The 66,212-nt window shown below is 42.4% G+C and overlaps 10 protein-coding genes, 2 long non-coding RNA genes and 1 pseudogene across 17 annotated transcripts in view; 11 read left to right on the top strand and 2 right to left on the bottom strand.

Annotated features, from left to right (window-relative positions):
* Positions 1–9,235, bottom strand: part of bub1ba (BUB1 mitotic checkpoint serine/threonine kinase Ba) — a 21,352-nt gene extending 12,117 nt beyond the window's left edge. For all 3 annotated transcript variants that reach the window (XM_082147200.1, XM_082147201.1, XM_082147199.1), the window contains exons 1-8: positions 9,101–9,235; positions 8,807–8,890; positions 6,631–6,803; positions 5,160–5,260; positions 4,112–4,230; positions 1,419–1,456; positions 1,180–1,261; positions 534–621 (exon numbers count right to left, since the gene is read on the bottom strand). In XM_082147200.1, the coding sequence (XP_082003326.1) occupies positions 534–621; positions 1,180–1,261; positions 1,419–1,456; positions 4,112–4,230; positions 5,160–5,260; positions 6,631–6,803; positions 8,807–8,871 (666 nt within the window). In that variant the 5' untranslated portion in view covers positions 8,872–8,890; positions 9,101–9,235. The remainder of the gene's footprint in view (positions 1–533; positions 622–1,179; positions 1,262–1,418; positions 1,457–4,111; positions 4,231–5,159; positions 5,261–6,630; positions 6,804–8,806; positions 8,891–9,100) is intronic.
* Positions 9,236–10,183: 948 nt separating this feature from the next.
* Positions 10,184–19,452, bottom strand: LOC309482403 (apolipoprotein B-100-like; the record flags this gene model as incomplete). The annotated part of the gene is made up of 7 exons (XM_082147751.1): positions 10,184–14,712; positions 14,801–15,168; positions 15,257–15,315; positions 18,511–18,665; positions 18,859–19,059; positions 19,149–19,258; positions 19,340–19,452. 7 exons carry the CDS (start codon positions 19,450–19,452, stop codon positions 10,433–10,435), a joined length of 5,286 nt encoding a protein of 1,761 aa, XP_082003877.1. The 3' UTR covers positions 10,184–10,432.
* A 2,351-nt stretch (positions 19,453–21,803) lies between these two features.
* On the top strand, positions 21,804–22,234 carry LOC309482165. Its single transcript, XR_014200250.1, has 3 exons — positions 21,804–21,929; positions 22,015–22,087; positions 22,166–22,234. It is a non-coding gene; the product is annotated as an uncharacterized lncRNA (long non-coding RNA).
* LOC309482130 lies at positions 22,235–24,170 on the top strand. Of its 2 annotated transcripts, XR_014200210.1 has the most exons (4): positions 22,235–23,358; positions 23,440–23,486; positions 23,615–23,686; positions 23,921–24,170. It is a non-coding gene; the product is annotated as an uncharacterized lncRNA (long non-coding RNA). The 2 variants fall into 2 exon arrangements; XR_014200209.1 differs by having other exon boundaries at positions 23,615–24,170.
* A 3,314-nt stretch (positions 24,171–27,484) lies between these two features.
* LOC309482327 (zona pellucida sperm-binding protein 4-like) lies at positions 27,485–28,913 on the top strand (annotated as a pseudogene). Its single transcript, XR_014211693.1, has 4 exons — positions 27,485–27,850; positions 27,923–28,080; positions 28,157–28,349; positions 28,419–28,913. The product of XR_014211693.1 is annotated as a zona pellucida sperm-binding protein 4-like (transcript).
* A 2,372-nt stretch (positions 28,914–31,285) lies between these two features.
* Positions 31,286–33,693, top strand: LOC309482328 (zona pellucida sperm-binding protein 4-like; the record flags this gene model as incomplete). Its single annotated transcript, XM_082147678.1, has 9 exons — positions 31,286–31,432; positions 31,682–32,192; positions 32,272–32,459; positions 32,533–32,630; positions 32,703–32,860; positions 32,937–33,129; positions 33,199–33,346; positions 33,432–33,504; positions 33,583–33,693. 9 exons carry the CDS (start codon positions 31,286–31,288, stop codon positions 33,657–33,659), a joined length of 1,593 nt encoding a protein of 530 aa, XP_082003804.1. The 3' UTR covers positions 33,660–33,693.
* A 2,997-nt stretch (positions 33,694–36,690) lies between these two features.
* On the top strand, positions 36,691–38,480 carry LOC309482113 (zona pellucida sperm-binding protein 4-like). 2 transcript variants are annotated; one of them, XR_014200190.1, is made up of 4 exons: positions 36,691–37,647; positions 37,724–37,916; positions 37,986–38,291; positions 38,370–38,480. XR_014200190.1 is itself a non-coding variant. In XM_082147345.1 (3 exons), the coding sequence occupies exons 1-3, from the start codon at positions 37,461–37,463 to the stop codon at positions 38,197–38,199; spliced, it is 594 nt and encodes a 197-aa protein (XP_082003471.1). In that variant the 5' UTR covers positions 36,691–37,460; the 3' UTR covers positions 38,200–38,480. The 2 variants fall into 2 exon arrangements, 1 of the variants encoding a protein (XP_082003471.1); XM_082147345.1 differs by having other exon boundaries at positions 37,986–38,480.
* A 3,361-nt stretch (positions 38,481–41,841) lies between these two features.
* On the top strand, positions 41,842–43,260 carry LOC309482107 (zona pellucida sperm-binding protein 4-like). The gene is made up of 5 exons (XM_082147340.1): positions 41,842–42,427; positions 42,504–42,696; positions 42,766–42,913; positions 42,999–43,071; positions 43,150–43,260. The coding sequence occupies exons 1-5, from the start codon at positions 42,241–42,243 to the stop codon at positions 43,224–43,226; spliced, it is 678 nt and encodes a 225-aa protein (XP_082003466.1). The 5' UTR covers positions 41,842–42,240; the 3' UTR covers positions 43,227–43,260.
* A 2,912-nt stretch (positions 43,261–46,172) lies between these two features.
* On the top strand, positions 46,173–47,958 carry LOC309482106 (zona pellucida sperm-binding protein 4-like). The gene is made up of 5 exons (XM_082147339.1): positions 46,173–47,125; positions 47,202–47,394; positions 47,464–47,611; positions 47,697–47,769; positions 47,848–47,958. The coding sequence occupies exons 1-5, from the start codon at positions 46,939–46,941 to the stop codon at positions 47,922–47,924; spliced, it is 678 nt and encodes a 225-aa protein (XP_082003465.1). The 5' UTR covers positions 46,173–46,938; the 3' UTR covers positions 47,925–47,958.
* Positions 47,959–50,955: 2,997 nt separating this feature from the next.
* Positions 50,956–52,745, top strand: LOC309482105 (zona pellucida sperm-binding protein 4-like). The gene is made up of 6 exons (XM_082147338.1): positions 50,956–51,682; positions 51,755–51,912; positions 51,989–52,181; positions 52,251–52,398; positions 52,484–52,556; positions 52,635–52,745. Exons 1-6 carry the CDS (start codon positions 51,618–51,620, stop codon positions 52,709–52,711), a joined length of 714 nt encoding a protein of 237 aa, XP_082003464.1. The 5' UTR covers positions 50,956–51,617; the 3' UTR covers positions 52,712–52,745.
* Positions 52,746–54,374: 1,629 nt separating this feature from the next.
* Positions 54,375–57,443, top strand: LOC309482101 (zona pellucida sperm-binding protein 4-like). The gene is made up of 6 exons (XM_082147335.1): positions 54,375–56,380; positions 56,453–56,610; positions 56,687–56,879; positions 56,949–57,096; positions 57,182–57,254; positions 57,333–57,443. The coding sequence occupies exons 1-6, from the start codon at positions 56,316–56,318 to the stop codon at positions 57,407–57,409; spliced, it is 714 nt and encodes a 237-aa protein (XP_082003461.1). The 5' UTR covers positions 54,375–56,315; the 3' UTR covers positions 57,410–57,443.
* A 3,596-nt stretch (positions 57,444–61,039) lies between these two features.
* LOC309482100 (zona pellucida sperm-binding protein 4-like) lies at positions 61,040–62,235 on the top strand. The gene is made up of 6 exons (XM_082147334.1): positions 61,040–61,172; positions 61,245–61,402; positions 61,479–61,671; positions 61,741–61,888; positions 61,974–62,046; positions 62,125–62,235. The coding sequence occupies exons 1-6, from the start codon at positions 61,108–61,110 to the stop codon at positions 62,199–62,201; spliced, it is 714 nt and encodes a 237-aa protein (XP_082003460.1). The 5' UTR covers positions 61,040–61,107; the 3' UTR covers positions 62,202–62,235.
* Positions 62,236–65,579: 3,344 nt separating this feature from the next.
* Positions 65,580–66,212, top strand: part of LOC309482103 (zona pellucida sperm-binding protein 4-like) — a 1,448-nt gene continuing 815 nt past the window's right edge. Inside the window, exons 1-2 of the mRNA XM_082147336.1 lie at positions 65,580–65,964; positions 66,037–66,194. Of these exons, the coding sequence (XP_082003462.1) occupies positions 65,900–65,964; positions 66,037–66,194 (223 nt within the window). The 5' untranslated portion in view covers positions 65,580–65,899. The remainder of the gene's footprint in view (positions 65,965–66,036; positions 66,195–66,212) is intronic.

Here is a 66,212-nt window from a genome sequence, read left to right on the forward strand (position 1 = left end):
GTTTAAAATATTAATATTTTTCTTACACAAACTCATGGTTTTGCTTCAGAAGGCCTTTATTAGTGAAGTTCGTTTATGACGGATAGATAGATGCATGTTTTTGAGCTTCAATCTGTCGGTTGCGATCCACAGCCATTATAAAGCTTGGAAGAGCCAGGACATTTTTTAATATAACTCTGTGTACTTCTGAAAGTAGAATGGCATATGAAGAGTTCAGATGCAAAAGCCTCTAAGTGCCATCTGAAATTTTCTTCTAGAATGATCATTTTTATCAAGCTTGTATATTTAAGTTCAATAATTTCACTTAAATTGCAATGCAAATTACCTATTAATTGTCATTTAAGTGAAATTACTTAACTTAAATATACAAGCTTTATAAAAATGATCATTCTAGAAGAAAATTTCAGATGGCACTTAGAGGCTTTTGCATCTGAACTCTTCATATACACCCCTAGGATGAGTTCAGGGTGAGTAAATCATGGGCTAATGTTCATTTTAAAGTGAACTACTCCCTGTAGGAACGCTGATCTCACTCTGTCAGCGGAGAGTTCTGCTTTTGACTTCGGCACTTTCAGACTCGAGGTCGGCAGCTTCAGAGATACACGGTTTGCCGAAGAGGATCTGAAATTGCAGAGAAAACATCTTGATTAAATGAAAGAGTGGACAGAGCGGCCAAGGAGGGAAAAGAAAGAATAAAACAAACACAAAAAACTAAAAGGGAATGACAAAAAGAACAAACAAAAGAACTAGAAAGAGAGGAAAAAGGAGATTGGAGAAAGAAAGAAAGAAAGAAAGAAAGAAAGAAAGAAAGAAAGAAAGAAAGAAAGAAAGAAAGAAAGAAAGAAAGAACAAAAAATTTAAGAAAGAATGAACAATATAAAGACAGAATGCAAAAAAGAATGAACGATAAAAAGGAAGAATGATAAAAGAAAGATAGAAGTGAAAAAAGATAAAAAGAAAGAAAAAACGATTAAAAAAGAATGATAAACGGATGATGAAAGATAGAATTTATAGAAAGGAAGAACAATATAAAAGAGTGATACAAGAAAGATCAATGATAAAATGGAAGAAAGAAAGAAAGAAAGAAAGAAAGAAAGAAAGAAAGAAAGAAAGAAAGAAAGAAAGAAAGAAAGAAAGAAAGAAAGAAAGAAAGAAAGAAAGGCCAGCTGGTGTCCTCACGGTCTGTGTGTCTGTCTGTTCTCATCAGAAGCGCTGAATGGTTTTGCTGTGGCTGTTTTCTGCTGTCGAGAGTCACTTCCACCTGAACACACACACACGTTTAGCACAAGAACTTCACCTGAACACACACAGACACACACACAGACGTGTTTAGCACAGGAACTTCACCTGAATACAGACACACACACACACACACACACACACACACACACAGTGTGTTACAGACAGGAGAGACTCACTCTGATGCGTGTGCTCCTCTCGACTCACTGAACTCCTCCTGAACACACCACAGAAAAAACATCAGCAAAAAGATCAGAGAAACATTTAAATGCAAATAACTCAACTCAACTCAACTCAACTCAGACGAACTAGCGCTGATGAAAGCAGACTGTGTTGTCGCCTCGCGTCGGGGTAAAAACCTGCACTTGAACACACCGAGAGAACTACTGCCGACTGTCAGCTAGAATGCGTGATCTGCGCCTGCGTGTAAGTGAGACGACTGTCTATTTCTGCAGATATATTCATCTCTATTCATCATTCAAAAAGGGAAACCGACGCTGCAGATACACAAACCGTAAACAAAGTAGTGCGAGCTTACCGTTTTGAATATCAGTCCTGCTAAACACTTTCTTTATTCCACTCCTCTCGTGTTAATATTGAAATATTCGCCAAGGAACACTCAGGTAAGATGACGTGTAGGGGTGTGACGGTTAATATATAACCGTGAGACCGACGGTTATAGTTGAACACCGTCATTAGAACTCGATAACCGCCAAAACCGTGTTATTAAAACATTTTTTACAAACATTTATCATCATAGAGAATATTTAAATAGGCTACTAATTAAAAACAATTGTTCACAGTCTGTTATTAATAGTCTACGTCGTTTCCAACTGTATTTGATTCTTTGCCAAGTGCCCCCTGACCGACCGCCAATCATTTGAGATAAAAGCTATGACTATGATATAGTGATGTGCCATCATTATGAGATTTATTAAACAAATGAAAAACATTTGCAATAATAAACATTAGCAATAAACATTTGCAATAATAAACAACGTATCATTACCGATAAGATAACTGATCGTGCAGTTTAATTACCCCTTGACTGACCCTAAACATGTTTGATAAAAAAAAAAACATACAGTGTGTATATGTGTATTACTTTTTAGCTCAAAAATAATTGTAATAAAAGATAGGATCATAAGATGCACAATATATCAGGAGACATGGTTTTTACCACTTCATTAAGTTTTGCTTTGTAGAAAGCCTTTCTTTAAAGCGAATTTCGTTTTGTACAAATTTTATCTTCATTTTAAAGGGGACCTATTATGCAAAATTCACTTTTGCATGCTGTTTGGACATAAATGTGTGTTGGCAGTGTGTGTACACAACCACCCAATAGTGATAAAAATCCACTCACTCCTTTTTTATTAATCCCCATAAATCATCAGCAGTGTCTCCCAACGACCTGTTTTCAGAATGCTGTTTTAGTGACGTCACTAGCACAGGCCCCGCCCACGAGTGTTGACAGACACTGCCATTCTAACATAGACCCGCCCTGATCGAGTTCACAGTGAGTTGTACTGACGAGAATGTCTCCCAAGCGTTGTAGGTGTTGTGTGGCTGGATGTATTAATCCACATAGCTCTCTCTATTTACTCCCGAAATCTGAGGCAGCCGCTGAAGACGAGGTGGAATTATTTAGTTTTTAAAGAAAATGCTCCCTCAACTCTACCGAAATTCGTTTATGTACTTGCGCACAAGCTCTTACGGTGATTTTCTGGAGTAAAACTGACGCTTCATCTTTTGTGTTATGTACAATAAACTTTATTAAACTCATCAGTATATGTTTGATCATCATTCTGACCTGGTCCGAAACAGCAGACTTGTCGGCTATTAATAGTGGATACATACAAGTAGATGACAAATACGTTATAACTGTAATTAAACTACTAAACTATACCTGTTCCATCTCCATACAGCACTCTGACTCTGTAGGCATTATTGTCCGACTCCGGGTCGAAATGAACACCGTTACTGAGAGTTTCTGATATTATCATCATCATTCCGTGATATGAAATTGTCCTGAGAGACTGAGCGCGAGCTCATGAAGCTCCGCCCCCTGTGCCGTGCAGCAGCAGCAGCTTATTTGCATTTAAAGGGCACACACTAAAACAGCACGTTTTTATGTGCCCCAAAAAATGACAATTTAAACATGCTGTAAAAAATGATCTGTTGGGTATTTTGAGCTAAAACTTCAAATACACACTCTGGGGACATCAGACTTATTTTACATCTTGTGAAAAGGGGCATAATAGGTCCCCTTTAATAAATGTTTCATCAACCAATTGCATGTATTTAATAAACAAAAAGCAAATATAGCAGAGACAATATAATAACCGTGACATGGAGGCGCCGGTGCGCCGCGTTCACTTGCATTGTGATCTCATCGTAAATGAATGAAACTCAGCGTAGGCCTATTTGATGCTATTAATTAGCATCAAATACCTTTGCTGCATTCTTTCTAGAACAGACAAGGGCTTTCTTGTGGCTCGCATCAGCAGAGCATTGCATCGTCCATAGACCGCAAAACAATCAGCGGATGGCAGGCGGGTGCGGCTTTGAAATTTGGTCAAAAAACGTTGGTGCGGATGATGAGTTTTGTGATGCGGTTGCGGATGAATTAATACCCCAGCCGCGTATCTCTATCGATAACAACATTGAACACTAATTTAAGCGATCAAGTAGCAAATAAGTGTCTGCTCGTTTATTCAAACTAAGTTGTCCTATAACAGAAGAACGTCGCAACTCAACTCAACCCAACCCAACCCCAGCAGTGTCGGTTCCAGGAGGATTTTTTCCATAGGGATAAAAAAATAAATAAAAAAAAATAAAAAAAAGTCTTTCTTAAAGCATTATAAGAGCTGACCTCTGAACCTCATGCCCTTCTTCCTGATCGCTGTAAATGACGAATGGAGCTCGTTTCACAACAGGGGCGGCAGGTTCACACGCACCAGCAGAAGAAGAGCCGGACTCCTCGTCAACGATCTAGACAAAGAATTAAAAATCACACTGTTAAAACAGGAGCCAGACTTATGCTGGTGTGTGTCTGAAAGCTCCCTTTTAAAAATGCAAAACATAGTTAAAAGGATAGTTAACCCAAAAATGAAAATTAGCCCATGATTTACTCACCCTGAAGTCATCCTAGGTGTGTATGACATTCTTCTTTCAGACGAACACAGTCGGAGTTATATTGAAAAATGTCCTGGCTCTTCCAAGCTTTATAATGGCAGTGAATGGCTGTTTCTGTTTTGAAGGTCATCAAAGTATACACCCGTCTGCCGGTCCGGAAGCTAGTTATTTTAGTCGATTAAGTTTTAAATGTGGATATTTTTCTTGCACAAACGCATCGCTTCACTTCAGAAGAACTTTATTAACCCACCAGAGCCTGTGGAGCACTTTATGATGGACAGATGCACTTTTGACAGATGCACAGATGATATTTTGGGGATATTTAATTTAATTTGATCAATCAATAAATTCCACTTGAAACAAACCTTGTTGTATTATTTTAATTTAATACTGTGAAGCTGCTTTGATACAATCTGTATTGTGAAAAGCGCTATACAAATATACTTGACTTGAATGATGGACAGATGCACTTTTATGATGGACAGATGCACTTTTATGATGGACAGATGCACTTTGGTGGACTTAAAAAAATTCACGGCCATTCACTGCCATTATAAAGCTTGGAAGAGCCAGGACATTTATTAATATAACTCTGATTGTATTCGTCTGATAGAAGAATGTCATATACACCTAGGATGAGTTCAGGGTGAGTAAATCATGGGCTAATTTTCACTTTTGGGAGAACTATCCCTTTAAAGGGATCCTTCACCTGAAACTTCAAGTTCTTTCATCATTTACTGTCCCTTATTTCTCTGGTCAGATATTGGGTATAAGGCATGCTGTACCTGTTGCGGAGCTGTGCTGATCCTCTGCTGAATGAGTCTCTGCTTCTGCTCGATCTGAAGCTGCAGTTCCTGCTTTATTTTGTTGATGTGTGAGGCCTTTTCTGCACAGGTAAAAATGTAAAATCAAATTAAAATGCTATACGGTCTAATCAAGGCTTATTATAGTTAACTAAAACCATAAAAGACACACTAACTGAAATTAAATATATATAAATCTTAAATCTATTTGATTTCAGCTAATTGCTAAAGCAACATTTCTCATTGTCATTTAGTTTGACTTAATTTAGTAATAACTAAAACAGATTTTTAGTTTTTTTTAAGTCAAGTTTATTTGTATAGCGCTTTTCACAATACAGATTGTATCAAAGCAGCTTCACAGTATTACATTTAAATAATACAACAAAGTTTATTTCAAGAGGAATTTATTGATTGATAAAATTAAATTAAATATCCCCAAAATATCCCCAACTGAGCAAGCCAAAGGCAACAGTGGCAAGGAACCGAAAAACTCCATCAAGTGACCTAATGGTGTCCTAAAACTCCATCAGGTGACCTAATGGAGAAAAAAAAACCTTGGGAGAACCCAGGCTCAGTCGGGGGCCAGTTCTCCTCTGGCATTTATGAGCTAGAGGCCGGATTGTAGTTTGAACTGTGGGATTATATGAATGCCTGGCTGAAGAGATGCGACTTTAATCTAGTTTTAAACAAAACTATAGACATTTAAAACACACACACACACACTTTCACACACACACTAGTGTGAACTAGCATGCGTGCGTGGTCTGGGTGTGTTTTTGTGAGGGATATACTCGATAATGTCAGATTGCATATCATTTAAAAAACAATGACGATATTATCGCGGACGATATACAGTATATCGCACACCCCTAATTGTTATATATTGTATTGACAACTCAATTAAATACTTAACATCATATATTCTGCAAAATTGGACATTTTTAAATAAACAGTGGGCTGTTTTAGGGCTGGACGATATGATGATAAATATAACATTATAATAAGTGATCACCTGGATTTAGACCTATATTGTATTTATATAAAGCGTTCACAGGCAAATCTGCTTTATGTATTTCCCCGGCGTGGAAATCAGGCTCATATAAATGTCAGGATACAGGATTCCTGCTGCATGTCAATATCAATGATCACTGGATCTTTGGTGAGTCGTAAGAAACACTATATCGAGTCCAAGCTTTAGTTTAAACTGATAATCGTTTGTTTTACTGGTGTTTTCAGTTTCTCCTATTAAATCCAGTCACGCATCAGCTCTTCTGCCACTCAGTCCGGCTGAGGGAATGTGTTCCCGCGGGAAAGTGACGTCAGTGCATATCCTCTTTTTGACTTCAGATGCAGCGAATGGGTTTAGTTAAAACATTTCTGATTCCACACTTGATTAAAGGCAGCATCAAACACACCTAACATCAGACATGCTGTATAAAACACACACACACACCACTCAAAGCCCTGTAGTAGCGCTGCGCACGAAGCTCTTCCAAGCTGAACTCCACGTCTCCCTGGTACACCTGATCTTTGCAGTACATGATCTGCACGTGATCCTCCTGCTGGGAAGCCTGTTCTTCTGGAGTCGGAATCCTCTGGGACGGGAGAGCAGTCTCCGCCGGAGCGCTGTGGTGGAAACGCAAAGTCTCACGATTACACAAGTTAAAATAAAACAGTCACAGACCAATATATGGGATGAACTGAAGTACTAGTTACAGTCCAACAACAACAAAAACATGTTCTAAGAACATTTTGCCAACGTTTTTTTTTTTTTCAGAATGTTCTCTGAACGTTTTTTTCTTGGTTATGCAAACATTAATGTCCCACGTCCCCCTGTGGTGAAAATCCAGCTTTAAATGTTGTTTATATATCTATGTGGTGTGTTTAATACGCTTTAAGACAAAGCATGTGTAAGTTCATAAGTCGACACCATTGCTGAGTATTTCCTCCTTAAAACTGCAGTGAACCAAAGACAGTCTCAAACACACGCTTTGAAATCGCTGGTGTTTCTGACGTCACAAACTACCTTGTAACCAATCAGATCAACGTGTGATCGTCAACCAGTGGATCTCTGAGCTGAGTGAGTGAGTGGAGGCGGGGTGAATTTGCATATTCATAGAACCGCGCATATTAAATAAGGCAAGGGTGTCGAGTTACACTCAAGATATTTTAAGGCATGAAGAATTTCTTTCAAGGAAAAAACATTTAAATATTTCATTTTGGTGATTAGAGATGAGTTTAAAGGGATAGAAATGTTGACTACAGGGGGACTTTAAAGGAACATTCCACTGATAACTGGAAGAGGCAAAATAAAAACTATCACTGACGCCTCGTGGAGTTTGTTTTGACACACTGCACAAAGCGGGACACTTCAGATGTGGATTTAAAACGGAAAATAAAACGGTATAATATACAGTACACTACCGTACGTGTTTTCATATCATTATGAAGTTATTTGTTGACTAGATGCTGCTCTAGCAGAGAAAGAACAGCAGTGTGTTTGCCGTCGAGGCTGAGAGGACGCTAACAATTAATACCTCAAAAACAAAACACACCAGCTGATCGCTTTAATGCATTCGTTACGCAGCGAAGATAGCTATACTAGCTTTATATATAGCTAGTGACATGAGAAAGCAATGTGTATTGACATGCTGCCGACTGAAACATACAAACAAATCATGAGTTCGATTTCATTTTTTTTTTTTTTTTTTTTTTTTTTTTTGTCACTAACATATTTTGATTAGATAATCATCAAGTGTTGTAAAATCAAAGCAAATAAAGTGTGAGAGTATACATACAATATACACATGTGTCTAATTCCAATGCTCTGGCCGTTGTGTAGTTATAAAGGTGGCCATTTTTTTAGCATTAATGTTTGGATTTAGGCCTATATGACATAGTAACACTTTACAATAAGAGTCCAGTTTGTAACATTAACTTTGGTTAATAGCCTAAACGTATTGTTAATTTCTTGATTTCAATATTCACTAATACATTTTTACATTTTAAAGTCGTGTCTTAGTTAATACATAATACTTTCATATTTTTGAATCGATTGATCAGTTATCGGCATAGACCAATCTGGTTATCGTTATCGGTAAAATCCACTATTGGTTGAGCTCTATTTTAAATGTTCTTTGAACATTCTGAAACAAGTAGTAATATTTATAATACTACTAATAATAATAATAATAATAGAAGAACGTTTAACATGAACAATGTATAAATAAGCCCTTTGACTTCTGTGCAAAAACAAAAAAACATACTATTGTAAACTAAAACGTTATTTTTTAATAAGGGAATTCAAATTAGGACACATGAACAATTATTTAGATATAATATAAAATACACATGATTAAAATATATTTACTATAAACTTATTCTTAATCTTATTTGGTTTCGGCAGGTTAGATTACAAAGTTACAAATGTAGACTTCACTACAATGATGTGTGTGTGTGTGTGTGTGTGTGTGTGTGTGTGTGTGTGTGTGTGTGTGTGTGTGTGTGTGTGTGTGTGTGTGTGTGTGTGTGTGACAAACGACCCAAAACAAAACAACACTCATGAAAAATCACTTAAGTTACAATGAAAACATCATGAACAAATGGATCATCTTTAGCACATTGCTCACCTCCAAATGTGAGACGAAAGTTCATCCATCTTCACGCGTTTTGATTGCTCAAACCCTAAAGCCATCTATCCTGTGCGATGTTTCCTGTGATATAATAAATCCAGTAGCATATGCAACGAAGGTTATTTGTAATCAGAATACTAAAATGATTATGTATAAAACATGAGTAGGATAGGTTAGTATTCCTGACAGCTGGCCTCACAGCGACAGATAATAGCAAATCATTTTCAAATCAACAAAACATTATATTTGCGAGTCGTATACATTTAGAAGTTGTAAAAATCATGTCTGTACCTCCGAAAATCATCAAATATTTCTGTTTCGGCGAAGTTGCTTAAAGCGCAGAGAAGTGTTGTCTGTCTGTTGTGCATTCGAGGTTCAATTTCAAATGTTACCACGTGACTGTGACGTACGGAGTAACTGACGTTCCCCCTCGGCTCGACGTCACATAACAACGTACTTGGGAATTTAACATTTATTTTTTCGCGGTATATATGCGTATATTTAATTGTATAAACTATTTATTAACAATATGTCATTATATTATAAAAACGTAAAGGCAAAAGGCAACTCCTTTATCTTTTCTTGTTTTCTACGCAAGCCTTGTGCATACACTGCCCTCTTCTGTTTTGCAGTGAAATCAGGAGTTAAATCAGAGACAATTGGTTAAATCCATCTACTTTGTTAAATCACTGATTATGTTTATATAACGTTTTAAACGAATTCAAACGTTATTTAGTTGAGTGATAACAGTATGTCACAGAGATAAAATACGGTCATCCCAGCAGTTTATATTTTAATTCAATTGAGAGAATTCATTGATGGACCGATTTTTGTATTACGCGGATATTCATGGGTTTCATCAGGTCCCTTTCCACAGGTGTATAAAATCAAGCACCTAGATTATGAATGCAGACTGCATTGTGCTTGATTAATACACCTGTGGAAAGGGACCTGATGAAACCCATGAATACAGGGCGCTCTGTTTCCATGGCCGTTCAGGTGAGCAGAATGAATTGTTCTTGAATAAGATCATTTAAAGAGCACTGGTTTAATAATTGTGACTATATCATCTAGTCAAGGAAATATTGTTGTTTTTCGGTTCACACGTAGGCTATTTGCATCTTAAATGCTGGAGTTATTACATTTTCATATAAAAACTACAAAAGAAAAAACGTTTAACTTGGAATATAACTAGGAATATTAAACACTAACTTTTGCCAAAAGTCATTTTATCCTTTTTTTATTTTGCAACGGTAAAATTATATTAAATATATGAACATCAATTAAATAAACAATGAACATCAAAAAATGTACAATTTAATGTAAAATTGTCAATGAAGTAGAACAATAAGAGGAGTCGAGTCTATATTTATAGTAAAGTGATCCATTTATTGCATATAGTGTTTAAATGGGACAAGCAGTATTTCAGGGTTTCAATCACTAGACAAACATACTTATATCATTGTGCTTGAGAGTGACTTTTAAAGTTATTCTGGATCTGTTCATGTCAGTGATTATGAGGCCTGAGGTGAGCAAGCACACAGCAAATAAAGCTCAATGATTAGTTGAAATCAATCCCTTGATGAAATATTTCATCCGGTGTGTATTCAACAAAAAATAATGTTAGTCGAGGTCAGTGTAAATTACACTTATTTCACCCTGATACTCCAGAAGTGTAGATGTAGATGTGAGATTAGAAGAGCAGCCAAACACACCCTTTAGGAGAGGTAAATCACTATAATCTGCTGATATTGCTGTACTTGAATTGTACCAACGGGAGAAAATCTCTATTTTGCCATAAAACCCATCCGATGACAAAATACTTCCTCTTCCTGTATGTCTTACATCAAAATCACTATCACTTGGCTGAGTCAAGAACATGTCTACAGCAGCCAAGAGGGTGCTCAGGGGAACAAGTTCAACTTTACCAAGAGCAGTGTGGTTTATTGCAAATTCAGTATATCTGTAATTGATAAATGTATAGTTTGAATCAATTTCTAGCAAAGAATGCATACGGCCAAGATCTCCCTCCAAGGTCAGCTGGTCACTAATGTCAAACCCAAACTTGAAATATTTATTATCAATGTAACCATTTCCAGTAGTCTTCAGATTGGATTTCAGACCATCAGCGTTCACATAGATGTTAGCTTGATTATTCATTTTCCCCTTAAGTTCAGAAGCATCAGGCAATGTAGAATCTGTGGTTACTTGGGTTGCAGAATCAATAGAGATAAAGGAAAGAGTTGCATCCAGCTTCAAGGTATTCTCAGCATCTCCATGTCCAGCAGCCACTGAATCTGGACGATCAAAGGTGTACTTGATCTTTAAGTTTGATGCTGCCTTTGGATGGGCCTTGGTGTCCGCAGAAAGTTGATGAGTGGCATCAATAGTGAAGCTTGTCAGATTAATCTTAGCAACTGTGTCCACAGACAATACAGCCTCATAGATGTCTTCCAGAGTAAAGGTACTCTCATGATTACCACCAATGTGGGCATTCTCCACAGACAAAGAAGAGGCCAGTTTCAATCCACTTTTTGTGGTCAGGCTAGTGGTTCCATTAAGCTTGGCCTTCAATCCCTGAAACACAGAGACAGTTGTGGCACTTACACGCATCCAGTAATCCTTCGGATAAATACCTGCATTAGCATTGAGGTTAAGAATAGAGGACTTGAAAGACACCTCAGAGACTAGGTTACCCAATGAAGGAACAATGAGACCCAAATCAATAATGGGAGCAAACCAGCTCTTCTGGTAGACAAGTTTGGCACTTAGATTAACGGGCTGGTCGTTTGTGGTAAAGTCATCCCATAGGCCAGTATTATCATTCAAGTTCAGCTCTCTAATTGCTGGAATCTTGAAAATGGCTGGCACAAACATTTCTACAGTATTTAAGTACCCAAAGCTGGTCACACTATTCACAACAGCGTAAATAGCCATCTCAGCTTTGTTATTGCTGGCTGTGAAGTTATGGCTGTAGTTGTAATTGTTTAAGTAGGCGACTGCCAGACTTCTGATTTCTTGTATGTCAGAGTTGAAGGTAACAGCGTAGTCTTTCTGGACATCAACACTGGCTGAAAAAGACTCAAAGAGGTTGATCTTGGCAAAACCCCTGTTCTGAAAGTCAATAGCAACCTCACTAGGACAAGTCATGATGTTGGCGGCATTAGAGAGGACACCGTTGACAGCTCCGACAACCGATGTGACATGGGATGCCTTGATTTCCACCATCATATTGCCCAAGCGAGCCTTCCCAGAAGCAACCAGCAAACTGTTCTTGATAAATGGAGACTCAGTTTCAACACTAGCATTGAATTCAAGGTGGCTTAGAGCAACAGCATCAGCATTCACTTTCATCTTCATCTTGATCTGCAAAGCATCGCTATCGGTATGGCCAGTAAAAGACAGCTTGGTGGCACCAAGGCCCATGTTCAAATGTAGGTCACTCTTATGGGTGCCTTCCTCAGAGAAGTCTTGAAGAGCAAATCTGCCGGTATCTTCATTTTTAACTGTCAGTGTGAATGCAGCATCATCCTGGCAAGCTACAGCCTTCTGAATCAGGATGACTTCACCAGACAGTGAGTGCGAGGGGATGTTCACCTGGTTCTTGTATGAAGTTTCAAGAAAGAAAGTATTGTTGGAAGCAGATCCATTCAGAGTCAACAATGCCTGTTGGTCTAAAGTCAATTCAATGTGTGTTAACTTAAAAGTTTCAGACAATATTACAGGACTCGTCTCGGGGATCGATATCTGTGCTGTGGATTCTAGATCGTAACTCAGAACGTTGAGGTTTGCAGAGGTTCCTTTAGAGTTAATGCAAGCTGTGAAAAAAGGGTATCTTTTTGAGGCGTTCTTGAACTCTGCAGAGGTTCTGGCGTTGTAGAGAGGGCTGCTGATTATGAATTCGCCATACAGTTTTCCAAAAGATGGCACAGGAAGAGATGTCGAAATTGCAGGAATCTGACTGTCAAGCTTTTTCTCAGCACTGGCAGGATGGAATATTTCATTCAGCTTTGTGTAACCTTGGGTGTTGATCAAGCTAAGAATATTTTTTACATCCTCAATGATGGAAAATATCAAAACCTTGATGTACTTTGGTAGGATTTCAACAACTTTGTCAATATGCATACCCTTCACAATCAATTCCCCCAAAATATCCAATGCCTCACTGAAATGGTTGAACACATCACTCACTAATTTCTCAAATACACTGATCAGACCTTTCAGCTTTAATGCATTCTCTTGGTACAGAGCTTTCAAGGCATGTTTCAGCTGCACAGCTCTTCTCTCAAAGTTAAAATTAGACACAAAGTCACTTACATGATGAGGTATGTTCTGAATTTTAGAAGCAATCCCCTCTCGGTTGATGTATTTCCTCAGAGTCTCGCCCATGCTCACAAGTGTTATTCTGATGTTGTCAAGGACTCGAGAAAAACTTTCAATGAAAGGCAAGCTAATTGATTGTGTATCAGTGCTTTTATCATACTTTAGGAAGCCAGAGACTGCAAAGTCCTGATAAGCAGTGTTGGCAGTGTTGAACAGATTGGTGTGCACTTTTCCAGACCCTTCCAGCCCAAGCCGCGCTGGACTGTTGTAAGCGCTGATTTCCTGTTCAATGGCATAGTCGTTCACTTTAGCCTGAACCGTCAATTTAATCTTTTGTTCAGAGGGGATCAGCAGAGTGTCAGACATGCTTTCAAACTGTGATTTAATGTAGACACCGTTGTGTAGGTTAAAGCTGGATGAGATCTTACATTCATGAGAGTGAGCTATGGATTGTGGTTCTGCTTTTAGAAAGACTTTTGCGAAAAATTCATGACTTGCATATACATATGGTATGAATGTGTATAAGTATAAGAATGTGTTATCTTTACCATTAACATTAACACTGGCATCAAAATTGAAACTGAATGGAATAGTTGTACCATAAGTGTTGGTATCAAAATTAAATGATATGGAATTGAAATGTATATGATTTTTGATTTTGCCAGAAACTCCAGCAATCTCTAGTTCAGTCTTGTGGTTAATGTGACTTCCCATGATTTCTCCAATGGTTTTGCACTGAGCAGTGGCAGTTTTGTTTTTGTAGGTGATCTCGAAGGTGTGCTTAAGCTCCTGCAGACTCAGGAGGCTTTGCAGTGAGGTTGTGCCATTGGTTCTCAGGCCATCTTTATTGAAGTTCAGAATGGCTTTGTGGACAGCTTGATGTCCAATGAGTTTAACAGAGGCGTCACTGTGAATAGCTAGACCACTGATGTCCAGTGCTCCTGTGACCAGGGAATGGATCCGTTCTTCAATGCTGTAAGTTGAGGTCTCAATCTTAATGCTAACTGCTTCAACATCAGCTCTGGTCTCAACCACGTTTTGGATCTTCAGGCCAAGAACCTGTGCTTTTGTATCAGAATTTAGATCAAGCTGGGATTCCTTAAAGGTTATTTTAGCAATATTTAGCCATGTTAGAAGGTTGTCAAATGCTGTGTTGTTGGACAGAATTATCAGCTCTCCATTGGCAAAGGCTACAGCAAAGGAGTTCTGAGCCTGAAGAAGTTTTGAATCTACTTTCAGTGAAGAATTAATCTTTGCCTCTTGTCTGAATGGGAGGACTGAGACTGATTGCAAAAGGTTTCCTGAACCATTGACTGAACCAGCCTTAAAGAATCCTTCCAGGTTTCCATCTCCAGAGATCTCCTCGGCATCAACGCCAAACTGTCCAATGTGCTCCAGCGAAATTTGCACTCCAACACGGCTAGTTACTTCAAGTTTGCTTTTGGATTTCACACTGAGTTTTTCAGCAAATTCCACTTCCCCCTCAACACCAATCGTGGCATTGATAATCTTGTGGCGGAGCACGGCCTTTACGTTAGCCTTGAGAGAATCGCCAGGTGCGGTCTCAACTTGAGCAGATCCTGTGAAATAAATCAATCAATAAGCAACCATCCAAAACAAGTGCATGCATACAGTGCATGTGGTACTTTACTTAATTTATAGGTTTACCTTCGACCTTTAGGGAGAAGAGGTCAACAGGACTTGTGCCAGTGACTTCAAATTTAGCAGAATAACTTTCAGCAGGATCTCTGGCTGTAGACACAGCTGCTTCTAAGATGTAATAGTTGCTGTTTAGTTTTCCGGACGACTCTACCAATCCGAGAGTCGGCACAGACAGCGACACACTCCCAGGAATGAAGAACTCTGGAAGGTTAACGCTAGCAGATTCAAATTCCAGACCAAGATGAGGTACAATCAGGTTTGGTGTGGAGAGGGTTGTGGGAAAGTTCAGATCCCTAGTGGATTTTCCACCCAAGGGCAAGGGAAGAGTGATGGTATAGTAATGCTGGCCAAAGTGATATTTAACAGCAGCCTCTCTGTTTATAAAAGCATGTGTTAATTTTAACTGGTAACTGTGAATTGAATTCAATTGAAATACTGGCAAACATGGTGACACTAACTCACACATTCAGGAACAATCTTTCAGGAAGAGTGATCACAGGCACGGTGTGAGATCCCAAATTCTGCACATAGGTAAAAAAAAAAAATATATATAATAATTTTTAAATGAAAATTAAGTCATCATTTACTCACCCTGGTGTTGTTCTAAGTATGCCACTCTTTCTTTTTTAGACCACAAAATAGAGAATAAAAAAAGTCCTGCTCGCGCTTGTCTATATAATGCCTGTAACGGTCACCAGCTGGAGTGCCCTTGAGAGCCACCAGAGGGCACTCCACACCAGACTATTATCACTCCCTCACAAACTACATTTCCCATAACTCACTGCCTGGACGCATCATCACTGATTGCATTCACCTGTGTCTCATTACCCTGTTAGTCTCAGCCTATTTATACCATGTTTACTCATTCACTCACTGTGAAGTTTTGTATGTTGTTGCACTGCATTTCCGAGCGTTTTCCCTGGTTTCATGTCTCTTGGTTTTTGCCTGTTCCATGGATTACTCTTTTGCCTCTGACCCCTGCCTGGTTTGTTTGTTTGTTTGTTTGTTTGTTTGTTTGTTTGTTTGTTTGTTTGTTTGTTTGTTTGGACGGCCTACCTGTGTTTTGACCTATTGCTAGTGATGGCCAGATCGAGGCCTCGTGAAGCAATGAAACAGTTGAACCAAATGTGCCATATTGTTTCGAGGCTTCGAATCAATCCGACACCCGTCTCAACGGTGACACCTAGTGGTCACTTGCAGGTGTTGATCTGAAACAACCTTGACGAGCCATTAAAAAAATGTGTTGTTTTTTTATTATTATAATTTTCTAATATGTGAAGATTGTAACCTATAGGCTCCTCACTGTGCATAATGTTATTTTGGTCTTGCAAAATGAATATTAATAAAAGAAATCAAGCCACAATGTCTCACTTTTTTAGAGATTTTTATTCAAAAATATTAATTTCTCTGCTGTGGAAGGACTTAGACTACTTCTTTTTTTACAGATAATTTCTCCAGCCTTTGAAAAAATCCTCTCACAAGGGACACTTGTTGCTGGCATGCAAAGAGATATATATATATATATATATATATATATTGTTTTGGTGATTTTCCTTTTATTGTGACAGGACAGTAGAGAGATGACAAAAAAACGAGGCGGGAAAGGTCCACGAGCCGGGACTCGAACTCGGGACGCCCGAGTGCAAAGACGCTACATGTCGGCTCACTGACCACGAGGCCATTGACGCAGACGGCGGAGATATTTTTTTTAGCTAGGACATACAAATGAGGAAAGATTACTGCTATCTCTTTCCAGTTTCATTTAAATTCCAGTTAAATTTAAATGCAAGCCTAAATAGCCTATAACTAATCAAATCGCACTATGTCACTATATCACCAAAAATCCGCTATCTCAAAATCAAACTCCTCTCACAAAAACCCACGAGGTCAATATGCGTTGATTTCACTTTTATACAGATGTGCGACTGTGTGGTCTGTTCCCGACCGTGTCAATCAAACGCTGATTCGGCGGACCACACCTGATGAAACACTTAGTGAAACACTTCGAGGCTTCGTTTGGCCATAGTCACGTGACATAGGTGTTTTGAATCACGCTTCGGATCAGTGTTTCGAAACATCTGCGCTTCGGGATCTCGCAAAGCTTCGGAACGACTGTTTCGCGTCAGCCATCCTTACCTATTGCCTGTATATTGGATTACGTGTTTGGATTTCCCCTTAATTAAAGGAGAACTCCGGTCAATTTTAACATTGAGCTAATTTTTTTGTAAATTTGGAGTGCTGTCAGTACAGAGAACAACGACAAAAATCGGTGTTGCCTACACTGTGTCATCCTGTTTTTAAAATTTGCACCCTGTTGACTTCAATGGGGCAAGTTTTAAACCTGCTTTTAGCCTCTTAACATCCTTGATGTGTCATTACAAGTGCCCAGCCATGTGAGTGATTCCTTCAGAGTGAACGCGGTGAATCTGACTGCAGTAGATGTGAAAGATATGAATAAAAATGAAGTTAATTCAGCCAGTGCACATACCTGTATTTTCTTCCTGTTTTCGGTCGAAGTCCACAGTAGTCGATTGTCGAGTTCACGCGCATAGGTTTAGTATCTATGTTCCCGTCACGTCTGCCGATCCAGAGACTGTTCCCGTCACGTCTGCCGATCCAGAGACTGTTCACTTCACGTCTGCCGATCCAGAGACTGTTCACATCATGTCCGCCGATCCAGAGACTGTTCACTTCACGTCTGCCGATCCAGAGACTGTTCACATCATGTCCGCCGAGCCAGTGTCTCCGGACAGGATGGCCGCCGCCGAGCCAGTGTCTCCGGAAAGTAGGGCTGACGCCACGTCACCTGAGCCCTCAGCAAAGATGGCCATCGCCACGCCTGTTCCTGAGCCGGTGTCTGTGTCTGTTCCTGTTCCTTAGCCGGTGTCTGTTCCTGCCCATAACCCCAGAGTTGCCCCAAAGGACATTTTTTTGGGGGGGCAGGAGGTCCCTTGATAGGACCATGGAGGCCACGCCGCCATGGTCTCCTGAACTGTCTGGTCCGCCCTGTAGCCCTGAACCGCCAGGTCCACCTGGTCCCCCTGAACCGTCTGCTCCGCCCTGGCCGCCTGAAGGCTCGTCTCCTCCTCCCTGGCCGCCTGCACTGCCTGCTTCGCCCTGGTCGCCTGCACTGCCTGCTCCGCCCTGGTCACCTGCACTGCCTGATCCGCCCTGGCCTCCCGTCTTGCCGCAGTCTCCAGGTCCTCTTCCGCTCCACGGGCCTGGCCCTCCATCCCGCCCCCGGGTCCGCCTCCGCTCCACCTCCCTCCCGGACAATTTTAGAGTTGGAAGCCGCTCCTTTGAGGGGGGGCTATGTAACGGTCACCAGCTGGAGTGCCCTTGAGAGCCACCAGAGGGCACTCCACATTATCAGACTATTATCACTACCTCACAAACTACATTTCCCATAACTCACTGCCCGGACTCATCACTGATTGCATTCACCTGTGTCTAAGGTTTGTTTGTTTGTCCTACCTGTGTTTTGAGAAAGCATAAAAGCTTGATGCCGGTCGCTATTCACTGCCATTATATGGACAAGAGCAAGCACTTCTCCTTTTGTGGTCCGAAAAAGAAAGAAGGGTTTACTGCATTATAAGAACAACATCAGGGTGAGTAAATTACTTCATTTTAATTCATTTTAGGGTGAACAATCCCTTTAAGTTTAATAAGCATTTATTTATTTGGGCTGATGAAAAAAAATTGAGGGAAGTTCTTACCGCAACTGTCTTTGCCAGAATATCGCGGACCTTCAACTCATTCAGGCCAATCTGGTGATCAAGAAGGCTAGTGACTATAGCATTGATGTTGGGAATGATTCTTTGAATCTCAGATCTGACATCAGACTTCAATTCCACCTCAATTTTTTCATTCTCTGAGAATAGATATTTTGAGAGAGATAATTCACTAGAATTATACTGTCATTATCATACATTTCCTTATTTGAATGGCAAACTGAGATTGAAATTTAAACTGCAGAATTATTTCGGTTATCTAAATTTGATCGGATAACCACAATCAGACAATTAATCAATAATCGTGACAGGCCATTTGTACTGGAAATATACCATATTTCAGGATGAGTGTTTGAACAGAAGTCGTCTCTGGGAGTTTTAGGTCACTCTCAATTTCCAAAGTCGACTTCTCACCATACTTCAGTTTTGCAGAAACTTTAGAATCAAGCTGAAGAGAATCAATAAGCAACTCTGCAGAGATGCTGTACTGCTGTCTGTTTAATATCACTACAGTTCTGGCCTCATGGGATGTTCCTGTTAGAAAGCAAAAGACAAATGACGGTTATTTTAAATGTGGATGTTTTCTCTTTTTTTCCCAGGTATTTTGTTAAGCCATCTCTAACCTTCAGCCTTCAGGCTAAACGTGACTTTGTCTGCCTCATCCTCATAGGCATAGCTGATGCTGGCAATATACTCTGTGACCTCTTCAGATGGATGGAGCTCAACAGCAAATCTAAACACAGACGAAGTGTGGATGAAATGTTTGGAAAAAAAGGAATATTTCGATATTAGTATATAGATGATTTTCACCTACTTGCTGTCACCAGTGAGAGGAAAGTAAGGGGCAGCATCGTTTGACGTTGCATCAGGATACTTCAGGACTGTACAGTACTTCAGTCCAGGAAAAAAAGCAGTGCATTTATTCATATTAATATACTCGCCCTTGGCAGGAATGGGCTTAGCCTGGGCACCAACAACAGACACCAGAGAATTGCTATAGATGGGGGGGAATAACAGCATTTAATGTATGAAACATAATTTGACTTGTTTTAAGGGCTGCATGATTAATCATATTTTAATTGTGATCACAATGTCTGCTTGTTACTGTTAATGAAGCATAAATGCAGTGATGTTGGCCTGCTGGTTATTCATCCTAAAAACATTTATTTCCATTATCTTGCACTGGTTAACAAGCCTCGAAGAGCTTTCATGCTTGCAGAGGCCAGATGTCAAGGGTTTAAATCCCCCAATCAGAGCTTTTCTATTAAATCAATACATTTTCTGCCAAGTGTTTTACTTAATTTTCCCAACCTGGCATTCACGTGTGCTTTCTTTGGGTTGGGAAAAAAACCCGCTGATGTTCTAAAAAACTATGGAAGCTTGTTTCCGCCATGGAATAAAAAAGGTAATTGCAACTTTTTATAGTAATGTACAGTACAGCATTGTCTAGAACAAAATTAATTTCAACCTGCATTACATATGACTTGGGATGAAAGACGGGACCTTTTTCAGGGTGGTCCCAGTAGTGTTTATTGAACAGATGACTGGTGCTTTCTTAATCTGGTGTAACCCAGATTGCATTGCATACATGGCCATGCAAGAAACAGCCCTTATGAGTTCTTGAAGAGTGTGCAATTTCACAAGAATTATTATTTGGTCTTAAGTAATAGTTGTCCTCTAATAATTGAATTCTGGCATAGTTTAGAGAATGAATGCTTTAGTAATGAAACCACGTTTTATTTGTATAACCATTTCTTACCCACCTGGGACAGCGGTGATGACCGCAGGCAAAATAATTGTTTTGGTGAAGAGAGACTTAAACAGATCCTGTTCTTTTCTGACAAAACTCATATTACAATAAATGTGCATGTTTCAATGAATTTGAGGTATATTATTGCTTCAATTTCAGGTCTAGTCTGCACCTTGCTACCTAAAATATTGAGGTATACTGAAGGATCTTACAATGTGTGCTTGATATTAAAAGCCTTTATTATATAAATTACCTTTTTAATTATGCAAAATTGAAGAATACAGCAGCTATTGCTGATAAAGGCTTCCATATCATTACAACATAATACTGCATGTTAAACTCTTGAGTCAGTCTGAAAACACGGGCCAGAATTGGAATAAAAAAAACAATCCAGAATTACCACAACATCAACCATTATATTCACATGATGAAGCATAAAATACAAGCTGAATTCTGAACGGCAGAAATAGTACTTGTAAACTATTCTGAATTCAGCTCAATATGTGCATTCTATGTATGTACAAAAAGGGTGGAAAAACAAGGAATATTTAATCTTAAGAACAAATGGAAACACCCAGTTGCATAAACTCTCACTCACGCAAGCCTGGAGAATTATGACTGTTAATGAAGAGGGAGGGATTATCATTAATTAGCCAAAGTCTGTAGAGTACAAAAAGACCAAAGGGCAGCACTTCAGCAGTGTGACTAGCTGTTGAACAATGGCAGGAAGTTGGTGTGCTGTTCAGTCTCTGGCACTTTGTGTTTGGTTCGGTGTGGTCAATCATGCTGTTCCGAAGTGGAGTGATCTGCCCCAGAATCCTCAAGCTCTGATGTTCCAGCAAACTGACCAGCGGTCAACATCTAGTCAATGGTTTCCTCAGCAGGTTCAAAAGCCAGTTCAAAAGCAAGCTAGTCAATGGTTTTCTCAGCAGGTAAACAGCAAGCTAGTCAAAGGTTTCCTCAGCAGGTTCAAAAGCCGGTTCAAAAGCAAGCTAGTCAATGGTTTCCTCAGCAGGTTCAAAAGCCAGTTCAACAGCAAGCTAGAAAATGGTTTCCTCAGGCAGTTCAACAGAAAGCTAGTCAACAGTTTCCTCAGTCAGTTCAACAGCAAGCTAGTCAACAGTTTCCAAAGCAGTTTCAGCCTAAGCAACCAGTGGCACAGGCAGAGCCCCTTGACAAATGTACTGTAGCTGATTATGAGCAGATTCAATGTGGACCACCTGGTATCAGTGGTGCTGAATGTGCTGCTATCAACTGCTGCTTTAACGGACAGCAGTGTTACTATGGGAAGGCAGGTAAGAGTGTAGAGTCAGTGTAGAGGCATTCATGTTAAACTGATCCTCAGCTATAACCTGCTCTTGTAACTCGTTCCAGTGTATAAGAGATGGTCAGTTTGTGATAGTGGTGGCTAGAGATGTTACGCTGCCTCGATTGAGCCTGGATTCAGATTCACTTTATCCATCTAGTGTGCTGTAAGGCATTTCTGACTGCCTCTTTGCCTTTCAGATGCCCTTACCAGGATAATTGTTACCTGACCACATTGGTTCCAGTGGCTGGATCATCTGGTCTTCAGTTCCCGACCCACTACAAGCGCTTTGTTGTGAAGATGTTCACATTTGTAGATCCAGCATCACTGGCTCCTCTGCAGGAAACCGTATGCTCTGCAGCCTTACCTCAACCCTTAATATTAGTGCTTTTTACAGTGAATTCTATGGCTTAACCCTTTCCCCCTCTGTTAGATCTTCATCCACTGTAGTACAGCGGTGTGCCATCCCTCCTCTGGCTCCTGTGAGCAAAGTTGCACTAGGAAAAGTGAGTGCTTGCTGTAAGTTGACTTCAGGAACTGAGAATTTATTTGAATGCCCCTCATGCTTCTACCACTTTTTACAGGAAGAGACACGCACGTCAAGACCATCTCTAGTGGGCAAACTGTGGTGTCTAGTGGACAAGTTAACCTGGGGCCTGTTTCAATAAGGAGGTTCAACCAACTCTGAGTTAAAACTTGAACTCTGAGTTGACTTACCCTGAGATGGGAAACTCTGAGTTTTCGGTTACAGAACAGCTGAAATGAGTTAGTTCAATCAACTCTGAGTTGACTGACTCTGAGTTAAGCGCGTGCACCACGACTATAAAAAGCCATTATCAATGGAGCGCAGATATTATGAGTCACCATGGCAACAGCGCCAGACAAAAAGAGGTCTTCATATTTCTTCACATTTTAATTACTGTTATACAGTGATGGGTGTAATTAATTACCAAGTAATCTAAATACTGTAATTTAATTAAAGGGATTACTCTTAATTCTTCTGTAATTTAAAGTTAAATCTGATGTAATTGTATTAGACTATAGAACAATTCTGTATAGGCTATTTAACATACATTTTTAAAAGTTATATTTTTAATGTAACCTTCTCCCTCTACACACTTTGGTCAATTCAAGAATAATTCATGCAATTGTATTTTGTTTATTTGAAAGCATTAAAAGTGCAGTTTCTTGTCCCTCCTTGTTTTGTTCAAGTGTTTAAGGTTGACGTGGGATTTAGTAATTTGTAATAAGTAGACCAATAATTTCTAAAGATAGTCATTATTACATTAATCTAATTACACTGCTGAAGATGTCATTTGTAGTTAGTAATACAAGTAACTTGCCCAACTGTTATAATATCAGAGGTGAAACTGGAAGAACAGTATGTTATTCAACGTAATTTTAATTTTCATGTAGGGGCAATCCTGCAGGTATTAGAAGAACATGGCAGCAGCTGAACTTTAAATATAAAAATATAATTCAGTCAAGTAAGGCTTGAGCATATCATGGGTGTAGGTTACCTGACTTTACAAACATTTGACATATTAAAGCAGCCAGTGTCTAGCAGTGCAGCAGCATTTTTGGCTGAGGGAATTCCTGGACGGACTTCAGAGCCAGTCCCAAAGATCCAAGGGCCTTCATAAAATGTTTACATATGTGTTATTTTTGATATTTCCATTTATTTTACTTTGGGTTAGGATTTTTGTTGGTCCCAACAGATTCTGATGGTAATATCTGTCTTTTGGAGCCTCCTGTCCCAACAGAACCCCAGGCAGTCGTAAGTAGCCTACTCAATACACCAGAAATTATGACAAATAGTGTTATAAAGTTATAATCAACCAAATGCTCATCTTCACAGGACGATGGGGATAAATAGTTTCTGCTGCCACAGAGAGGCCTACAGAGGTAATGTTAACATTATGTGTCTACACATCAAACAATCTACACATTCACATTTTTATGTGGAGTAGCCTATAGAATCTAAGTTTAAATCTAAGTATAAACGGGTATTCTTATCTCTCCCCCGCCCCCAGAGTGTGGAAGAACAGCAGGAGGACGGTCCATCCACTTCTGGTGCACAGATGAACACAGTTCAGTGATTCTCAGTAAATGCCACAGTTTAATTCTGTAGAATTTGTTTAAAACTACATTATGTAACTCTAATCTACTACTGTGTTTTCAGTTGCCAGTTAAGGAGTTATATAGACTTCATCTTATTTAAAAAATTTAAAATTTAAAAAAAGCTATATTTTATTTATTAATAAAAGATCAATTTTATTAATAAAAATGTACTGAAAGAATGACTGAGGTGTTTAAACACCACTTCCTCTTTAAAAAAGGGGAGGAGACCGAAAGAAACTCTGGGTTTACCGAAGAAAACCTGCTCCCGACCAGGTTAGGTTCACAGAGTAAGTTACCATGGTAACTGACTCGGAGTATAAGTTACCTCTCTTTCAGAAACGGGCTTGACTTACTCTGCTTTCTCAGGTTTAACATACCTGACATTCTGAAACAGAAAACTCAGAGTTTCCCTCATTTCAGGGTTAACATACTCAGAGTTTTCACTTAACCTCCTTTCTGAAACAGGCCCCTGGTCAGGTGAATTTAAGTGTATTAATAAACTTCATGAAACTCAACATGTTTCTCTTTGCTATTCATTTCTGTCTGGAGTTGGATGTTTCATGACTGTTCTCAGTTTGACTTCTGCACTACTAAACCTTTTTCTTTTGTGCATTGAGATTCTTGACTTGAACTAAAACAAGCCAAGTTTCTGCCTAAGCCATTTAACTTTACCATTTGCCAAGTTCTAGTCGTTAACTTGGGCCCCTGTTCATGTTTCACATATCAAATTAAGGTTTTAGCTTCTGTCTGTTTGAGGCTTTACATACGACTTTATGGCTGGACTAGCATAACTGCATATATTGATGCCCAAACCCCTCTCTTGAGGTCACTCGTTGGCTTTTTGTAGTGCTTTTTTACAGTCACGCTTTTTTACAGTCACGCAAGTATAGAATAATATCTTGGGATAAAGGATGAGTGCAGGTTGATACTGATTTTCTTTTTTTCAGGCTAGTCCCAGTAATGTAGACTACTTTCATTTAAGCATTAATCCCTAAACTGTTGTATCCCAACTAGGTAGCTGTCCAAGGCCTTGTTTACACCTGGTACTAAGAAGCATTTTTGTAAATCGGATCACAGGTGGACTGTGGTAAATGAAGGTGTAAAAAGGGGCTATTTTTTTGGAGCTTGTCTATTTTTGGCCACTTCCGGAGGTAGTCCAACACATTCGACCAGATTGCTTTCATAGAGTAGATGCTCATGTGGTTGAATGTGTTCGAACAGCCACAAAACGGTGTACTCTACCGCTGACCTAGTACGTAAACATTGAAGAAGTGCGCTAGCAGGTGTGATTTAAAGGCATTAAGCTTTGTATCAGTAGAAAACCTGTAGTATTTTCAAATTACTGTGCTTCCCTCCCTCATATCCCCCTGAGATGAGAGATTTCATGTATTTTTTTTTTTTTTTGTCTGGAAAAAATCCTCCCATGACGCAAAAAACGTCATTTTGCGTCATCGGAGGACTTTTTGGCCAGAGGCTAGAAACTACAGCCAGTGCTAGGAGCTAGTTCTGCATGTTTTCAACCCGCCCATAGGGGGTGGGATCTCACTCACAGAATGTACAAATAGTGTCAGCCATCTTTTTTTGGAAGCTAAGCTATCAGGCTCTTGTTCTGAAAAGCCGAATCCCGGACATTTTGGGCGATCTCGAAATCCCGGGCAGACTCGTCACGGAGACTCACGATAAAACGGCGTCTTTTAAGTTTTGAGTCAACTAGTAGCCTAGCTTAGTTGTTTAACTGTGCTCTCTTACCGGTAGGCGTGGCTTGGGAGTGGCCTCGTAGGGCAGCGAAGCAAGTGCATTCTGGGAGTTGTTGTCTTTCATCCACATGAGCCAAAAATACATTTTCTGGCTTTTCTCAGTCTAGAAGGCTCCAAATTCAAAAATAATTTCACATTTCTACTACATAAATGACCCATTTTAAATACACATTCATCGTTCCAGAGGTGAAGTATCCCTTTAAATTTTCTTAAAATATACAGGCCTGTTGCCATAAGAAAACTATGATGTGTTTCAAAGAAAAAGAAAAAACAATCCAGAATAGCAAAAACATCTAATATAAAAAAAAGGCTGAATTCAGAATGGCAGAAATAGTACTAGCATACTATTCTGAATTCAGCTCAATGTGGTTTTATGTATGTTCAAAAGGGAAAAATTGACTTTTAAGAAACAATAGAATCACCTATGCTGCATTCCAGTCCAAAATTGCCATGCCCTTCATTCGCTAACTCCCCTCCGTCTCGTTCACTCGGATGTGCGTCATTGCTTACGTTGCACGAGTGCCCACTACTGGCGGAAACTGCAATGGGCTGAATTGGAACGTCCTAAGCCCTTGATCACTTGGAATCAGCTATGGAGTTGATTTATTATTTACATTTTTTTTCCCCCTTTAATAATTTGTTTAATTCAGCATCCAAATGTATATAGGTGTACTTGGGTTGTTTTAAATTAAAAAATATATAATTAATATATCATAGAGTTGTTTGTTGTGGTGGTGATTAGACGAGATTTGTGGTGACGTCACAATCGTACTGCATTGTGGGACATATAGGTGCCTGAAGTGTACATATGAAGTAGACTCGCTCCCTCTGTCAAAATCGAGGGAACGAGGGTCTGTCCATATAAACTTCCCTCGTCCACTTCACGAAGTGGAACGCACTTCAAAATGGCGGCAGGGATTCCCCCGAGGGGAAGTGCTTAGGGAAGTTCGCAAGTGCGTGTCTAAAAGTGGACTGGAACGCAGCCCTAGTTGTATAAACTCCCACTCGTGCAAGTCTGGAGAATCATGACTGTTAATGAAGAGGGAGGGATTATCATTAATTAGCCAAAGTCTGTAGAGTACAAAAAGACCAAAGGGCAGCACCTCAGCAGTGTGACTAGCTGTTGAACAATGGCAAGAAGTTGGTGTGCTGTTCAGTCTCTGGCACTTTGTGTTTGGTTCTGTGCGGTCAGTCATGCTGTTCCGAAGTGGAGTGATCTGCCCCAGAATCCTCAAGCTCTGATGTTCCAGCAAACTGACCAGCGGTTTCAAAAGCCAGTTCCACAGCAATCTAGTCAATGGTTTCCTCAGCAGGTCCAAAAGCCAGTTCAACAGCAATCTAGTCAATGGTTTCCTCAGCAGGTTCAAAAGCCAGTTCAAAAGCAAGCTAGTCAACAGTTTCCTCAGCAGGTTCAACAGCAAGCTAGTCAATGGCTTCCTCAGCAGGTTCAAAAGCCGGTTCAAAAGCCAGTTCAAAAGCAAGCTAGTCAGCAGGTTCAACAGCAAGCTAGTCAATGGTTTCCTCAGCAGGTTCAAAAGCCAGTTCAACAGCAAGCTAGTCAACAGTTTCCTCAGCAGGTTCAACAGCAAGCTAGTCAATGGTTTCCTCAGGCAGTTCAACAGCAAGCTAGTCAACAGTTTCCTCAGGCAGTTCAACAGCAAGCTAGTCAACAGTTTCCTCAGTCAGTTCAACAGCAAGCCAGTCAACAGTTTCCTCAGTCAGTTCAACAGCAAGCTAGTCAACAGTTTTCTCAGTCAGTTCAACAGCAAGCTAGTCAACAGTTTCCTCAGCAGTTTCAGCCTAAGCAGCCAGTGGCACAGGCAGAGCCCCTTGACAAATGTACTGTAGCTGATTATGAGCAGATTCAATGTGGACCACCTGGTATCAGTGGTGCTGAGTGTGCTGCTATCAACTGCTGCTTTAACGGACAGCAGTGTTACTATGGGAAGGCAGGTAAGAGTGTAGAGTCAGTGTAGAGGCATTCATGTTAAACTGATCCTCAGCAATAACCTGCTCTTGTAACTCGTTCCAGTGACTGTCCAGTGTATAAGAGATGGTCAGTTTGTGGTAGTGGTGGCTAGAGATGTTACGCTGCCTCGATTGAGCCTGGATTCAGTCCGTCTCCTGGGTGGAAGTGATCCAGCTTGCAGTCCAGTGGGATCCACACCTTTCTTTGCTATATACCAGTTCCCTGTCACTGCATGTGGCACAAGCATGATGGCGAGTAGCTGCTTGTGGTTTTGTTCTGCATGGCTTAGAATGGATTGGATGCTAACAATGTTACTATTTGCAGGAGGACAGTGGATATGTGGTGTATGAAAACAGAATGACCTCCTCATATGAAGTGGGTATCGGACCACTTGGTTCCATTACAAGGGACAGCCATTTTGAGTAAGTGATGTATGCTTTATCATAAATGTAAAATCATTGACAAATGCTACAAGCTCACCGTTTGTTGTCCAGGCTTCTCTTCCAGTGTAGGTACTCTGGTACCTCTGTGGAAGCTCTGGTTGTGGAGGTCAACACCGTTCCTCCACCTCCACCAGTAGCTGCTCCTGGACCCCTCAGGGTGGAGCTTAGACTGGCAAATGGTCAATGTGTCACCAAAGGCTGTGCAGAATGTAAGTGTTGGTCCCAAGTATGCCTAAAGCCTTTCTAAAACTCCAGTTTCTAGTTAAACACTGCATTCTTCCTCAGGGGACGAGGCGTACACGTCCTACTACAGTGATGCTGATTATCCAGTTACAAAAGTCCTGCGGGAGCCTGTGTATGTTGAGGTGCACATTTTGGAGAGGACCGACCCCAACATTGTCCTGATGCTGGGACGTTGCTGGGCGACATCAACCCCCAGTCCACTCAGTCTACCCCAATGGGATCTTCTGGTTGATGGGTGAGTAAGGCCAGTCTTTATCCATCTAGTGTGCTGTAAGGCATTTCTGACTGCCTCTTTGCCTTTCAGATGCCCTTACCAGGATGATCGTTACCTGACCACATTGGTTCCAGTGGCTGGATCATCTGGTCTTCAGTTCCCGACCCACTACAAGCGCTTTGTTGTGAAGATGTTCACATTTGTAGATCCAGCATCACTGGCTCCTCTGCAGGAAACCGTATGCTCTGCAGCCTTACCTCAACCCTTAATATTAGTGCTTTTTACAGTGATTTCTATGGCTTAACCCTTTCCCCCTCTGTTAGATCTTCATCCACTGTAGTACAGCGGTGTGCCATCCCTCCTCTGGCTCCTGTGAGCAAAGTTGCACTAGGAAAAGTGAGTGCTTGCTGTAAGTTGACTTCAGGAACTGAGAATTTATTTGAATGCCCCTCATGCTTCTACCACTTTTTACAGGAAGAGACACGCACGTCAAGACCATCTCTAGTGGGCAAACTGTGGTGTCTAGTGGACAAGTTAACCTGGTCAAGTGAATTTAAGTGTTTTAATAAACTTCATGAAACTCAACATGTTTCTCTTTGCTATTCATTTCTGTCTGGAGTTGGATGTTTCATGACTGTTCTCAGTTTGACTTCTGCACTACTAAACCTTTTTCTTTTGTGCATTGAGATTCTTGACTTGAACTAAAACAAGCCAAGTTTCTGCCTAAGCCATTTAACTTTACCATTTGCCAAGTTCTAGTCGTTAACTTGGGCCCCTGTTCATGTTTCACATATCAAATTAAGGTTTTAGCTTCTGTCTGTTTGAGGCTTTACATACGACTTTATGGCTGGACTAGCATAACTGCATATATTGATGCCCAAACCCCTCTCTTGAGGTCACTCGTTGGCTTTTTGTAGTGCTTTTTTACAGTCACGCTTTTTTACAGTCACGCAAGTATAGAATAATATCTTGGGATAAAGGATGAGTGCAGGTTGATACTGATTTTCTTTTTTTCAGGCTAGTCCCAGTAATGTAGACTACTTTCATTTAAGCATTAATCCCTAAACTGTTGTATCCCAACTAGGTAGCTGTCCAAGGCCTTGTTTACACCTGGTACTAAGAAGCATTTTTGTAAATCGGATCACAGGTGGACTGTGGTAAATGAAGGTGTAAAAAGGGGCTATTTTTTTGGAGCTTGTCTATTTTTGGCCACTTCCGGAGGTAGTCCAACACATTCGACCAGATTGCTTTCATAGAGTAGATGCTCATGTGGTTGAATGTGTTCGAACAGCCACAAAACGGTGTACTCTACCGCTGACCTAGTACGTAAACATTGAAGAAGTGCGCTAGCAGGTGTGATTTAAAGGCATTAAGCTTTGTATCAGTAGAAAACCTGTAGTATTTTCAAATTACTGTGCTTCCCTCCCTCATATCCCCCTGAGATGAGGGATTTCATGTATTTTTATTTATTTTTTGTCTGGAAAAAATCCTCCCATGACGCAAAAAACGTCATTTTGCGTCATCGGAGGACTTTTTGGCCAGAGGCTAGAAACTACAGCCAGTGCTAGGAGCTAGTTCTGCATGTTTTCAACCCACCCATAGGGGGTGGGATCTCACTCACAGAATGTACAAATAGTGTCAGCCATCTTTTTTTGGAAGCTAAGCTATCAGGCTCTTGTTCTGAAAAGCCGAATCCCGGACATTTTGGGCGATCTCGAAATCCCGGGCAGACTCGTCACGGAGACTCACGATAAAACGGCGTCTTTTGAGTCAACTAGTAGCCTAGCTTAGTTGTTTAACTGCGCTCTCTTACCGGTAGGCGTGGCTTGGGAGTGGCCTCGTAGGGCAGCGAAGCAAGTGCATTCTGGGAGTTGTTGTCTTTCATCCACATGAGCCAAAAATACATTTTCTGGCTTTTCTCAGTCTAGAAGGCTCCAAATTCAAAAATAATTTCACATTTCTACTACATAAATGACCCATTTTAAATACACATTCATCGTTCCAGAGGTGAAGTATCCCTTTAAATTTTCTTAAAATATACAGGCCTGTTGCCATAAGAAAACTATGATGTGTTTCAAAGAAAAAGAAAAAACAATCCAGAATAGCAAAAACATCTAATATAAAAAAAAGGCTGAATTCAGAATGGCAGAAATAGTACTAGCATACTATTCTGAATTCAGCTCAATGTGGTTTTATGTATGTTCAAAAGGGAAAAATTGACTTTTAAGAAACAATAGAATCACCTATGCTGCATTCCAGTCCAAAATTGCCATGCCCTTCATTCGCTAACTCCCCTCCGTCTCGTTCACTCGGATGTGCGTCATTGCTTACGTTGCACGAGTGCCCACTACTGGCGGAAACTGCAATGGGCTGAATTGGAACGTCCTAAGCCCTTGATCACTTGGAATCAGCTATGGAGTTGATTTATTATTTACATTTTTTTTCCCCCTTTGATAATTTGTTTAATTCAGCATCCAAATGTATATAGGTGTACTTGGACTTGGGTTGTTTTAAATTAAAAAATATATAATTAATATATCATAGAGTTGTTTGTTGTGGTGGTGATTAGACGAGATTTGTGGTGACGTCACAATCGTACTGCATTGTGGGACATATAGGTGCCTGAAGTGTACATATGAAGTAGACTCGCTCCCTCGGTCAAAATCGAGGGAACGAGGGTCTGTCCATATAAACTTCCCTCGTCCACTTCACGAAGTGGAACGCACTTCAAAATGGCGGCAGGGATTCCCCCGAGGGGAAGTGCTTAGGGAAGTTCGCAAGTGCGTGTCTAAAAGTGGACTGGAACGCAGCCCTAGTTGTATAAACTCCCACTCGTGCAAGTCTGGAGAATCATGACTGTTAATGAAGAGGGAGGGATTATCATTAATTAGCCAAAGTCTGTAGAGTACAAAAAGACCAAAGGGCAGCACCTCAGCAGTGTGACTAGCTGTTGAACAATGGCAAGAAGTTGGTGTGCTGTTCAGTCTCTGGCACTTTGTGTTTGGTTCTGTGCGGTCAGTCATGCTGTTCCGAAGTGGAGTGATCTGCCCCAGAATCCTCAAGCTCTGATGTTCCAGCAAACTGACCAGCGGTTTCAAAAGCCAGTTCAACAGCAATCTAGTCAATGGTTTCCTCAGCAGGTCCAAAAGCCAGTTCAACAGCAATCTAGTCAATGGCTTCCTCAGCAGGTTCAAAAGCCAGTTCAAAAGCAAGCTAGTCAACGGTTTCCTCAGCAGGTTCAACAGCAAGCTAGTCAATGGTTTCCTCAGCAGGTTCAAAAGCCAGTTCAAAAGCAAGCTAGTCAACAGTTTCCTCAGCAGGTTCAACAGCAAGCTAGTCAATGGCTTCCTCAGCAGGTTCAAAAGCCGGTTCAAAAGCCAGTTCAAAAGCAAGCTAGTCAGCAGGTTCAACAGCAAGCTAGTCAATGGTTTCCTCAGCAGGTTCAAAAGCCAGTTCAACAGCAAGCTAGTCAACAGTTTCCTCAGCAGGTTCAACAGCAAGCTAGTCAATGGTTTCCTCAGGCAGTTCAACAGCAAGCTAGTCAACAGTTTCCTCAGGCAGTTCAACAGCAAGCTAGTCAACAGTTTCCTCAGTCAGTTCAACAGCAAGCCAGTCAACAGTTTCCTCAGTCAGTTCAACAGCAAGCTAGTCAACAGTTTTCTCAGTCAGTTCAACAGCAAGCTAGTCAACAGTTTCCTCAGCAGTTTCAGCCTAAGCAGCCAGTGGCACAGGCAGAGCCCCTTGACAAATGTACTGTAGCTGATTATGAGCAGATTCAATGTGGACCACCTGGTATCAGTGGTGCTGAGTGTGCTGCTATCAACTGCTGCTTTAACGGACAGCAGTGTTACTATGGGAAGGCAGGTAAGAGTGTAGAGTCAGTGTAGAGGCATTCATGTTAAACTGATCCTCAGCAATAACCTGCTCTTGTAACTCGTTCCAGTGACTGTCCAGTGTATAAGAGATGGTCAGTTTGTGGTAGTGGTGGCTAGAGATGTTACGCTGCCTCGATTGAGCCTGGATTCAGTCCGTCTCCTGGGTGGAAGTGATCCAGCTTGCAGTCCAGTGGGATCCACACCTTACTTTGCTATATACCAGTTCCCTGTCACTGCATGTGGCACAAGCATGATGGCGAGTAGCTGCTTGTGGTTTTGTTCTGCATGGCTTAGAATGGATTGGATGCTAACAATGTTACTATTTGCAGGAGGACAGTGGATATGTGGTGTATGAAAACAGAATGACCTCCTCATATGAAGTGGGTATCGGACCACTTGGTTCCATTACAAGGGACAGCCATTTTGAGTAAGTGATGTATGCTTTATCATAAATGTAAAATCATTGACAAATGCTACAAGCTCACCGTTTGTTGTCCAGGCTTCTCTTCCAGTGTAGGTACTCTGGTACCTCTGTGGAAGCTCTGGTTGTGGAGGTCAACACCGTTCCTCCACCTCCACCAGTAGCTGCTCCTGGACCCCTCAGGGTGGAGCTTAGACTGGCAAATGGTCAATGTGTCACCAAAGGCTGTGCAGAAGGTAAGTGTTGGTCCCAAGTATGCCTAAAGCCTTTCTAAAACTCCAGTTTCTAGTTAAACACTGCATTCTTCCTCAGGGGACGAGGCGTACACGTCCTACTACAGTGATGCTGATTATCCAGTTACAAAAGTCCTGCGGGAGCCTGTGTATGTTGAGGTGCACATTTTGGAGAGGACCGACCCCAACATTGTCCTGATGCTGGGACGTTGCTGGGCGACATCAACCCCCAGTCCACTCAGTCTACCCCAATGGGATCTTCTGGTTGATGGGTGAGTAAGGCCAGTCTTTATCCATCTAGTGTGCTGTAAGGCATTTCTGACTGCCTCTTTGCCTTTCAGATGCCCTTACCAGGATGATCGTTACCTGACCACATTGGTTCCAGTGGCTGGATCATCTGGTCTTCAGTTCCCGACCCACTACAAGCGCTTTGTTGTGAAGATGTTCACATTTGTAGATCCAGCATCACTGGCTCCTCTGCAGGAAACCGTATGCTCTGCAGCCTTACCTCAACCCTTAATATTAGTGCTTTTTACAGTGATTTCTATGGCTTAACCCTTTCCCCCTCTGTTAGATCTTCATCCACTGTAGTACAGCGGTGTGCCATCCCTCCTCTGGCTCCTGTGAGCAAAGTTGCACTAGGAAAAGTGAGTGCTTGCTGTAAGTTGACTTCAGGAACTGAGAATTTATTTGAATGCCCCTCATGCTTCTACCACTTTTTACAGGAAGAGACACGCACGTCAAGACCATCTCTAGTGGGCAAACTGTGGTGTCTAGTGGACAAGTTAACCTGGTCAAGTGAATTTAAGTGTTTTAATAAACTTCATGAAACTCAACATGTTTCTCTTTGCTATTCATTTCTGTCTGGAGTTGGATGTTTCATGACTGTTCTCAGTTTGACTTCTGCACTACTAAACCTTTTTCTTTTGTGCATTGAGATTCTTGACTTGAACTAAAACAAGCCAAGTTTCTGCCTAAGCCATTTAACTTTACCATTTGCCAAGTTCTAGTCGTTAACTTGGGCCCCTGTTCATGTTTCACATATCAAATTAAGGTTTTAGCTTCTGTCTGTTTGAGGCTTTACATACGACTTTATGGCTGGACTAGCATAACTGCATATATTGATGCCCAAACCCCTCTCTTGAGGTCACTCGTTGGCTTTTTGTAGTGCTTTTTTACAGTCACGCTTTTTTACAGTCACGCAAGTATAGAATAATATCTTGGGATAAAGGATGAGTGCAGGTTGATACTGATTTTCTTTTTTTCAGGCTAGTCCCAGTAATGTAGACTACTTTCATTTAAGCATTAATCCCTAAACTGTTGTATCCCAACTAGGTAGCTGTCCAAGGCCTTGTTTACACCTGGTACTAAGAAGCATTTTTGTAAATCGGATCACAGGTGGACTGTGGTAAATGAAGGTGTAAAAAGGGGCTATTTTTTTGGAGCTTGTCTATTTTTGGCCACTTCCGGAGGTAGTCCAACACATTCGACCAGATTGCTTTCATAGAGTAGATGCTCATGTGGTTGAATGTGTTCGAACAGCCACAAAACGGTGTACTCTACCGCTGACCTAGTACGTAAACATTGAAGAAGTGCGCTAGCAGGTGTGATTTAAAGGCATTAAGCTTTGTATCAGTAGAAAACCTGTAGTATTTTCAAATTACTGTGCTTCCCTCCCTCATATCCCCCTGAGATGAGGGATTTCATGTATTTTTATTTATTTTTTGTCTGGAAAAAATCCTCCCATGACGCAAAAAACGTCATTTTGCGTCATCGGAGGACTTTTTGGCCAGAGGCTAGAAACTACAGCCAGTGCTAGGAGCTAGTTCTGCATGTTTTCAACCCGCCCATAGGGGGTGGGATCTCACTCACAGAATGTACAAATAGTGTCAGCCATCTTTTTTTGGAAGCTAAGCTATCAGGCTCTTGTTCTGAAAAGCCGAATCCCGGACATTTTGGGCGATCTCGAAATCCCGGGCAGACTCGTCACGGAGACTCACGATAAAACGGCGTCTTTTAAGTTTTGAGTCAACTAGTAGCCTAGCTTAGTTGTTTAACTGTGCTCTCTTACCGGTAGGCGTGGCTTGGGAGTGGCCTCGTAGGGCAGCGAAGCAAGTGCATTCTGGGAGTTGTTGTCTTTCATCCACATGAGCCAAAAATACATTTTCTGGCTTTTCTCAGTCTAGAAGGCTCCAAATTCAAAAATAATTTCACATTTCTACTACATAAATGACCCATTTTAAATACACATTCATCGTTCCAGAGGTGAAGTATCCCTTTAAATTTTCTTAAAATATACAGGCCTGTTGCCATAAGAAAACTATGATGTGTTTCAAAGAAAAAGAAAAAACAATCCAGAATAGCAAAAACATCTAATATAAAAAAAAGGCTGAATTCAGAATGGCAGAAATAGTACTAGCATACTATTCTGAATTCAGCTCAATGTGGTTTTATGTATGTTCAAAAGGGAAAAATTGACTTTTAAGAAACAATAGAATCACCTATGCTGCATTCCAGTCCAAAATTGCCATGCCCTTCATTCGCTAACTCCCCTCCGTCTCGTTCACTCGGATGTGCGTCATTGCTTACGTTGCACGAGTGCCCACTACTGGCGGAAACTGCAATGGGCTGAATTGGAACGTCCTAAGCCCTTGATCACTTGGAATCAGCTATGGAGTTGATTTATTATTTACATTTTTTTTCCCCCTTTGATAATTTGTTTAATTCAGCATCCAAATGTATATAGGTGTACTTGGACTTGGGTTGTTTTAAATTAAAAAATATATAATTAATATATCATAGAGTTGTTTGTTGTGGTGGTGATTAGACGAGATTTGTGGTGACGTCACAATCGTACTGCATTGTGGGACATATAGGTGCCTGAAGTGTACATATGAAGTAGACTCGCTCCCTCGGTCAAAATCGAGGGAACGAGGGTCTGTCCATATAAACTTCCCTCGTCCACTTCACGAAGTGGAACGCACTTCAAAATGGCGGCAGGGATTCCCCCGAGGGGAAGTGCTTAGGGAAGTTCGCAAGTGCGTGTCTAAAAGTGGACTGGAACGCAGCCCTAGTTGTATAAACTCCCACTCGTGCAAGTCTGGAGAATCATGACTGTTAATGAAGAGGGAGGGATTATCATTAATTAGCCAAAGTCTGTAGAGTACAAAAAGACCAAAGGGCAGCACCTCAGCAGTGTGACTAGCTGTTGAACAATGGCAAGAAGTTGGTGTGCTGTTCAGTCTCTGGCACTTTGTGTTTGGTTCTGTGCGGTCAGTCATGCTGTTCCGAAGTGGAGTGATCTGCCCCAGAATCCTCAAGCTCTGATGTTCCAGCAAACTGACCAGCGGTTTCAAAAGCCAGTTCAACAGCAATCTAGTCAATGGTTTCCTCAGCAGGTCCAAAAGCCAGTTCAACAGCAATCTAGTCAATGGCTTCCTCAGCAGGTTCAAAAGCCAGTTCAAAAGCAAGCTAGTCAACGGTTTCCTCAGCAGGTTCAACAGCAAGCTAGTCAATGGTTTCCTCAGCAGGTTCAAAAGCCAGTTCAAAAGCAAGCTAGTCAACAGTTTCCTCAGCAGGTTCAACAGCAAGCTAGTCAATGGCTTCCTCAGCAGGTTCAAAAGCCGGTTCAAAAGCCAGTTCAAAAGCAAGCTAGTCAGCAGGTTCAACAGCAAGCTAGTCAATGGTTTCCTCAGCAGGTTCAAAAGCCAGTTCAACAGCAAGCTAGTCAACAGTTTCCTCAGCAGTTTCAACAGCAAGCTAGTCAATGGTTTCCTCAGGCAGTTCAACAGCAAGCTAGTCAACAGTTTCCTCAGGCAGTTCAACAGCAAGCTAGTCAACAGTTTCCTCAGTCAGTTCAACAGCAAGCCAGTCAACAGTTTCCTCAGTCAGTTCAACAGCAAGCTAGTCAACAGTTTTCTCAGTCAGTTCAACAGCAAGCTAGTCAACAGTTTCCTCAGCAGTTTCAGCCTAAGCAGCCAGTGGCACAGGCAGAGCCCCTTGACAAATGTACTGTAGCTGATTATGAGCAGATTCAATGTGGACCACCTGGTATCAGTGGTGCTGAGTGTGCTGCTATCAACTGCTGCTTTAACGGACAGCAGTGTTACTATGGGAAGGCAGGTAAGAGTGTAGAGTCAGTGTAGAGGCATTCATGTTAAACTGATCCTCAGCAATAACCTGCTCTTGTAACTCGTTCCAGTGACTGTCCAGTGTATAAGAGATGGTCAGTTTGTGGTAGTGGTGGCTAGAGATGTTACGCTGCCTCGATTGAGCCTGGATTCAGTCCGTCTCCTGGGTGGAAGTGATCCAGCTTGCAGTCCAGTGGGATCCACACCTTTCTTTGCTATATACCAGTTCCCTGTCACTGCATGTGGCACAAGCATGATGGCGAGTAGCTGCTTGTGGTTTTGTTCTGCATGGCTTAGAATGGATTGGATGCTAACAATGTTACTATTTGCAGGAGGACAGTGGATATGTGGTGTATGAAAACAGAATGACCTCCTCATATGAAGTGGGTATCGGACCACTTGGTTCCATTACAAGGGACAGCCATTTTGAGTAAGTGATGTATGCTTTATCATAAATGTAAAATCATTGACAAATGCTACAAGCTCACCGTTTGTTGTCCAGGCTTCTCTTCCAGTGTAGGTACTCTGGTACCTCTGTGGAAGCTCTGGTTGTGGAGGTCAACACCGTTCCTCCACCTCCACCAGTAGCTGCTCCTGGACCCCTCAGGGTGGAGCTTAGACTGGCAAATGGTCAATGTGTCACCAAAGGCTGTGCAGAAGGTAAGTGTTGGTCCCAAGTATGCCTAAAGCCTTTCTAAAACTCCAGTTTCTAGTTAAACACTGCATTCTTCCTCAGGGGACGAGGCGTACACGTCCTACTACAGTGATGCTGATTATCCAGTTACAAAAGTCCTGCGGGAGCCTGTGTATGTTGAGGTGCACATTTTGGAGAGGACCGACCCCAACATTGTCCTGATGCTGGGACGTTGCTGGGCGACATCAACCCCCAGTCCACTCAGTCTACCCCAATGGGATCTTCTGGTTGATGGGTGAGTAAGGCCAGTCTTTATCCATCTAGTGTGCTGTAAGGCATTTCTGACTGCCTCTTTGCCTTTCAGATGCCCTTACCAGGATGATCGTTACCTGACCACATTGGTTCCAGTGGCTGGATCATCTGGTCTTCAGTTCCCGACCCACTACAAGCGCTTTGTTGTGAAGATGTTCACATTTGTAGATCCAGCATCACTGGCTCCTCTGCAGGAAACCGTATGCTCTGCAGCCTTACCTCAACCCTTAATATTAGTGCTTTTTACAGTGATTTCTATGGCTTAACCCTTTCCCCCTCTGTTAGATCTTCATCCACTGTAGTACAGCGGTGTGCCATCCCTCCTCTGGCTCCTGTGAGCAAAGTTGCACTAGGAAAAGTGAGTGCTTGCTGTAAGTTGACTTCAGGAACTGAGAATTTATTTGAATGCCCCTCATGCTTCTACCACTTTTTACAGGAAGAGACACGCACGTCAAGACCATCTCTAGTGGGCAAACTGTGGTGTCTAGTGGACAAGTTAACCTGGTCAAGTGAATTTAAGTGTTTTAATAAACTTCATGAAACTCAACATGTTTCTCTTTGCTATTCATTTCTGTCTGGAGTTGGATGTTTCATGACTGTTCTCAGTTTGACTTCTGCACTACTAAACCTTTTTCTTTTGTGCATTGAGATTCTTGACTTGAACTAAAACAAGCCAAGTTTCTGCCTAAGCCATTTAACTTTACCATTTGCCAAGTTCTAGTCGTTAACTTGGGCCCCTGTTCATGTTTCACATATCAAATTAAGGTTTTAGCTTCTGTCTGTTTGAGGCTTTACATACGACTTTATGGCTGGACTAGCATAACTGCATATATTGATGCCCAAACCCCTCTCTTGAGGTCACTCGTTGGCTTTTTGTAGTGCTTTTTTACAGTCACGCTTTTTTACAGTCACGCAAGTATAGAATAATATCTTGGGATAAAGGATGAGTGCAGGTTGATACTGATTTTCTTTTTTTCAGGCTAGTCCCAGTAATGTAGACTACTTTCATTTAAGCATTAATCCCTAAACTGTTGTATCCCAACTAGGTAGCTGTCCAAGGCCTTGTTTACACCTGGTACTAAGAAGCATTTTTGTAAATCGGATCACAGGTGGACTGTGGTAAATGAAGGTGTAAAAAGGGGCTATTTTTTTGGAGCTTGTCTATTTTTGGCCACTTCCGGAGGTAGTCCAACACATTCGACCAGATTGCTTTCATAGAGTAGATGCTCATGTGGTTGAATGTGTTCGAACAGCCACAAAACGGTGTACTCTACCGCTGACCTAGTACGTAAACATTGAAGAAGTGCGCTAGCAGGTGTGATTTAAAGGCATTAAGCTTTGTATCAGTAGAAAACCTGTAGTATTTTCAAATTACTGTGCTTCCCTCCCTCATATCCCCCTGAGATGAGGGATTTCATGTATTTTTATTTATTTTTTGTCTGGAAAAAATCCTCCCATGACGCAAAAAACGTCATTTTGCGTCATCGGAGCACTTTTTGGCCAGAGGCTAGAAACTACAGCCAGTGCTAGGAGCTAGTTCTGCATGTTTTCAACCCACCCATAGGGGGTGGGATCTCACTCACAGAATGTACAAATAGTGTCAGCCATCTTTTTTTGGAAGCTAAGCTATCAGGCTCTTGTTCTGAAAAGCCGAATCCCGGACATTTTGGGCGATCTCGAAATCCCGGGCAGACTCGTCACGGAGACTCACGATAAAACGGCGTCTTTTGAGTCAACTAGTAGCCTAGCTTAGTTGTTTAACTGCGCTCTCTTACCGGTAGGCGTGGCTTGGGAGTGGCCTCGTAGGGCAGCGAAGCAAGTGCATTCTGGGAGTTGTTGTCTTTCATCCACATGAGCCAAAAATACATTTTCTGGCTTTTCTCAGTCTAGAAGGCTCCAAATTCAAAAATAATTTCACATTTCTACTACATAAATGACCCATTTTAAATACACATTCATCGTTCCAGAGGTGAAGTATCCCTTTAAATTTTCTTAAAATATACAGGCCTGTTGCCATAAGAAAACTATGATGTGTTTCAAAGAAAAAGAAAAAACAATCCAGAATAGCAAAAACATCTAATATAAAAAAAAGGCTGAATTCAGAATGGCAGAAATAGTACTAGCATACTATTCTGAATTCAGCTCAATGTGGTTTTATGTATGTTCAAAAGGGAAAAATTGACTTTTAAGAAACAATAGAATCACCTATGCTGCATTCCAGTCCAAAATTGCCATGCCCTTCATTCGCTAACTCCCCTCCGTCTCGTTCACTCGGATGTGCGTCATTGCTTACGTTGCACGAGTGCCCACTACTGGCGGAAACTGCAATGGGCTGAATTGGAACGTCCTAAGCCCTTGATCACTTGGAATCAGCTATGGAGTTGATTTATTATTTACATTTTTTTTCCCCCTTTGATAATTTGTTTAATTCAGAATCCAAATGTATATAGGTGTACTTGGACTTGGGTTGTTTTAAATTAAAAAATATATAATTAATATATCATAGAGTTGTTTGTTGTGGTGGTGATTAGACGAGATTTGTGGTGACGTCACAATCGTACTGCATTGTGGGACATATAGGTGCCTGAAGTGTACATATGAAGTAGACTCGCTCCCTCGGTCAAAATCGAGGGAACGAGGGTCTGTCCATATAAACTTCCCTCGTCCACTTCACGAAGTGGAACGCACTTCAAAATGGCGGCAGGGATTCCCCCGAGGGGAAGTGCTTAGGGAAGTTCGCAAGTGCGTGTCTAAAAGTGGACTGGAACGCAGCCCTAGTTGTATAAACTCCCACTCGTGCAAGTCTGGAGAATCATGACTGTTAATGAAGAGGGAGGGATTATCATTAATTAGCCAAAGTCTGTAGAGTACAAAAAGACCAAAGGGCAGCACCTCAGCAGTGTGACTAGCTGTTGAACAATGGCAAGAAGTTGGTGTGCTGTTCAGTCTCTGGCACTTTGTGTTTGGTTCTGTGCGGTCAGTCATGCTGTTCCGAAGTGGAGTGATCTGCCCCAGAATCCTCAAGCTCTGATGTTCCAGCAAACTGACCAGCGGTTTCAAAAGCCAGTTCAACAGCAATCTAGTCAATGGTTTCCTCAGCAGGTCCAAAAGCCAGTTCAACAGCAATCTAGTCAATGGCTTCCTCAGCAGGTTCAAAAGCCAGTTCAAAAGCAAGCTAGTCAACGGTTTCCTCAGCAGGTTCAACAGCAAGCTAGTCAATGGTTTCCTCAGCAGGTTCAAAAGCCAGTTCAAAAGCAAGCTAGTCAACAGTTTCCTCAGCAGGTTCAACAGCAAGCTAGTCAATGGCTTCCTCAGCAGGTTCAAAAGCCGGTTCAAAAGCCAGTTCAAAAGCAAGCTAGTCAGCAGGTTCAACAGCAAGCTAGTCAATGGTTTCCTCAGCAGGTTCAAAAGCCAGTTCAACAGCAAGCTAGTCAACAGTTTCCTCAGCAGGTTCAACAGCAAGCTAGTCAATGGTTTCCTCAGGCAGTTCAACAGCAAGCTAGTCAACAGTTTCCTCAGGCAGTTCAACAGCAAGCTAGTCAACAGTTTCCTCAGTCAGTTCAACAGCAAGCCAGTCAACAGTTTCCTCAGTCAGTTCAACAGCAAGCTAGTCAACAGTTTTCTCAGTCAGTTCAACAGCAAGCTAGTCAACAGTTTCCTCAGCAGTTTCAGCCTAAGCAGCCAGTGGCACAGGCAGAGCCCCTTGACAAATGTACTGTAGCTGATTATGAGCAGATTCAATGTGGACCACCTGGTATCAGTGGTGCTGAGTGTGCTGCTATCAACTGCTGCTTTAACGGACAGCAGTGTTACTATGGGAAGGCAGGTAAGAGTGTAGAGTCAGTGTAGAGGCATTCATGTTAAACTGATCCTCAGCAATAACCTGTTCTTGTAACTCGTTCCAGTGACTGTCCAGTGTATAAGAGATGGTCAGTTTGTGGTAGTGGTGGCTAGAGATGTTACGCTGCCTCGATTGAGCCTGGATTCAGTCCGTCTCCTGGGTGGAAGTGATCCAGCTTGCAGTCCAGTGGGATCCACACCTTTCTTTGCTATATACCAGTTCCCTGTCACTGCATGTGGCACAAGCATGATGGCGAGTAGCTGCTTGTGGTTTTGTTCTGCATGGCTTAGAATGGATTGGATGCTAACAATGTTACTATTTGCAGGAGGACAGTGGATATGTGGTGTATGAAAACAGAATGACCTCCTCATATGAAGTGGGTATCGGACCACTTGGTTCCATTACAAGGGACAGCCATTTTGAGTAAGTGATGTATGCTTTATCATAAATGTAAAATCATTGACAAATGCTACAAGCTCACCGTTTGTTGTCCAGGCTTCTCTTCCAGTGTAGGTACTCTGGTACCTCTGTGGAAGCTCTGGTTGTGGAGGTCAACACCGTTCCTCCACCTCCACCAGTAGCTGCTCCTGGACCCCTCAGGGTGGAGCTTAGACTGGCAAATGGTCAATGTGTCACCAAAGGCTGTGCAGAAGGTAAGTGTTGGTCCCAAGTATGCCTAAAGCCTTTCTAAAACTCCAGTTTCTAGTTAAACACTGCATTCTTCCTCAGGGGACGAGGCGTACACGTCCTACTACAGTGATGCTGATTATCCAGTTACAAAAGTCCTGCGGGAGCCTGTGTATGTTGAGGTGCACATTTTGGAGAGGACCGACCCCAACATTGTCCTGATGCTGGGACGTTGCTGGGCGACATCAACCCCCAGTCCACTCAGTCTACCCCAATGGGATCTTCTGGTTGATGGGTGAGTAAGGCCAGTCTTTATCCATCTAGTGTGCTGTAAGGCATTTCTGACTGCCTCTTTGCCTTTCAGATGCCCTTACCAGGATGATCGTTACCTGACCACATTGGTTCCAGTGGCTGGATCATCTGGTCTTCAGTTCCCGACCCACTACAAGCGCTTTGTTGTGAAGATGTTCACATTTGTAGATCCAGCATCACTGGCTCCTCTGCAGGAAACCGTATGCTCTGCAGCCTTACCTCAACCCTTAATATTAGTGCTTTTTACAGTGATTTCTATGGCTTAACCCTTTCCCCCTCTGTTAGATCTTCATCCACTGTAGTACAGCGGTGTGCCATCCCTCCTCTGGCTCCTGTGAGCAAAGTTGCACTAGGAAAAGTGAGTGCTTGCTGTAAGTTGACTTCAGGAACTGAGAATTTATTTGAATGCCCCTCATGCTTCTACCACTTTTTACAGGAAGAGACACGCACGTCAAGACCATCTCTAGTGGGCAAACTGTGGTGTCTAGTGGACAAGTTAACCTGGTCAAGTGAATTTAAGTGTTTTAATAAACTTCATGAAACTCAACATGTTTCTCTTTGCTATTCATTTCTGTCTGGAGTTGGATGTTTCATGACTGTTCTCAGTTTGACTTCTGCACTACTAAACCTTTTTCTTTTGTGCATTGAGATTCTTGACTTGAACTAAAACAAGCCAAGTTTCTGCCTAAGCCATTTAACTTTACCATTTGCCAAGTTCTAGTCGTTAACTTGGGCCCCTGTTCATGTTTCACATATCAAATTAAGGTTTTAGCTTCTGTCTGTTTGAGGCTTTACATACGACTTTATGGCTGGACTAGCATAACTGCATATATTGATGCCCAAACCCCTCTCTTGAGGTCACTCGTTGGCTTTTTGTAGTGCTTTTTTACAGTCACGCTTTTTTACAGTCACGCAAGTATAGAATAATATCTTGGGATAAAGGATGAGTGCAGGTTGATACTGATTTTCTTTTTTTCAGGCTAGTCCCAGTAATGTAGACTACTTTCATTTAAGCATTAATCCCTAAACTGTTGTATCCCAACTAGGTAGCTGTCCAAGGCCTTGTTTACACCTGGTACTAAGAAGCATTTTTGTAAATCGGATCACAGGTGGACTGTGGTAAATGAAGGTGTAAAAAGGGGCTATTTTTTTGGAGCTTGTCTATTTTTGGCCACTTCCGGAGGTAGTCCAACACATTCGACCAGATTGCTTTCATAGAGTAGATGCTCATGTGGTTGAATGTGTTCGAACAGCCACAAAACGGTGTACTCTACCGCTGACCTAGTACGTAAACATTGAAGAAGTGCGCTAGCAGGTGTGATTTAAAGGCATTAAGCTTTGTATCAGTAGAAAACCTGTAGTATTTTCAAATTACTGTGCTTCCCTCCCTCATATCCCCCTGAGATGAGGGATTTCATGTATTTTTATTTATTTTTTGTCTGGAAAAAATCCTCCCATGACGCAAAAAACGTCATTTTGCGTCATCGGAGGACTTTTTGGCCAGAGGCTAGAAACTACAGCCAGTGCTAGGAGCTAGTTCTGCATGTTTTCAACCCGCCCATAGGGGGTGGGATCTCACTCACAGAATGTACAAATAGTGTCAGCCATCTTTTTTTGGAAGCTAAGCTATCAGGCTCTTGTTCTGAAAAGCCGAATCCCGGACATTTTGGGCGATCTCGAAATCCCGGGCAGACTCGTCACGGAGACTCACGATAAAACGGCGTCTTTTAAGTTTTGAGTCAACTAGTAGCCTAGCTTAGTTGTTTAACTGTGCTCTCTTACCGGTAGGCGTGGCTTGGGAGTGGCCTCGTAGGGCAGCGAAGCAAGTGCATTCTGGGAGTTGTTGTCTTTCATCCACATGAGCCAAAAATACATTTTCTGGCTTTTCTCAGTCTAGAAGGCTCCAAATTCAAAAATAATTTCACATTTCTACTACATAAATGACCCATTTTAAATACACATTCATCGTTCCAGAGGTGAAGTATCCCTTTAAATTTTCTTAAAATATACAGGCCTGTTGCCATAAGAAAACTATGATGTGTTTCAAAGAAAAAGAAAAAACAATCCAGAATAGCAAAAACATCTAATATAAAAAAAAAGGCTGAATTCAGAATGGCAGAAATAGTACTAGCATACTATTCTGAATTCAGCTCAATGTGGTTTTATGTATGTTCAAAAGGGAAAAATTGACTTTTAAGAAACAATAGAATCACCTATGCTGCATTCCAGTCCAAAATTGCCATGCCCTTCATTCGCTAACTCCCCTCCGTCTCGTTCACTCGGATGTGCGTCATTGCTTACGTTGCACGAGTGCCCACTACTGGCGGAAACTGCAATGGGCTGAATTGGAACGTCCTAAGCCCTTGATCACTTGGAATCAGCTATGGAGTTGATTTATTATTTACATTTTTTTTCCCCCTTTAATAATTTGTTTAATTCAGCATCCAAATGTATATAGGTGTACTTGGGTTGTTTTAAATTAAAAAATATATAATTAATATATCATAGAGTTGTTTGTTGTGGTGGTGATTAGACGAGATTTGTGGTGACGTCACAATCGTACTGCATTGTGGGACATATAGGTGCCTGAAGTGTACATATGAAGTAGACTCGCTCCCTCTGTCAAAATCGAGGGAACGAGGGTCTGTCCATATAAACTTCCCTCGTCCACTTCACGAAGTGGAACGCACTTCAAAATGGCGGCAGGGATTCCCCCGAGGGGAAGTGCTTAGGGAAGTTCGCAAGTGCGTGTCTAAAAGTGGACTGGAACGCAGCCCTAGTTGTATAAACTCCCACTCGTGCAAGTCTGGAGAATCATGACTGTTAATGAAGAGGGAGGGATTATCATTAATTAGCCAAAGTCTGTAGAGTACAAAAAGACCAAAGGGCAGCACCTCAGCAGTGTGACTAGCTGTTGAACAATGGCAAGAAGTTGGTGTGCTGTTCAGTCTCTGGCACTTTGTGTTTGGTTCTGTGCGGTCAGTCATGCTGTTCCGAAGTGGAGTGATCTGCCCCAGAATCCTCAAGCTCTGATGTTCCAGCAAACTGACCAGCGGTTTCAAAAGCCAGTTCCACAGCAATCTAGTCAATGGTTTCCTCAGCAGGTCCAAAAGCCAGTTCAACAGCAATCTAGTCAATGGTTTCCTCAGCAGGTTCAAAAGCCAGTTCAAAAGCAAGCTAGTCAACAGTTTCCTCAGCAGGTTCAACAGCAAGCTAGTCAATGGCTTCCTCAGCAGGTTCAAAAGCCGGTTCAAAAGCCAGTTCAAAAGCAAGCTAGTCAGCAGGTTCAACAGCAAGCTAGTCAATGGTTTCCTCAGCAGGTTCAAAAGCCAGTTCAACAGCAAGCTAGTCAACAGTTTCCTCAGCAGGTTCAACAGCAAGCTAGTCAATGGTTTCCTCAGGCAGTTCAACAGCAAGCTAGTCAACAGTTTCCTCAGGCAGTTCAACAGCAAGCTAGTGAACAGTTTCCTCAGTCAGTTCAACAGCAAGCCAGTCAACAGTTTCCTCAGTCAGTTCAACAGCAAGCTAGTCAACAGTTTTCTCAGTCAGTTCAACAGCAAGCTAGTCAACAGTTTCCTCAGCAGTTTCAGCCTAAGCAGCCAGTGGCACAGGCAGAGCCCCTTGACAAATGTACTGTAGCTGATTATGAGCAGATTCAATGTGGACCACCTGGTATCAGTGGTGCTGAGTGTGCTGCTATCAACTGCTGCTTTAACGGACAGCAGTGTTACTATGGGAAGGCAGGTAAGAGTGTAGAGTCAGTGTAGAGGCATTCATGTTAAACTGATCCTCAGCAATAACCTGCTCTTGTAACTCGTTCCAGTGACTGTCCAGTGTATAAGAGATGGTCAGTTTGTGGTAGTGGTGGCTAGAGATGTTACGCTGCCTCGATTGAGCCTGGATTCAGTCCGTCTCCTGGGTGGAAGTGATCCAGCTTGCAGTCCAGTGGGATCCACACCTTTCTTTGCTATATACCAGTTCCCTGTCACTGCATGTGGCACAAGCATGATGGCGAGTAGCTGCTTGTGGTTTTGTTCTGCATGGCTTAGAATGGATTGGATGCTAACAATGTTACTATTTGCAGGAGGACAGTGGATATGTGGTGTATGAAAACAGAATGACCTCCTCATATGAAGTGGGTATCGGACCACTTGGTTCCATTACAAGGGACAGCCATTTTGAGTAAGTGATGTATGCTTTATCATAAATGTAAAATCATTGACAAATGCTACAAGCTCACCGTTTGTTGTCCAGGCTTCTCTTCCAGTGTAGGTACTCTGGTACCTCTGTGGAAGCTCTGGTTGTGGAGGTCAACACCGTTCCTCCACCTCCACCAGTAGCTGCTCCTGGACCCCTCAGGGTGGAGCTTAGACTGGCAAATGGTCAATGTGTCACCAAAGGCTGTGCAGAAGGTAAGTGTTGGTCCCAAGTATGCCTAAAGCCTTTCTAAAACTCCAGTTTCTAGTTAAACACTGCATTCTTCCTCAGGGGACGAGGCGTACACGTCCTACTACAGTGATGCTGATTATCCAGTTACAAAAGTCCTGCGGGAGCCTGTGTATGTTGAGGTGCACATTTTGGAGAGGACCGACCCCAACATTGTCCTGATGCTGGGACGTTGCTGGGCGACATCAACCCCCAGTCCACTCAGTCTACCCCAATGGGATCTTCTGGTTGATGGGTGAGTAAGGCCAGTCTTTATCCATCTAGTGTGCTGTAAGGCATTTCTGACTGCCTCTTTGCCTTTCAGATGCCCTTACCAGGATGATCGTTACCTGACCACATTGGTTCCAGTGGCTGGATCATCTGGTCTTCAGTTCCCGACCCACTACAAGCGCTTTGTTGTGAAGATGTTCACATTTGTAGATCCAGCATCACTGGCTCCTCTGCAGGAAACCGTATGCTCTGCAGCCTTACCTCAACCCTTAATATTAGTGCTTTTTACAGTGATTTCTATGGCTTAACCCTTTCCCCCTCTGTTAGATCTTCATCCACTGTAGTACAGCGGTGTGCCATCCCTCCTCTGGCTCCTGTGAGCAAAGTTGCACTAGGAAAAGTGAGTGCTTGCTGTAAGTTGACTTCAGGAACTGAGAATTTATTTGAATGCCCCTCATGCTTCTACCACTTTTTACAGGAAGAGACACGCACGTCAAGACCATCTCTAGTGGGCAAACTGTGGTGTCTAGTGGACAAGTTAACCTGGTCAAGTGAATTTAAGTGTTTTAATAAACTTCATGAAACTCAACATGTTTCTCTTTGCTATTCATTTCTGTCTGGAGTTGGATGTTTCATGACTGTTCTCAGTTTGACTTCTGCACTACTAAACCTTTTTCTTTTGTGCATTGAGATTCTTGACTTGAACTAAAACAAGCCAAGTTTCTGCCTAAGCCATTTAACTTTACCATTTGCCAAGTTCTAGTCGTTAACTTGGGCCCCTGTTCATGTTTCACATATCAAATTAAGGTTTTAGCTTCTGTCTGTTTGAGGCTTTACATACGACTTTATGGCTGGACTAGCATAACTGCATATATTGATGCCCAAACCCCTCTCTTGAGGTCACTCGTTGGCTTTTTGTAGTGCTTTTTTACAGTCACGCTTTTTTACAGTCACGCAAGTATAGAATAATATCTTGGGATAAAGGATGAGTGCAGGTTGATACTGATTTTCTTTTTTTCAGGCTAGTCCCAGTAATGTAGACTACTTTCATTTAAGCATTAATCCCTAAACTGTTGTATCCCAACTAGGTAGCTGTCCAAGGCCTTGTTTACACCTGGTACTAAGAAGCATTTTTGTAAATCGGATCACAGGTGGACTGTGGTAAATGAAGGTGTAAAAAGGGGCTATTTTTTTGGAGCTTGTCTATTTTTGGCCACTTCCGGAGGTAGTCCAACACATTCGACCAGATTGCTTTCATAGAGTAGATGCTCATGTGGTTGAATGTGTTCGAACAGCCACAAAACGGTGTACTCTACCGCTGACCTAGTACGTAAACATTGAAGAAGTGCGCTAGCAGGTGTGATTTAAAGGCATTAAGCTTTGTATCAGTAGAAAACCTGTAGTATTTTCAAATTACTGTGCTTCCCTCCCTCATATCCCCCTGAGATGAGGGATTTCATGTATTTTTATTTATTTTTTGTCTGGAAAAAATCCTCCCATGACGCAAAAAACGTCATTTTGCGTCATCGGAGGACTTTTTGGCCAGAGGCTAGAAACTACAGCCAGTGCTAGGAGCTAGTTCTGCATGTTTTCAACCCACCCATAGGGGGTGGGATCTCACTCACAGAATGTACAAATAGTGTCAGCCATCTTTTTTTGGAAGCTAAGCTATCAGGCTCTTGTTCTGAAAAGCCGAATCCCGGACATTTTGGGCGATCTCGAAATCCCGGGCAGACTCGTCACGGAGACTCACGATAAAACGGCGTCTTTTAAGTTTTGAGTCAACTAGTAGCCTAGCTTAGTTGTTTAACTGCGCTCTCTTACCGGTAGGCGTGGCTTGGGAGTGGCCTCGTAGGGCAGCGAAGCAAGTGCATTCTGGGAGTTGTTGTCTTTCATCCACATGAGCCAAAAATACATTTTCTGGCTTTTCTCAGTCTAGAAGGCTCCAAATTCAAAAATAATTTCACATTTCTACTACATAAATGACCCATTTTAAATACACATTCATCGTTCCAGAGGTGAAGTATCCCTTTAAATTTTCTTAAAATATACAGGCCTGTTGCCATAAGAAAACTATGATGTGTTTCAAAGAAAAAGAAAAAACAATCCAGAATAGCAAAAACATCTAATATAAAAAAAAGGCTGAATTCAGAATGGCAGAAATAGTACTAGCATACTATTCTGAATTCAGCTCAATGTGGTTTTATGTATGTTCAAAAGGGAAAAATTGACTTTTAAGAAACAATAGAATCACCTATGCTGCATTCCAGTCCAAAATTGCCATGCCCTTCATTCGCTAACTCCCCTCCGTCTCGTTCACTCGGATGTGCGTCATTGCTTACGTTGCACGAGTGCCCACTACTGGCGGAAACTGCAATGGGCTGAATTGGAACGTCCTAAGCCCTTGATCACTTGGAATCAGCTATGGAGTTGATTTATTATTTACATTTTTTTTCCCCCTTTGATAATTTGTTTAATTCAGCATCCAAATGTATATAGGTGTACTTGGACTTGGGTTGTTTTAAATTAAAAAATATATAATTAATATATCATAGAGTTGTTTGTTGTGGTGGTGATTAGACGAGATTTGTGGTGACGTCACAATCGTACTGCATTGTGGGACATATAGGTGCCTGAAGTGTACATATGAAGTAGACTCGCTCCCTCGGTCAAAATCGAGGGAACGAGGGTCTGTCCATATAAACTTCCCTCGTCCACTTCACGAAGTGGAACGCACTTCAAAATGGCGGCAGGGATTCCCCCGAGGGGAAGTGCTTAGGGAAGTTCGCAAGTGCGTGTCTAAAAGTGGACTGGAACGCAGCCCTAGTTGTATAAACTCCCACTCGTGCAAGTCTGGAGAATCATGACTGTTAATGAAGAGGGAGGGATTATCATTAATTAGCCAAAGTCTGTAGAGTACAAAAAGACCAAAGGGCAGCACCTCAGCAGTGTGACTAGCTGTTGAACAATGGCAAGAAGTTGGTGTGCTGTTCAGTCTCTGGCACTTTGTGTTTGGTTCTGTGCGGTCAGTCATGCTGTTCCGAAGTGGAGTGATCTGCCCCAGAATCCTCAAGCTCTGATGTTCCAGCAAACTGACCAGCGGTTTCAAAAGCCAGTTCAACAGCAATCTAGTCAATGGTTTCCTCAGCAGGTCCAAAAGCCAGTTCAACAGCAATCTAGTCAATGGCTTCCTCAGCAGGTTCAAAAGCCAGTTCAAAAGCAAGCTAGTCAACGGTTTCCTCAGCAGGTTCAACAGCAAGCTAGTCAATGGTTTCCTCAGCAGGTTCAAAAGCCAGTTCAAAAGCAAGCTAGTCAACAGTTTCCTCAGCAGGTTCAACAGCAAGCTAGTCAATGGCTTCCTCAGCAGGTTCAAAAGCCGGTTCAAAAGCCAGTTCAAAAGCAAGCTAGTCAGCAGGTTCAACAGCAAGCTAGTCAATGGTTTCCTCAGCAGGTTCAAAAGCCAGTTCAACAGCAAGCTAGTCAACAGTTTCCTCAGCAGTTTCAACAGCAAGCTAGTCAATGGTTTCCTCAGGCAGTTCAACAGCAAGCTAGTCAACAGTTTCCTCAGGCAGTTCAACAGCAAGCTAGTCAACAGTTTCCTCAGTCAGTTCAACAGCAAGCCAGTCAACAGTTTCCTCAGTCAGTTCAACAGCAAGCTAGTCAACAGTTTTCTCAGTCAGTTCAACAGCAAGCTAGTCAACAGTTTCCTCAGCAGTTTCAGCCTAAGCAGCCAGTGGCACAGGCAGAGCCCCTTGACAAATGTACTGTAGCTGATTATGAGCAGATTCAATGTGGACCACCTGGTATCAGTGGTGCTGAGTGTGCTGCTATCAACTGCTGCTTTAACGGACAGCAGTGTTACTATGGGAAGGCAGGTAAGAGTGTAGAGTCAGTGTAGAGGCATTCATGTTAAACTGATCCTCAGCAATAACCTGCTCTTGTAACTCGTTCCAGTGACTGTCCAGTGTATAAGAGATGGTCAGTTTGTGGTAGTGGTGGCTAGAGATGTTACGCTGCCTCGATTGAGCCTGGATTCAGTCCGTCTCCTGGGTGGAAGTGATCCAGCTTGCAGTCCAGTGGGATCCACACCTTTCTTTGCTATATACCAGTTCCCTGTCACTGCATGTGGCACAAGCATGATGGCGAGTAGCTGCTTGTGGTTTTGTTCTGCATGGCTTAGAATGGATTGGATGCTAACAATGTTACTATTTGCAGGAGGACAGTGGATATGTGGTGTATGAAAACAGAATGACCTCCTCATATGAAGTGGGTATCGGACCACTTGGTTCCATTACAAGGGACAGCCATTTTGAGTAAGTGATGTATGCTTTATCATAAATGTAAAATCATTGACAAATGCTACAAGCTCACCGTTTGTTGTCCAGGCTTCTCTTCCAGTGTAGGTACTCTGGTACCTCTGTGGAAGCTCTGGTTGTGGAGGTCAACACCGTTCCTCCACCTCCACCAGTAGCTGCTCCTGGACCCCTCAGGGTGGAGCTTAGACTGGCAAATGGTCAATGTGTCACCAAAGGCTGTGCAGAAGGTAAGTGTTGGTCCCAAGTATGCCTAAAGCCTTTCTAAAACTCCAGTTTCTAGTTAAACACTGCATTCTTCCTCAGGGGACGAGGCGTACACGTCCTACTACAGTGATGCTGATTATCCAGTTACAAAAGTCCTGCGGGAGCCTGTGTATGTTGAGGTGCACATTTTGGAGAGGACCGACCCCAACATTGTCCTGATGCTGGGACGTTGCTGGGCGACATCAACCCCCAGTCCACTCAGTCTACCCCAATGGGATCTTCTGGTTGATGGGTGAGTAAGGCCAGTCTTTATCCATCTAGTGTGCTGTAAGGCATTTCTGACTGCCTCTTTGCCTTTCAGATGCCCTTACCAGGATGATCGTTACCTGACCACATTGGTTCCAGTGGCTGGATCATCTGGTCTTCAGTTCCCGACCCACTACAAGCGCTTTGTTGTGAAGATGTTCACATTTGTAGATCCAGCATCACTGGCTCCTCTGCAGGAAACCGTATGCTCTGCAGCCTTACCTCAACCCTTAATATTAGTGCTTTTTACAGTGATTTCTATGGCTTAACCCTTTCCCCCTCTGTTAGATCTTCATCCACTGTAGTACAGCGGTGTGCCATCCCTCCTCTGGCTCCTGTGAGCAAAGTTGCACTAGGAAAAGTGAGTGCTTGCTGTAAGTTGACTTCAGGAACTGAGAATTTATTTGAATGCCCCTCATGCTTCTACCACTTTTTACAGGAAGAGACACGCACGTCAAGACCATCTCTAGTGGGCAAACTGTGGTGTCTAGTGGACAAGTTAACCTGGTCAAGTGAATTTAAGTGTTTTAATAAACTTCATGAAACTCAACATGTTTCTCTTTGCTATTCATTTCTGTCTGGAGTTGGATGTTTCATGACTGTTCTCAGTTTGACTTCTGCACTACTAAACCTTTTTCTTTTGTGCATTGAGATTCTTGACTTGAACTAAAACAAGCCAAGTTTCTGCCTAAGCCATTTAACTTTACCATTTGCCAAGTTCTAGTCGTTAACTTGGGCCCCTGTTCATGTTTCACATATCAAATTAAGGTTTTAGCTTCTGTCTGTTTGAGGCTTTACATACGACTTTATGGCTGGACTAGCATAACTGCATATATTGATGCCCAAACCCCTCTCTTGAGGTCACTCGTTGGCTTTTTGTAGTGCTTTTTTACAGTCACGCTTTTTTACAGTCACGCAAGTATAGAATAATATCTTGGGATAAAGGATGAGTGCAGGTTGATACTGATTTTCTTTTTTTCAGGCTAGTCCCAGTAATGTAGACTACTTTCATTTAAGCATTAATCCCTAAACTGTTGTATCCCAACTAGGTAGCTGTCCAAGGCCTTGTTTACACCTGGTACTAAGAAGCATTTTTGTAAATCGGATCACAGGTGGACTGTGGTAAATGAAGGTGTAAAAAGGGGCTATTTTTTTGGAGCTTGTCTATTTTTGGCCACTTCCGGAGGTAGTCCAACACATTCGACCAGATTGCTTTCATAGAGTAGATGCTCATGTGGTTGAATGTGTTCGAACAGCCACAAAACGGTGTACTCTACCGCTGACCTAGTACGTAAACATTGAAGAAGTGCGCTAGCAGGTGTGATTTAAAGGCATTAAGCTTTGTATCAGTAGAAAACCTGTAGTATTTTCAAATTACTGTGCTTCCCTCCCTCATATCCCCCTGAGATGAGGGATTTCATGTATTTTTATTTATTTTTTGTCTGGAAAAAATCCTCCCATGACGCAAAAAACGTCATTTTGCGTCATCGGAGGACTTTTTGGCCAGAGGCTAGAAACTACAGCCAGTGCTAGGAGCTAGTTCTGCATGTTTTCAACCCGCCCATAGGGGGTGGGATCTCACTCACAGAATGTACAAATAGTGTCAGCCATCTTTTTTTGGAAGCTAAGCTATCAGGCTCTTGTTCTGAAAAGCCGAATCCCGGACATTTTGGGCGATCTCGAAATCCCGGGCAGACTCGTCAAGGAGACTCACGATAAAACGGCGTCTTTTAAGTTTTGAGTCAACTAGTAGCCTAGCTTAGTTGTTTAACTGTGCTCTCTTACCGGTAGGCGTGGCTTGGGAGTGGCCTCGTAGGGCAGCGAAGCAAGTGCATTCTGGGAGTTGTTGTCTTTCATCCACATGAGCCAAAAATACATTTTCTGGCTTTTCTCAGTCTAGAAGGCTCCAAATTCAAAAATAATTTCACATTTCTACTACATAAATGACCCATTTTAAATACACATTCATCGTTCCAGAGGTGAAGTATCCCTTTAAATTTTCTTAAAATATACAGGCCTGTTGCCATAAGAAAACTATGATGTGTTTCAAAGAAAAAGAAAAAACAATCCAGAATAGCAAAAACATCTAATATAAAAAAAAAGGCTGAATTCAGAATGGCAGAAATAGTACTAGCATACTATTCTGAATTCAGCTCAATGTGGTTTTATGTATGTTCAAAAGGGAAAAATTGACTTTTAAGAAACAATAGAATCACCTATGCTGCATTCCAGTCCAAAATTGCCATGCCCTTCATTCGCTAACTCCCCTCCGTCTCGTTCACTCGGATGTGCGTCATTGCTTACGTTGCACGAGTGCCCACTACTGGCGGAAACTGCAATGGGCTGAATTGGAACGTCCTAAGCCCTTGATCACTTGGAATCAGCTATGGAGTTGATTTATTATTTACATTTTTTTTCCCCCTTTAATAATTTGTTTAATTCAGCATCCAAATGTATATAGGTGTACTTGGGTTGTTTTAAATTAAAAAATATATAATTAATATATCATAGAGTTGTTTGTTGTGGTGGTGATTAGACGAGATTTGTGGTGACGTCACAATCGTACTGCATTGTGGGACATATAGGTGCCTGAAGTGTACATATGAAGTAGACTCGCTCCCTCTGTCAAAATCGAGGGAACGAGGGTCTGTCCATATAAACTTCCCTCGTCCACTTCACGAAGTGGAACGCACTTCAAAATGGCGGCAGGGATTCCCCCGAGGGGAAGTGCTTAGGGAAGTTCGCAAGTGCGTGTCTAAAAGTGGACTGGAACGCAGCCCTAGTTGTATAAACTCCCACTCGTGCAAGTCTGGAGAATCATGACTGTTAATGAAGAGGGAGGGATTATCATTAATTAGCCAAAGTCTGTAGAGTACAAAAAGACCAAAGGGCAGCACCTCAGCAGTGTGACTAGCTGTTGAACAATGGCAAGAAGTTGGTGTGCTGTTCAGTCTCTGGCACTTTGTGTTTGGTTCTGTGCGGTCAGTCATGCTGTTCCGAAGTGGAGTGATCTGCCCCAGAATCCTCAAGCTCTGATGTTCCAGCAAACTGACCAGCGGTTTCAAAAGCCAGTTCCACAGCAATCTAGTCAATGGTTTCCTCAGCAGGTCCAAAAGCCAGTTCAACAGCAATCTAGTCAATGGTTTCCTCAGCAGGTTCAAAAGCCAGTTCAAAAGCAAGCTAGTCAACAGTTTCCTCAGCAGGTTCAACAGCAAGCTAGTCAATGGCTTCCTCAGCAGGTTCAAAAGCCGGTTCAAAAGCCAGTTCAAAAGCAAGCTAGTCAGCAGGTTCAACAGCAAGCTAGTCAATGGTTTCCTCAGCAGGTTCAAAAGCCAGTTCAACAGCAAGCTAGTCAACAGTTTCCTCAGCAGGTTCAACAGCAAGCTAGTCAATGGTTTCCTCAGGCAGTTCAACAGCAAGCTAGTCAACAGTTTCCTCAGGCAGTTCAACAGCAAGCTAGTCAACAGTTTCCTCAGTCAGTTCAACAGCAAGCCAGTCAACAGTTTCCTCAGTCAGTTCAACAGCAAGCTAGTCAACAGTTTTCTCAGTCAGTTCAACAGCAAGCTAGTCAACAGTTTCCTCAGCAGTTTCAGCCTAAGCAGCCAGTGGCACAGGCAGAGCCCCTTGACAAATGTACTGTAGCTGATTATGAGCAGATTCAATGTGGACCACCTGGTATCAGTGGTGCTGAGTGTGCTGCTATCAACTGCTGCTTTAACGGACAGCAGTGTTACTATGGGAAGGCAGGTAAGAGTGTAGAGTCAGTGTAGAGGCATTCATGTTAAACTGATCCTCAGCAATAACCTGCTCTTGTAACTCGTTCCAGTGACTGTCCAGTGTATAAGAGATGGTCAGTTTGTGGTAGTGGTGGCTAGAGATGTTACGCTGCCTCGATTGAGCCTGGATTCAGTCCGTCTCCTGGGTGGAAGTGATCCAGCTTGCAGTCCAGTGGGATCCACACCTTTCTTTGCTATATACCAGTTCCCTGTCACTGCATGTGGCACAAGCATGATGGCGAGTAGCTGCTTGTGGTTTTGTTCTGCATGGCTTAGAATGGATTGGATGCTAACAATGTTACTATTTGCAGGAGGACAGTGGATATGTGGTGTATGAAAACAGAATGACCTCCTCATATGAAGTGGGTATCGGACCACTTGGTTCCATTACAAGGGACAGCCATTTTGAGTAAGTGATGTATGCTTTATCATAAATGTAAAATCATTGACAAATGCTACAAGCTCACCGTTTGTTGTCCAGGCTTCTCTTCCAGTGTAGGTACTCTGGTACCTCTGTGGAAGCTCTGGTTGTGGAGGTCAACACCGTTCCTCCACCTCCACCAGTAGCTGCTCCTGGACCCCTCAGGGTGGAGCTTAGACTGGCAAATGGTCAATGTGTCACCAAAGGCTGTGCAGAAGGTAAGTGTTGGTCCCAAGTATGCCTAAAGCCTTTCTAAAACTCCAGTTTCTAGTTAAACACTGCATTCTTCCTCAGGGGACGAGGCGTACACGTCCTACTACAGTGATGCTGATTATCCAGTTACAAAAGTCCTGCGGGAGCCTGTGTATGTTGAGGTGCACATTTTGGAGAGGACCGACCCCAACATTGTCCTGATGCTGGGACGTTGCTGGGCGACATCAACCCCCAGTCCACTCAGTCTACCCCAATGGGATCTTCTGGTTGATGGGTGAGTAAGGCCAGTCTTTATCCATCTAGTGTGCTGTAAGGCATTTCTGACTGCCTCTTTGCCTTTCAGATGCCCTTACCAGGATGATCGTTACCTGACCACATTGGTTCCAGTGGCTGGATCATCTGGTCTTCAGTTCCCGACCCACTACAAGCGCTTTGTTGTGAAGATGTTCACATTTGTAGATCCAGCATCACTGGCTCCTCTGCAGGAAACCGTATGCTCTGCAGCCTTACCTCAACCCTTAATATTAGTGCTTTTTACAGTGATTTCTATGGCTTAACCCTTTCCCCCTCTGTTAGATCTTCATCCACTGTAGTACAGCGGTGTGCCATCCCTCCTCTGGCTCCTGTGAGCAAAGTTGCACTAGGAAAAGTGAGTGCTTGCTGTAAGTTGACTTCAGGAACTGAGAATTTATTTGAATGCCCCTCATGCTTCTACCACTTTTTACAGGAAGAGACACGCACGTCAAGACCATCTCTAGTGGGCAAACTGTGGTGTCTAGTGGACAAGTTAACCTGGTCAAGTGAATTTAAGTGTTTTAATAAACTTCATGAAACTCAACATGTTTCTCTTTGCTATTCATTTCTGTCTGGAGTTGGATGTTTCATGACTGTTCTCAGTTTGACTTCTGCACTACTAAACCTTTTTCTTTTGTGCATTGAGATTCTTGACTTGAACTAAAACAAGCCAAGTTTCTGCCTAAGCCATTTAACTTTACCATTTGCCAAGTTCTAGTCGTTAACTTGGGCCCCTGTTCATGTTTCACATATCAAATTAAGGTTTTAGCTTCTGTCTGTTTGAGGCTTTACATACGACTTTATGGCTGGACTAGCATAACTGCATATATTGATGCCCAAACCCCTCTCTTGAGGTCACTCGTTGGCTTTTTGTAGTGCTTTTTTACAGTCACGCTTTTTTACAGTCACGCAAGTATAGAATAATATCTTGGGATAAAGGATGAGTGCAGGTTGATACTGATTTTCTTTTTTTCAGGCTAGTCCCAGTAATGTAGACTACTTTCATTTAAGCATTAATCCCTAAACTGTTGTATCCCAACTAGGTAGCTGTCCAAGGCCTTGTTTACACCTGGTACTAAGAAGCATTTTTGTAAATCGGATCACAGGTGGACTGTGGTAAATGAAGGTGTAAAAAGGGGCTATTTTTTTGGAGCTTGTCTATTTTTGGCCACTTCCGGAGGTAGTCCAACACATTCGACCAGATTGCTTTCATAGAGTAGATGCTCATGTGGTTGAATGTGTTCGAACAGCCACAAAACGGTGTACTCTACCGCTGACCTAGTACGTAAACATTGAAGAAGTGCGCTAGCAGGTGTGATTTAAAGGCATTAAGCTTTGTATCAGTAGAAAACCTGTAGTATTTTCAAATTACTGTGCTTCCCTCCCTCATATCCCCCTGAGATGAGGGATTTCATGTATTTTTATTTATTTTTTGTCTGGAAAAAATCCTCCCATGACGCAAAAAACGTCATTTTGCGTCATCGGAGGACTTTTTGGCCAGAGGCTAGAAACTACAGCCAGTGCTAGGAGCTAGTTCTGCATGTTTTCAACCCACCCATAGGGGGTGGGATCTCACTCACAGAATGTACAAATAGTGTCAGCCATCTTTTTTTGGAAGCTAAGCTATCAGGCTCTTGTTCTGAAAAGCCGAATCCCGGACATTTTGGGCGATCTCGAAATCCCGGGCAGACTCGTCACGGAGACTCACGATAAAACGGCGTCTTTTGAGTCAACTAGTAGCCTAGCTTAGTTGTTTAACTGCGCTCTCTTACCGGTAGGCGTGGCTTGGGAGTGGCCTCGTAGGGCAGCGAAGCAAGTGCATTCTGGGAGTTGTTGTCTTTCATCCACATGAGCCAAAAATACATTTTCTGGCTTTTCTCAGTCTAGAAGGCTCCAAATTCAAAAATAATTTCACATTTCTACTACATAAATGACCCATTTTAAATACACATTCATCGTTCCAGAGGTGAAGTATCCCTTTAAATTTTCTTAAAATATACAGGCCTGTTGCCATAAGAAAACTATGATGTGTTTCAAAGAAAAAGAAAAAACAATCCAGAATAGCAAAAACATCTAATATAAAAAAAAGGCTGAATTCAGAATGGCAGAAATAGTACTAGCATACTATTCTGAATTCAGCTCAATGTGGTTTTATGTATGTTCAAAAGGGAAAAATTGACTTTTAAGAAACAATAGAATCACCTATGCTGCATTCCAGTCCAAAATTGCCATGCCCTTCATTCGCTAACTCCCCTCCGTCTCGTTCACTCGGATGTGCGTCATTGCTTACGTTGCACGAGTGCCCACTACTGGCGGAAACTGCAATGGGCTGAATTGGAACGTCCTAAGCCCTTGATCACTTGGAATCAGCTATGGAGTTGATTTATTATTTACATTTTTTTTCCCCCTTTAATAATTTGTTTAATTCAGCATCCAAATGTATATAGGTGTACTTGGACTTGGGTTGTTTTAAATTAAAAAATATATAATTAATATATCATAGAGTTGTTTGTTGTGGTGGTGATTAGACGAGATTTGTGGTGACGTCACAATCGTACTGCATTGTGGGACATATAGGTGCCTGAAGTGTACATATGAAGTAGACTCGCTCCCTCGGTCAAAATCGAGGGAACGAGGGTCTGTCCATATAAACTTCCCTCGTCCACTTCACGAAGTGGAACGCACTTCAAAATGGCGGCAGGGATTCCCCCGAGGGGAAGTGCTTAGGGAAGTTCGCAAGTGCGTGTCTAAAAGTGGACTGGAACGCAGCCCTAGTTGTATAAACTCCCACTCGTGCAAGTCTGGAGAATCATGACTGTTAATGAAGAGGGAGGGATTATCATTAATTAGCCAAAGTCTGTAGAGTACAAAAAGACCAAAGGGCAGCACCTCAGCAGTGTGACTAGCTGTTGAACAATGGCAAGAAGTTGGTGTGCTGTTCAGTCTCTGGCACTTTGTGTTTGGTTCTGTGCGGTCAGTCATGCTGTTCCGAAGTGGAGTGATCTGCCCCAGAATCCTCAAGCTCTGATGTTCCAGCAAACTGACCAGCGGTTTCAAAAGCCAGTTCAACAGCAATCTAGTCAATGGTTTCCTCAGCAGGTCCAAAAGCCAGTTCAACAGCAATCTAGTCAATGGCTTCCTCAGCAGGTTCAAAAGCCAGTTCAAAAGCAAGCTAGTCAACGGTTTCCTCAGCAGGTTCAACAGCAAGCTAGTCAATGGTTTCCTCAGCAGGTTCAAAAGCCAGTTCAAAAGCAAGCTAGTCAACAGTTTCCTCAGCAGGTTCAACAGCAAGCTAGTCAATGGCTTCCTCAGCAGGTTCAAAAGCCGGTTCAAAAGCCAGTTCAAAAGCAAGCTAGTCAACAGTTTCCTCAGCAGGTTCAACAGCAAGCTAGTCAATGGTTTCCTCAGCAGGTTCAAAAGCCAGTTCAACAGCAAGCTAGTCAACAGTTTCCTCAGCAGGTTCAACAGCAAGCTAGTCAATGGTTTCCTCAGGCAGTTCAACAGCAAGCTAGTCAACAGTTTCCTCAGGCAGTTCAACAGCAAGCTAGTCAACAGTTTCCTCAGTCAGTTCAACAGCAAGCCAGTCAACAGTTTCCTCAGTCAGTTCAACAGCAAGCTAGTCAACAGTTTTCTCAGTCAGTTCAACAGCAAGCTAGTCAACAGTTTCCTCAGCAGTTTCAGCCTAAGCAGCCAGTGGCACAGGCAGAGCCCCTTGACAAATGTACTGTAGCTGATTATGAGCAGATTCAATGTGGACCACCTGGTATCAGTGGTGCTGAGTGTGCTGCTATCAACTGCTGCTTTAACGGACAGCAGTGTTACTATGGGAAGGCAGGTAAGAGTGTAGAGTCAGTGTAGAGGCATTCATGTTAAACTGATCCTCAGCAATAACCTGCTCTTGTAACTCGTTCCAGTGACTGTCCAGTGTATAAGAGATGGTCAGTTTGTGGTAGTGGTGGCTAGAGATGTTACGCTGCCTCGATTGAGCCTGGATTCAGTCCGTCTCCTGGGTGGAAGTGATCCAGCTTGCAGTCCAGTGGGATCCACACCTTTCTTTGCTATATACCAGTTCCCTGTCACTGCATGTGGCACAAGCATGATGGCGAGTAGCTGCTTGTGGTTTTGTTCTGCATGGCTTAGAATGGATTGGATGCTAACAATGTTACTATTTGCAGGAGGACAGTGGATATGTGGTGTATGAAAACAGAATGACCTCCTCATATGAAGTGGGTATCGGACCACTTGGTTCCATTACAAGGGACAGCCATTTTGAGTAAGTGATGTATGCTTTATCATAAATGTAAAATCATTGACAAATGCTACAAGCTCACCGTTTGTTGTCCAGGCTTCTCTTCCAGTGTAGGTACTCTGGTACCTCTGTGGAAGCTCTGGTTGTGGAGGTCAACACCGTTCCTCCACCTCCACCAGTAGCTGCTCCTGGACCCCTCAGGGTGGAGCTTAGACTGGCAAATGGTCAATGTGTCACCAAAGGCTGTGCAGAAGGTAAGTGTTGGTCCCAAGTATGCCTAAAGCCTTTCTAAAACTCCAGTTTCTAGTTAAACACTGCATTCTTCCTCAGGGGACGAGGCGTACACGTCCTACTACAGTGATGCTGATTATCCAGTTACAAAAGTCCTGCGGGAGCCTGTGTATGTTGAGGTGCACATTTTGGAGAGGACCGACCCCAACATTGTCCTGATGCTGGGACGTTGCTGGGCGACATCAACCCCCAGTCCACTCAGTCTACCCCAATGGGATCTTCTGGTTGATGGGTGAGTAAGGCCAGTCTTTATCCATCTAGTGTGCTGTAAGGCATTTCTGACTGCCTCTTTGCCTTTCAGATGCCCTTACCAGGATGATCGTTACCTGACCACATTGGTTCCAGTGGCTGGATCATCTGGTCTTCAGTTCCCGACCCACTACAAGCGCTTTGTTGTGAAGATGTTCACATTTGTAGATCCAGCATCACTGGCTCCTCTGCAGGAAACCGTATGCTCTGCAGCCTTACCTCAACCCTTAATATTAGTGCTTTTTACAGTGATTTCTATGGCTTAACCCTTTCCCCCTCTGTTAGATCTTCATCCACTGTAGTACAGCGGTGTGCCATCCCTCCTCTGGCTCCTGTGAGCAAAGTTGCACTAGGAAAAGTGAGTGCTTGCTGTAAGTTGACTTCAGGAACTGAGAATTTATTTGAATGCCCCTCATGCTTCTACCACTTTTTACAGGAAGAGACACGCACGTCAAGACCATCTCTAGTGGGCAAACTGTGGTGTCTAGTGGACAAGTTAACCTGGTCAAGTGAATTTAAGTGTTTTAATAAACTTCATGAAACTCAACATGTTTCTCTTTGCTATTCATTTCTGTCTGGAGTTGGATGTTTCATGACTGTTCTCAGTTTGACTTCTGCACTACTAAACCTTTTTCTTTTGTGCATTGAGATTCTTGACTTGAACTAAAACAAGCCAAGTTTCTGCCTAAGCCATTTAACTTTACCATTTGCCAAGTTCTAGTCGTTAACTTGGGCCCCTGTTCATGTTTCACATATCAAATTAAGGTTTTAGCTTCTGTCTGTTTGAGGCTTTACATACGACTTTATGGCTGGACTAGCATAACTGCATATATTGATGCCCAAACCCCTCTCTTGAGGTCACTCGTTGGCTTTTTGTAGTGCTTTTTTACAGTCACGCTTTTTTACAGTCACGCAAGTATAGAATAATATCTTGGGATAAAGGATGAGTGCAGGTTGATACTGATTTTCTTTTTTTCAGGCTAGTCCCAGTAATGTAGACTACTTTCATTTAAGCATTAATCCCTAAACTGTTGTATCCCAACTAGGTAGCTGTCCAAGGCCTTGTTTACACCTGGTACTAAGAAGCATTTTTGTAAATCGGATCACAGGTGGACTGTGGTAAATGAAAGTGTAAAAAGGGGCTATTTTTTTGGAGCTTGTCTATTTTTGGCCACTTCCGGAGGTAGTCCAACACATTCGACCAGATTGCTTTCATAGAGTAGATGCTCATGTGGTTGAATGTGTTCGAACAGCCACAAAACGGTGTACTCTACCGCTGACCTAGTACGTAAACATTGAAGAAGTGCGCTAGCAGGTGTGATTTAAAGGCATTAAGCTTTGTATCAGTAGAAAACCTGTAGTATTTTCAAATTACTGTGCTTCCCTCCCTCATATCCCCCTGAGATGAGGGATTTCATGTATTTTTATTTATTTTTTGTCTGGAAAAAATCCTCCCATGACGCAAAAAACGTCATTTTGCGTCATCGGAGGACTTTTTGGCCAGAGGCTAGAAACTACAGCCAGTGCTAGGAGCTAGTTCTGCATGTTTTCAACCCACCCATAGGGGGTGGGATCTCACTCACAGAATGTACAAATAGTGTCAGCCATCTTTTTTTGGAAGCTAAGCTATCAGGCTCTTGTTCTGAAAAGCCGAATCCCGGACATTTTGGGCGATCTCGAAATCCCGGGCAGACTCGTCACGGAGACTCACGATAAAACGGCGTCTTTTGAGTCAACTAGTAGCCTAGCTTAGTTGTTTAACTGCGCTCTCTTACCGGTAGGCGTGGCTTGGGAGTGGCCTCGTAGGGCAGCGAAGCAAGTGCATTCTGGGAGTTGTTGTCTTTCATCCACATGAGCCAAAAATACATTTTCTGGCTTTTCTCAGTCTAGAAGGCTCCAAATTCAAAAATAATTTCACATTTCTACTACATAAATGACCCATTTTAAATACACATTCATCGTTCCAGAGGTGAAGTATCCCTTTAAATTTTCTTAAAATATACAGGCCTGTTGCCATAAGAAAACTATGATGTGTTTCAAAGAAAAAGAAAAAACAATCCAGAATAGCAAAAACATCTAATATAAAAAAAAGGCTGAATTCAGAATGGCAGAAATAGTACTAGCATACTATTCTGAATTCAGCTCAATGTGGTTTTATGTATGTTCAAAAGGGAAAAATTGACTTTTAAGAAACAATAGAATCACCTATGCTGCATTCCAGTCCAAAATTGCCATGCCCTTCATTCGCTAACTCCCCTCCGTCTCGTTCACTCGGATGTGCGTCATTGCTTACGTTGCACGAGTGCCCACTACTGGCGGAAACTGCAATGGGCTGAATTGGAACGTCCTAAGCCCTTGATCACTTGGAATCAGCTATGGAGTTGATTTATTATTTACATTTTTTTTCCCCCTTTAATAATTTGTTTAATTCAGCATCCAAATGTATATAGGTGTACTTGGACTTGGGTTGTTTTAAATTAAAAAATATATAATTAATATATCATAGAGTTGTTTGTTGTGGTGGTGATTAGACGAGATTTGTGGTGACGTCACAATCGTACTGCATTGTGGGACATATAGGTGCCTGAAGTGTACATATGAAGTAGACTCGCTCCCTCGGTCAAAATCGAGGGAACGAGGGTCTGTCCATATAAACTTCCCTCGTCCACTTCACGAAGTGGAACGCACTTCAAAATGGCGGCAGGGATTCCCCCGAGGGGAAGTGCTTAGGGAAGTTCGCAAGTGCGTGTCTAAAAGTGGACTGGAACGCAGCCCTAGTTGTATAAACTCCCACTCGTGCAAGTCTGGAGAATCATGACTGTTAATGAAGAGGGAGGGATTATCATTAATTAGCCAAAGTCTGTAGAGTACAAAAAGACCAAAGGGCAGCACCTCAGCAGTGTGACTAGCTGTTGAACAATGGCAAGAAGTTGGTGTGCTGTTCAGTCTCTGGCACTTTGTGTTTGGTTCTGTGCGGTCAGTCATGCTGTTCCGAAGTGGAGTGATCTGCCCCAGAATCCTCAAGCTCTGATGTTCCAGCAAACTGACCAGCGGTTTCAAAAGCCAGTTCAACAGCAATCTAGTCAATGGTTTCCTCAGCAGGTCCAAAAGCCAGTTCAACAGCAATCTAGTCAATGGCTTCCTCGGCAGGTTCAAAAGCCAGTTCAAAAGCAAGCTAGTCAACGGTTTCCTCAGCAGGTTCAACAGCAAGCTAGTCAATGGTTTCCTCAGCAGGTTCAAAAGCCAGTTCAAAAGTAAGCTAGTCAACAGTTTCCTCAGCAGGTTCAACAGCAAGCTAGTCAATGGCTTCCTCAGCAGGTTCAAAAGCCGGTTCAAAAGCCAGTTCAAAAGCAAGCTAGTCAACAGTTTCCTCAGCAGGTTCAACAGCAAGCTAGTCAATGGTTTCCTCAGCAGGTTCAAAAGCCAGTTCAACAGCAAGCTAGTCAACAGTTTCCTCAGCAGGTTCAACAGCAAGCTAGTCAATGGTTTCCTCAGGCAGTTCAACAGCAAGCTAGTCAACAGTTTCCTCAGGCAGTTCAACAGCAAGCTAGTCAACAGTTTCCTCAGTCAGTTCAACAGCAAGCCAGTCAACAGTTTCCTCAGTCAGTTCAACAGCAAGCTAGTCAACAGTTTTCTCAGTCAGTTCAACAGCAAGCTAGTCAACAGTTTCCTCAGCAGTTTCAGCCTAAGCAGCCAGTGGCACAGGCAGAGCCCCTTGACAAATGTACTGTAGCTGATTATGAGCAGATTCAATGTGGACCACCTGGTATCAGTGGTGCTGAGTGTGCTGCTATCAACTGCTGCTTTAACGGACAGCAGTGTTACTATGACTCTACACTCTTACCTGCCTTCCCAGTGTAGAGGCATTCATGTTAAACTGATCCTCAGCAATAACCTGCTCTTGTAACTCGTTCCAGTGACTGTCCAGTGTATAAGAGATGGTCAGTTTGTGGTAGTGGTGGCTAGAGATGTTACGCTGCCTCGATTGAGCCTGGATTCAGTCCGTCTCCTGGGTGGAAGTGATCCAGCTTGCAGTCCAGTGGGATCCACACCTTTCTTTGCTATATACCAGTTCCCTGTCACTGCATGTGGCACAAGCATGATGGCGAGTAGCTGCTTGTGGTTTTGTTCTGCATGGCTTAGAATGGATTGGATGCTAACAATGTTACTATTTGCAGGAGGACAGTGGATATGTGGTGTATGAAAACAGAATGACCTCCTCATATGAAGTGGGTATCGGACCACTTGGTTCCATTACAAGGGACAGCCATTTTGAGTAAGTGATGTATGCTTTATCATAAATGTAAAATCATTGACAAATGCTACAAGCTCACCGTTTGTTGTCCAGGCTTCTCTTCCAGTGTAGGTACTCTGGTACCTCTGTGGAAGCTCTGGTTGTGGAGGTCAACACCGTTCCTCCACCTCCACCAGTAGCTGCTCCTGGACCCCTCAGGGTGGAGCTTAGACTGGCAAATGGTCAATGTGTCACCAAAGGCTGTGCAGAAGGTAAGTGTTGGTCCCAAG

This window comes from Leuciscus leuciscus, assembly GCF_965113295.1.
Source record: "Leuciscus leuciscus genome assembly, chromosome: 19".
NCBI lineage: Eukaryota > Metazoa > Chordata > Actinopteri > Cypriniformes > Leuciscidae > Leuciscus > Leuciscus leuciscus.

Bases quoted from the DNA above. Each gene is read 5' to 3' on its own strand.
- LOC309482113 (XM_082147345.1), top strand. From the start codon at position 37,461: ATGCTACAAGCTCACCGTTTGTTGTCCAGGCTTCTCTTCCAGTGTAGG. The intron at 37,648-37,723 runs GTAAGTGTTGGT...ATTCTTCCTCAG, and splicing joins CACCAAAGGCTGTGCAGAAG to GGGACGAGGCGTACACGTCC. The intron at 37,917-37,985 runs GTGAGTAAGGCC...TTTGCCTTTCAG, and splicing joins TGGGATCTTCTGGTTGATGG to ATGCCCTTACCAGGATGATC.
- LOC309482107 (XM_082147340.1), top strand. From the start codon at position 42,241: ATGCTACAAGCTCACCGTTTGTTGTCCAGGCTTCTCTTCCAGTGTAGG. The intron at 42,428-42,503 runs GTAAGTGTTGGT...ATTCTTCCTCAG, and splicing joins CACCAAAGGCTGTGCAGAAG to GGGACGAGGCGTACACGTCC. The intron at 42,914-42,998 runs GTATGCTCTGCA...CCCCTCTGTTAG, and splicing joins TGGCTCCTCTGCAGGAAACC to ATCTTCATCCACTGTAGTAC.
- LOC309482106 (XM_082147339.1), top strand. From the start codon at position 46,939: ATGCTACAAGCTCACCGTTTGTTGTCCAGGCTTCTCTTCCAGTGTAGG. The intron at 47,126-47,201 runs GTAAGTGTTGGT...ATTCTTCCTCAG, and splicing joins CACCAAAGGCTGTGCAGAAG to GGGACGAGGCGTACACGTCC. The intron at 47,770-47,847 runs GTGAGTGCTTGC...CACTTTTTACAG, and splicing joins GCAAAGTTGCACTAGGAAAA to GAAGAGACACGCACGTCAAG.
- LOC309482105 (XM_082147338.1), top strand. From the start codon at position 51,618: ATGACCTCCTCATATGAAGTGGGTATCGGACCACTTGGTTCCATTACA. The intron at 51,683-51,754 runs GTAAGTGATGTA...TTTGTTGTCCAG, and splicing joins ACAAGGGACAGCCATTTTGA to GCTTCTCTTCCAGTGTAGGT. The intron at 51,913-51,988 runs GTAAGTGTTGGT...ATTCTTCCTCAG, and splicing joins CACCAAAGGCTGTGCAGAAG to GGGACGAGGCGTACACGTCC.
- LOC309482101 (XM_082147335.1), top strand. From the start codon at position 56,316: ATGACCTCCTCATATGAAGTGGGTATCGGACCACTTGGTTCCATTACA. The intron at 56,611-56,686 runs GTAAGTGTTGGT...ATTCTTCCTCAG, and splicing joins CACCAAAGGCTGTGCAGAAG to GGGACGAGGCGTACACGTCC. The intron at 57,255-57,332 runs GTGAGTGCTTGC...CACTTTTTACAG, and splicing joins GCAAAGTTGCACTAGGAAAA to GAAGAGACACGCACGTCAAG.
- LOC309482100 (XM_082147334.1), top strand. From the start codon at position 61,108: ATGACCTCCTCATATGAAGTGGGTATCGGACCACTTGGTTCCATTACA. The intron at 61,889-61,973 runs GTATGCTCTGCA...CCCCTCTGTTAG, and splicing joins TGGCTCCTCTGCAGGAAACC to ATCTTCATCCACTGTAGTAC. The intron at 62,047-62,124 runs GTGAGTGCTTGC...CACTTTTTACAG, and splicing joins GCAAAGTTGCACTAGGAAAA to GAAGAGACACGCACGTCAAG.